Here is a 72089-nt window from a genome sequence, read left to right as displayed (position 1 = left end):
GGAGGATGTTAAAAGGATGACACTGATCAAGATGCACTGCATGCTTTCATATACTGCTTTGTAAAATGGCAACTCCTTTGTACAACTACTTAAACATTATATATGTTATATAGATACATATGTACCTTTAAAATACAAAATTACAGAGCTAAACTAATTCATGATAAATGTTTATGTCAAGTTAAATTAAAATGGAAGTAAATGAAAATTAAATATTGGTTAAACTGATGAAATAATGTAGAAGCACATGGTATTGACCAAGTTTTTAATTCCAAATGCCATCTTCCTCATCTTTCTTACAGAAGTCTTAAAACATTTTTACATTTAAAACATTTGTTACATTTTTAAATTCATGTGGAAAGCAGTTGCATATATTTTAAAGCTTTCTCATACCTAAACATTGAACATATTGACAGTGAAAAAAGGATTACTACGAAGCATCATTAACAATCCTACACTGGGAATGAAGGGATACACATGCAATTGCAGCTACTCGAAAGATTGATTCCAAAATCTATTTGTACTTCTTCAAAATGCAGGTAGACAGCTAAAGAACTTTAATTAATAATTTATCTAGCAAAATAGCCCAAAAGATGCTACATGTAGGGACACTGATTTACCAGTTATTCAGTAGTCATCCCAGAATGAACATTCTTGTCTTCTTTTTTTTTTAATTAATAAGTTGCCTCCTCTTTTGTTTCCCCTAACCATCCCTGCCCTCCAATCCCTCCCCTCCCCCCACACACAGCAAAGCTGTTAAGTTCATTTTTTGGCATAATGTCTTATACACCTCATTGTTGCAATGGGTCCACCTGTATCCCTATTTAAACAATTTGTTTTTTCCCTTCCCCTCCACAAATTATACCAACATCAAATACAGTGAAAGCAGGGGTTATACCATGGGGGAGGGACATATAAAACAACAAAGAAATATCTTATAAATATGTTATAGCAAGAAAGAAAAATCATGAGTCCTTATCTTGGGGTTCATTTCACCTAACATCAACTTGTCTGAACGTTTCTGTTTGTCTCAGACATATACTAGTTATTGCAAATGAGGAAAACCATGGGAACTATGTTTCTTTGGGCCTGGCTTACTTCATCTTGTCTTCTTTTAAAGTGCTTATCTACTAGAGAATCACTGACATGGAACACTAAAGCAAAGTTGTAAAAAATACTCTTGATATCTTACAGGAAATTTCAGAAATCAGTAATGATACTAGTTTGCTTTCAATAGCGCTGAAATTACTTTTTAAAAAGAGTTTGATAGTTGATGGGGGAAAAAAACTGACCATGAAACCATTAGTATCTTTTCTTATACCTGCTGCTTTTAAATAATGATAATCTGTAATTTTTCTAAATATTTAACAAGTAGTAGGTTTAAATAGCCCATTATTTGTTATATAGTTCTCATTTGAAACAGAAATTAATGCTTAATTATTCCATCATCCATTGAGAATAATCATCTGAGTAACTTACAGCCAGAGAGTCCTCATTATCTGTAAAAGCCAAGCATAATCAATTAAGTTAAATGCTCACTAAAGCTGAAAGTACTACCTCTAAATATGTGTCCTCATTACCTGCCACGAGGATAATAGACAGATAGCTAGAATGTTAGAAAGACAGCGTGGAGCAGATGAGACTCTTTAGAATTTGATATTAAGCAGTTAACAATGAGCTTGACATTTAATTAGTATAAGCTAGAATTGACAAGTCATGTGAGCAGTTGGTTAAAATGCTTAAGCATATCAGTAATGAGTGGTAGGAAGTTTGCTCATCTAAATCATGAAGTGCATCCTGTGTAGACCAAATTAAGTCCATGTTAATGCCTTCTAAAACCACTCTCCCTGGTTATGCCACACTTAAATAGAAATGTTTTCCAAATGTTCTAGTGGTCTTTACCTTGCCGAGGTATAAATGGGGTCATACAAAGTATCTCTAAACTTTGACTTCCTTTGGGCCTTAGGTAAGTGTATCTAATGATCTATTGACTGTTGGTAAGGGTCTCATTCAAAATATCCGAAGTAAATTTTATCTTTCTATCCATACATCTCTTATTTTCTGTTTCCTATCTCATTTCATGGGCCCACCAAACTTCCAGTTTCCTACTCAAAAAACTCAGTTGTCAGTCATCTTAGATTTCTTCTGCCTTAATCTAGATGTTCCACAAATTGCTGCCTTCTATATATTCCAAATGCATGCTATGCATGCTGTTATTGAATGTTTACAGAAAATCAGACTTTGATAAAGACATGAATCCCCTGAAATCTTATTAAATAGTTACTATTAATTAGTAGTCCCTGAGGAGGAGTCTGAGGTTCGATTTTTTTTTTCAGGTAAGGAGTAGGTTTATTCATCCTTCTGGCTGGCACCAGGCCACCTTGGCCCTCCACGTGGTGGGGAAAGGCCTGGGAAAGAGAGCTGGGAAAGAGAAAGAGCTGGGAAAGAGTGAGCTAGGAAAGAGAAGAGAACTGGGAAAGAGAAGAGAAGGAAAGAGCTGAGAAAGAGCTAGAAAAGAGCAGAGAAAGAGCAGAGAAAGGGAGTCTGGGCCTGGGCTAGGCCTTATCTAGGGTATGGGCGGAGAAAGGTGTGGCCACATCAAATTCAGATGTGACCTCAGCGGATGCAGATGTGACCTCTTCCAGGTGTCCCAGTTGCCTAGGTAACGCAGGTACTGGGTGGAGACTTTGCTGCGAGGAGGGTAGAGTCTGCTCGCCATCCAAGAGCGGACCTTACATTCCAGCCTTTTAATAATCATGAAATAGGGTGCGGATTCTCTCTGGCTACTTCCTGCTGACGAGGGGCATGGACATTAGGGATAAAAGGCTGGAATTTGGTCCCCTCCCAGAGAAGGCGGCGAGCAGCAGCTGTCCCTTGGTGGTGTGAGTCCTTAGGTGAATCTGGAAAAGTCTCATGAGCATTGAGGGGCTGGAAAAAAAAATACTAGAGAGCAAATAAATGGCAAGAGGAAGGACTTGAGCTGAAAATGTTGGTAGAAAATGTCCCTAGCTACTTCTGACATCTGGCAACTAGGTAGAGAAGTCAAGTGACAAAGGCAAGAATATAAATTCCTGTTCAGTTAATAGGTAAATAGGTATAGACATTGGATGGGCAGGCTTCTTACTTCTACTGACCTCCCGGCTCTGGTTAATTTTGAAAAGGCAGGCACAAAGTAGCTGATGTGATATCATCTCCATGTTCCCTTGTTCCCCAGACTGGCTGTGTCTAGGTGCTTATTGCTGGGATGGCTTGTCCCAATTAGTATTCAAGGAGGTTTGAACTCAAGGCCAGGGCACTGTCCCTAAGCACTTCTGCTCAAGGCTAGCACTGAACCACTTTGAGTTATAGTACCACTTGCAGAGTTTGGCTGGTTAGAGATAAGAGTTTTGAGCCATGCTTCCAGCCTGGCTCTTTGCAAGTTAGCTGTGAGATGGAGTCTTAGGGATTTTTCAGCCTGGGCTGGCTTTGAACTGAAATCTTTGCCACAAAAACCCTTTATTATTTCCAATTAAAGCAACAAGGAGATCAGGTAGAATAAGTAGAGTTTACCTGGTTCTTATTAAGAATTGCCAACAAATATTCTGTAATGACAAAACTTGTTAGATGTGAGAGAATTTTAGCAAGATAGGCCCAGAATTTTAGAACCACGTAGTCAGTAGTAGAATACACAACACAAAACAAAAAACGCAAAACTCAAAACGTAAAATTTTTGACAACAATGTTTAGACATCTTTACTAACAAAGCACATCAGATGGTTGGGCCTCAGTTACCAGGGCCTGTGAAAAGAGCAACTTGTTAGCAAGGCACCTTAGAATAGATGGATAGAGTAGTAAGCTTAGTGGAAGGGTAAGGGCCAGATGGGGCCAAACCCTTAACCCACCATGTGGCCAAGATGGCGAATTTCTGATAGAATGCAAAGAAACCCTGAACAAATAGACCAAGCCTACATTGGCTAGCCTTTGAGAGGGAAACTAGAGGGGGGGTCCCCGGAACCCAGCCTGCGTAGTACTCTTCAGGGCACAAGCCAAAATGTAGAAAAGAGAAAGAGATAGGGAAAGATGGACATGAATGGCAGAGAGAGAGCAAAGAGAGCCTGAAAGTAAACAGACTTCTGACTATTTACCATTGCAGTGGCAAAAACTGTCTACATCTGAGAATGGCATAAAAATGTGGCACTCTGGCTTTCCAGGGAGCGCAGGAGGCATTTCAAAGGGGTTTCACGGCTCGGGCGTGATTCGCAGCACCCCAATAAATGTGTAGGAGAGTCAGTCCGGTGAGTGCAGGAGAGCTAACCAGGCAGAAGCGGCGTCCCAACTTCCCCCAGAGCCCTCTAGAGAGAAATAGCCAAGCCCCCAAACCAAGTGTCCTAGGCTTCAGAGGTGACCGGCCTTTCAGCTAAAGGCCGTAGGAGCTCTCTGGCGTGGCGCCACGTCTGGACAGAGACTGAGTGACAGAGAGCTGTAGTGAGTAGTTTCACTCACCAGAGTAGAGAAGTGGTGTGGACGTGGATGTGAAGGCAGCAATGGTATTGATGTGCTGTGTCTGCAGCAGACAGACAGATTCGCAAAAGGCCGTCAGAACTGTGGATATTCCTCAGAGCAAAAAGGGAAAAACAAACAAAAAAGAAAAAAGAGGAGAAAAAAACAGAGAGGAATCCCACCTATCCTGACTTTAAGCCCTTTATCTGAGTTGTGGCACCATTTATGTTAGGTTTTTAAAAAGAGGTAGCCAAGTAGGAAATGCAGCACACACGTGGTATTCAGGTAAGGGGTAGGTTTATTCACCCTTCTGGCTAGCACCAGGCCATCTTGGCCCTCCACGTGGTGGGGAGAGAGCTAGGAAAGAGAGAGAGCTGGGAAAGAGAGAGAGCTGGGAAAGAGAGAGCTAGGAAAGAGAAGAGAGCTGGGAAAGGGAAGAGAAGGAAAGAGCTGAGAAAGAGCTAGAAAAGAGCAGAGAGAGAGAGAGGTTCGATATGTTTTAAAAGCCTTAAATATTGCTAGTACACAGACCATATTTTGAGTAGCAGGTGCTCAAAATCTTCTAGGCTTTAGAGAGCCTAAAGTACCCAAACTGCCTCTCTTTATGACAGCTTCTGGTCTAAAGAAGAGAGATAGGAAATGATTATCAGGGAAAAGAAATATTTTTTTAAAATTCAAAGGAATATTAATTTCTTTGAGAGTATGTAATGACGTTTTGAACTTGTTTAAACAATTGTTTCCAAGATCTCTATTTTTTATGAAAAAAAATGAGTCCATCCATGTTTGGTGACTCAGAAACACACATCCTACAGCATTTTATTTAAATTTAAAGAAATGAACCCCAAGATAGGGACACACTGTTTTTTTTCTTTCTTGCTATTGTTTCTAATGTATTTATAAGGTACCATGTGATTTTTGTTGCTGTTGTTGCTTGTATGTCCCTCCCCCACGGTATAACCCCTGTTCACTGTATTTGATGTTGGTATAATTGGGGGAGGGGGGAGGGAAAAAAACGAAATTGTTTAAATAAGGATACAGATTGACCCATTACAACAATGAGATGTATAATACACTATGTTGGAAAATGAACTTTACAATTTAGGCGGTTGTGGGGGGGCACAGCTGAGGAGGTGGGAGGGAAGGGATGGTAGGGGGGAAAAACAGAGAAGGAGGCAACAATGCTAGATAGGAAATGTACTCCACATCCCCTCCAGCATCTGTTGATATTAGAGTTCTTGATTTTTGCCATTCTAACTGGGGTGAGGTGGTATCTCAATGTTGTTTTGATTTGTATTTCTTTTATGGCTAGAGAGGTTGAACATTTCTTCATGTGTCTATTGGCCATCTTTCTTTCCTCTTCAGAGAAGTTTCTCTTTAAGTCTTTAGCCCACTTATTTATTGAGCAGTTGTTTCTTTGAAGATTTGTTGTTGGGGGATTTAATTTTTTGAGTTCCAGGTATATTTTAGATAGGAGACCCTTGTCCATTGTATGGCTAGTGAAGAGCTTCTCCCAATATGTAGGTTTTCTATTGATCTTGCTAGCTATGTCCTTTGCCATGCAGAAGCTCTGCAATTTCATGCAATCCCATTTGTCCAACCTTTCTCTGATTTGTTGTGTTTCTGGGTCTCTCTTAAGAAAATTTCTGCCTTTGCCAAGGAGATCTAGGGTTTCTCCTATTCCATCCTGTAATGTTTTCAGAGTGTCTGCTTTGACTTCGAGGTCTTTGATCCATTTGGAATTGATTCTGGTGCAGGGTGATTTATAAGGATCTAGCTTTAGTTTTCTACATGTAGTTAACCAATTTTGCCAGCACCATTTACTGAAGAGGCTGTCTTTCTTCCATTCTATTTTTTTAACTCCCTTATCGAAGATTAGATGGCTATAGGTCACCCTAATAACAACAGATGATAGAGGGGATGTGGACAGAAGGGAACCTTACTACATTGTTGGTGGGAGTGTAAACTTGTTCAACCACTTTGGAAAGCAGTATGGAGGTTCCTCAGAAGACTCCACATAGAGCTCCCCTATGACCCAGCAATCCCACTTTTGGGCATTTATCCAATGATCACAAACAAGACCATACTAAAGCTACCAGCCCAGCTATGTATGGAACCAACCCAGATGCCCCTCAGTAGATGAATGGATCAAGAAAACGTGGTATACATACACAATGGAATTCTATGCCTCCATCAGAAAGAATGACATTGCCCCATTTGTTAGGAAATGGAAAGACTTGGAAAAAATAATATTAAGTGAAGTAAGCCAGGCCCAAAGAAACATAGGTTCCATGGTTTCCCTTATTTGCAATAACTAGTATATGTCTGAGATAAGTAGAAACGGTCAGATAAGTTGATGTTAGGCGAAATGAACCCCAAGATAAGGACTCAAATGTTTTTTTCTTTCATGCAATTGTTTCTAACATATTTATAAGATGATTTCTATGTTGCTTTGTATGTCCCTCCCCCACGGTATAACCTGTGCTTTCACTGTATTTGATGTTGGTATAATTTGTGGAGGGGAAAGGCAAAAACAAATCATTTAACTAGGGATACAGGTGGACCCATTGCAACAATGAGATGTACAAGTCATTATGTCAAAAAACGAACTTTACAACTTTGGTGGGGGGGGTGGGATCGAGTGGGGGGAGGAGGGGGAAGTATGGGAAGGGATGGGAATGGGAAACAAAAAGGAGACAACCATGCTTGATAAGAAATGTACTCCTTATCTTGCCCATGTAATTGTAACTCCTCTGTAAGGTATTCTCACAATAATAATAAAAAAAAAAAACTCATTACCTTGCTTGTGTAACTGTAAGCCCTTTGTCCAGTATTTTCACAATAAAAAACTAAATTAAAAAATAAAATAAAATTAAAGACCTGGTTGGGGGGGGGGGATTCTTTTGTAGATTTCTGATTATCTTTGTGAAACTATAGTTCTTTTATGTTTTTTTTTTTCATTTTTGTCTGTTCCTGGAGCTATAATTCTGCCCTTAAGTTCCTTTTTGCTCAAGGCTAATGCTTTGTCACTTGAGCCACAGCTCCACTTCTGGTTTTTCTGTGACTTATTGAAGACAAGAGTCTTACAGGCTTTCCCACCTAGGCTGACTTGATAATGTGATCCTCAGGTCTCAGTTTCATGAGTGCTAGGATTATAGACTTGAGCCATTGATGCCTGACTTCTTTTTTTTTTTTTTTAAATTTTATTTTATTTTATTTGAGAACATACTGTACAGAGGGGTTACAATTACATGGGCAGGATAATGCATACATTTCTTACCAAGCATTGCAGCCTCCTCCTTTGTTTACCCTTCACCTCCCTTCCCAGCCTCCCCCCTCCCTCCCACCCAATCATACCCCCCCCCCACCATACCGACATTGTAAAGCTGGTTTTGACATGACATTTTGTACTTTTCATTGTTGCAACAGGTCCACCTGAAGCCTGACTTCTTTTATATAGATAGATAATGTATAGAGATATATAATGTATGTATCTGTATCTAGTATTTCTCTGCCTAGAAGTACACAAAACACATTATGTGTTAGGTCATAGCCTAAGCAGCTAAGGTAAAACCTTAATGCAGCACTCTCAGATTTTTACTGAGAATGAGGAAAAGGGAGTTCAAATCCCTGAGATCCAATTAGATATTTCACATGTGGAGACAGTTGTTTTGCATGAGAAGCATGAACAGAAACAAAAACTTTGGAAAACTGAGTTCTTCTAATTTCAATGTTTCTAATGCTAATGTCAAATAAATGCTATGGCCAGTCATGTCATGTGAGAAAAGGTAAATTTTTGTTATCATTCAGTCTAGGAAACACCCAGTAACTTGAACAGGAGACACTACATGTACCGTAGCAAAATAAAAGGGTGAGAAATATCTAAGTTAAGATACTGTGCTCGGAAACTCTAATGCTGCTGTGGGTTAGAGTAATCTCTCTTCTTATCTCTCACCTCAGGAAGTGTGGACTGAAACAAACCAGGAAGAAAATAAATTTCAATTCACAGCTGCAAGTATGTTTTTTTGGGTTTATATCTTGCCCCATGGAATCATTCTTTCTCTTCCCAATTAAACTTTCCAGGAAATCTCTGACATTATAGTTTAATTGAAAAATGTCAATTGTTTTGCAAAACTTAGTCGTTGACCAATGACTCAAAATTGATCTAAACAGTTTTGTCATTGGGTAGAATTTTTTTTATTAATTATACACTTCAATAAATGTCACTTCCAGGAATGTTTGGCACATTCCATGCCATTCCTCCAGGAAACACACAAGTAATACATTCTTCGTGCTTCTTTTATGTGACTCAAAATTTTCTGAAGAAGCAATTATCTGCCTTTAACCATGGCCATATAACTAATAAAAATATAGAGAAAATAAACTTTGACTTTTTTATTTACAAGTGCTATTAAAGAAATGAAATAAAACTAGACTTGTTTTGAAAAAAGACAAGTTTACGTATCTGCTACTTTAGGTGTGTGATACTACCACCTACTGGTGTCTACTACACATGCCAGAAGCATAATTAAAAAGCAAAGTATGCATCTTGAAGTCCTTATTTTTTTCTGAAAAATGATCAGTCTGACCAATGTGAATTCCTGGTTAAAGCTTTATATGGCTTATCCTTTTCAAAACTCTACTTAGAACAAAAATGGGTGATACAAGTACAAACATTTTATCTACCAGACGTTTTCATGCTAAATTATGAAAAATGTTTAAGATATGCTGTACCCTAAATAGCTTTTTTTCTTCTTAATTTAAATTTTATTGTAAAGGTGTTGTATGGAGTGGTTACAGTTACATAAGTCAGGTAGTTAGTACATTTCTTTTTGAACAGTATTATCCCTCCTCATTTTCTCCCACTTTTTTCCTCCATTGCCCCCAAGTTGTAAAGTTCCTTTCCAACATAGTGTCTAGTGAGTATCACTGTTGAGTTGATTCACCCTTTGCCACCATTTCTGTGATTCCTCTTCCTGTTCCCAAATCAGATAAACTTATATATAAGACAAAGGGTACATAAACCAAAAACAGCAACAAAGGTGGAGGAAAACGAAGGAAAAAAACCACAAACAGTACAGTAAATCACCTCTAATTTCGATTTCTTGGAGTTCTTTTTGATAAGCATCGTTTTATATGGTCATATGCACCTAGCAATTGAGTCATTGTGATCCTCTCCTAAGAATATCCTCCTTTGTTCTCACTGTGCAAATGCTTAGAATTCTGTTTAATTAATCATGTCCACGTATAGTTATTTGTTTTTTTTACTATCCATTGAATTAACTTGTAGATTTATAGAAATATTTTAGTTATTAAATGAAAGAAACCATGAACCTATGTTTCTTTTGGTCTGGCTTATTCTTTTAATATAATTTTTCCCAAGTCTTTCCATTTTCTCATGAATGGGGCAATGACTAACATCATTTTTAATGCTTTTCTAGCCCAAATCAGAGTTGACCTGTGGGAATTCAACAGAGACATTTCCAGGACAACACATCAAAGCTGCTGTGTGCATTCACAGCCCAGACTGAAATACACATTTCTAACATTTCTGTAGGACTTGCTGATTTCTGCAGTAAAAATGTTCTACAAAAAATGTAGTATTATATGCTTCTAGAAAGAGTTGTCATACTAGTGTATTCTATATTGATTCAAAGCACTAATTTTTTGAGAAGACAAATGTTGTTCTGTGTTGCTTTATCATTAAGTGATGATTAGGGCTGGCCATCTGTTGAATAAGCAACAGGAAATGGACTATTCTATTTGGTGCTAAGCTGTTGAGGATTTGAGTCGGCCTAACATGGAGGAAGTCAACACCTGTTTCTTAAAACGGGTTGTCTCTTTATGAACTTTCTAAGTTTACTTATTTTATATTCAAAGAACTGTTGTTAGAGGTTATTTTTACCTAAATTTTAAAAATATGGACCAAGAGAATCACAATGAGCGTTCTTAAGTCTATATTTGAAGATAGCTTATTCCATACATGCCACTCCACAATGCAGAATTTCTTAGTGAATAACTGACTCATGCTTTCAGGATTAGTATCTTTAGAAGATGTCAAAATTACCAAATGGTAAGAGAATGAGATTTAACAAAAATGCATACTAATTAAGTGAAAAGTATCTCACATGACATGATATTATTTCCTACAAATAAATAACTACACACATTTTTCTGGTGTGTTATTAATACATATTGTGGTCATAGACTAATTTAAAAAAACTTATACCTCGTTAGATTTAGAAATGTGATCACGTTAGTTGAAAAACCAATAAAATGCATTTTATACATAGATTTATTCTCTGACATCTTCTGCAGCCACAAATTAGACATTTCCTGACTTATATTTGACATATAGCAATGCTTTGCAATAGTTACAACCTGAGAGGAAGTGACAAAAAGAAAAACCATTTCAAGCAAACAAAGACAGCTTGAATTCTAGCTTATGAAAGAAGGATTAAGAACCACTTGACTTGAGAATGCTTCATGAAGGTGCTAGATTCAGTGGATCAGGTTTTAGGATACTATGATTAACATTGCTGGCCTGGTATTTTTACATCAAATCTTTTTTTCACGGTAATCATTCTGCTTAAGCTTAAGCTTTGGTGCTTATGAGTTTATAAATTGTTTTATTCATTGTAGTATTGCAGTTCTTCAGACGTAAAGGCTATAGATTACTGTGATATCAATAGAAGTAATTACATATCTGATTATTTGGAATATATGATAGTCCATGATAATGAATGGATGCTGAAGCCATTTGTGGACAGGCTGTAGACAAGATTTTATCTTCAATACAATACAATTTTTGCTTTATTTAATTACTCAGTAAGCTCTGCTTTGTTTATACATCACTGATTTGCTAGTTATTCTTCAAAATCTGCTTTAAACTCTTAAATTTTAAAATACAAAATAATAGTATACTATGTGGTAAACATTTTCTACTCATTTGTCATCTTTTTGTCTTAGTCAACTTAATTTCATGTTTTAAATGATTTCAACAGCATTCAGTATATTTTACATGTTTATGAAACAACTCTTGAAAACATTTAGTGTTCATTCATTTTTTTAATATTTTTCTCTGAGAACTGATTTTGAAGAAATCACAGTTTATTAAATTAATTGAAAAATGTAATCAGAATACCTTTGGGATACATTTTGTAAAAGTGTGTGGTAAAACTAATTAGACTCATATGAATATTTTCATAAGAATACACTTTACAAATGAGATTCCTGAATTCATAGGACATTTATTAACACTGGTTCATTTAAAACTTTTGTTATTATTATTGTTATTCTTTGAATATGAAATGTCCTCTATAAAAGGTTCAAGTACTAGCGATTGGTCTTCAGCTATTGGTGCTATTTTGGGAACCTTCTGAAAGGTTTAGGAGGTGGGAACTAGCTGGAGGAAATAATTCATACTTCTACTTCCTGTCTGCCATTAGGTTAAGAGATCTCCTCTGCCAAACATTTCTGTTACCTTGATGCTCTTCCCCAAACAATGACTTGTTTGTCCTGACCCTTATTGCAGTGGTTAGTTACAACATCTTTAGAATCCCCATAAACAGTAATCAAGTCATCTTTTAACAAGGCATATTTAATAATTATGCATAATTATTTTTATCCTTCTCTCAATTCTGTGTCTATTTCTTTTTTCTTATGTGGTGCTGAGGAATCGAACCCAGGGCCTCATGCGTGCAAGGCAAGTGCTCTACCACTGAGCCACCTTCCCAGCTCAATTCTGTGTCTATTTAAGCCTAAAACTCATGTCTTGACCTGAAAGTTGGACGGATATGGGCTGTTTACTTTGCCTTTTTGCAGGGCTACTTGTGCCAACTAATAAATCTCTTTCCTCTACCTTTCACCATTATTCACCTCTTTGGCATGTTGGGCTAGTAGTTGGATATTCCATGTGGGATTCTGACCTTCTACAAGGTTCGATAGATCCCATGTGAAGGGAGAGTAGTTTTGGGTACAATTTTCCCATCATGCCTGGTCCTTTCCCAGATAGAGTGGGATTTTCTTATAGTGTGTATTGTCTGCACCAAATGATATTTCTGGGTTGTTGCTCCTCCAAGACTAAATATTAGATATATGGAGAAATAAAGCATTAAAAAAGATAGGCTGGTGTCTTGTTCCCGGTCCTTCTCTTTCTCCCTCATTCTGTCTTTCTCCCTCCCTCTCTCCCTTCCTCCCTCCCTCTCTCCCTCTCCCCCCTCTCTCTCTTCCCCTCTCTCTCTCTCTTTCCCCCTTTCACTCTCCCCCCTTCCTTCAAGTGCCACTCACCCCTGCTTCCTCAGTCAAAAAGAAATTAGTCCTACCCACCTTAAACTGTAATATGAAACCAGAGGCCAAAATAGATAATTCTTCCATTTAAATTGTTTTCTCAGACGATTGTCACAGTGACACACATAGTCCAGTACACATTCACAAAAACGTAACTCCAGTGTCACAGTGTTATTTATTGTTTTTAATTGGTCGTGGGTATTGAACTCTGGCCTGGGCGTTGTCCCTCAGATCTTCAGCTCTTGAACCACAGCACCACTTCCGGTTTTCTGGTGATTAATTGGAGATAAGAGTCTCACGGACTTTCCTGCTTGGGCTGGCCTTGAACTGTGATCCTCAGATCTCAGCGTCCTGAGTAGCTAGGATTACAAGCGTGAGCCACCGGCACTTGGCACAGTGTTATTTATTAAATAAAACTTTTAACCTAAATTTAATAACACATAAAAACAAATAAATTAATAAATAAACCTTTAAACATACTGATACTAAAAGCACATTCTTCAAAACATGCTCATAATGAAATTTCTACTGGCAATTTTGAAAGTAGTAGTAGAATTTGACAATTTTTGTAAATATGATATACTAAACCTTACATTTTTTATTTGAAAAACTAATCTCCACTGTAATGTTTTTAGATTAAAATCTACTTGAACTGTGTGTTACATCTCAGTGTATTATGTGACCTTTAATGGGTGCTGGGTATTGATTTGAATATGTTGATGAAATCACTTGGCTTGCAAGATATTTGATAGAAAAATGAAACCTTAAACTTCTAACTGTTTGAACAGATGATGTTTTTCTGCCTAATCTATCAATATTCATTAAATACAGGTATGTTCTCAAAGTTCAGGTATGAATAAAAATGAAATGAATTTTCCGAGTGCTTACATGCTAATCTCCATTTGGTCATCGTTTCTTGACACTATTATGATTTGTACTCTGTTCTTTGGTATAAAGAAGTAATTAAAATATTACAAAGTCTCCTTGAACTCTAAAGAACTTTTGTTCTCATTGCTAGTCATGTTTCAACTAGAATTCTGCTGCTGGCTTTACAAACTTGCGTAATTGGCTAATTCTAGGAACCTGTTGTACTCCTATTTTCATTTTCTGTATCTCTTTCATTTTTCTCTTATTTTTTTCTCTTTAGATTATGGATGTCAAGTATAAATTGAAGAGATGCTAGGAAAATAAGCTGAGAAATTCTTTATAATGTTTTATTTCATTCTTCCATATATTTTTCTTTTATAAAAGTCACAAAAGAAACTCAAACAACATCCACTCCTGGTTTGTCTGTGCAGCTAGGTTTTACCTACAACAGATACTTTAGACTCAAGTTATGTGCTTAATCCTCTCCTGTCTCTCCAGTTCCTTTTCCCTAATCTCCCTTTCCTTACTTCTTCTGCTTTCCTCTCAACCTCTTCAATCTATTCAATCCTTTGAAAGTATATAGAGTCAAAGTAAGACAAATAAGGTACATGAAATGTCACTGTTTGATGACTGTCAGTTAATACATGTGCTGATTAAAGGAAAACATTTTATAAAGTAATTCTATACATTTTATATTTTATAAATAATATTCCATCAGAATTGAACTATCAACATTTTAATTATCATTTGAAACCTCCGATTCAAATTTTCATAAAAAAAATAAATGTCTTACCAGGTGGCTCATGCCTATAATCCTAGCTGCTTGGGAAGCCAATATCTGGGGACTGCAGTTCAAAGCCAACCCAGGCAGAAAGTAATCTCCAATGAGTTACCAAAAAGTCAGAATTGACTGAGGTTCAATTAATAGAGCATTAGTCTTGAATAAGAAAGCTCAAGAGATAGTACCTACATCCTGAGTTCAAGACCCACTGGCATGCACGCATACATATGCATATGGACCTATATATACACATGCAACATACACACACACACACACACACACACACACACACACACACACACACACACACACTGCAAAACAAAAAGTAAATACATGTCATAATGATATTAGTATAATATACAATGTATTCTAAAATTACTTTATTTCATGAAGTGAAGTAACTAGGTGATTCTGGTTAAATTAGGTTGTACAACTTATTTCTCAACTCCATAAAAATTCACTTCTGGGGGTATGTAGCTAGGATATCCTCATTGATAGAATACCTGCTATAAATCACTAGAAATAATAATAATAGTAATATTCAATCATCTCTACTATATTAAATATATCAGCATCATTAACATTGTTTATTTATGCACTTAATTATATTACTTAAATTTTTTTCAGGTCAGCTAATTTTCTTTCTCACATTAACATCCATTTAAAATTAAGAATTTAGCTAACCTAGTTTTAAAACCTTCTTTCAAGTCAGTGTGTTTATACCCTGCATGTTCTCTGAGAACCGTGGGAAGAAGATATTTAGCTCTAGAGATATTTCTTTAAGTGTTCGACACAGTGGTTTTTATTCATAGAATCAATCTAGTACTAGGCAGGTGTCTCAGTGAGAGAAATTCTAATTTTATTTACCTTTCATTGAATCCTTGAAATTTTCTTAATTAAATGTTCAGGCTCCTGACAAAAATAATGTAATTATAAGTTTTATTCAGAGCTTTAAAATCTAGAAAGTAATTAATCTCATATACATGAACATACATATACACATATAAATGCATACACATATATCCATATATTCTTTTGCTATTGTTTGGGGCATGATAAAGTACTTTCTTATAAATTGTTTTAGTCTACTGGCTCTATTTTCTTTGTATATAAACAAATACATCCAACCTGCTAAGCATGGCACTGAATTAAACTTTAGTTAACATCTATCAACTTGTTTCATTACTACACTGAAATAATTCTAATATGTAGACAGATTATGATTTTAAAATTAATTACAAATTATATGTTTCTGTGAGAGTAATAATGTATACAAGGAACATCTTATTTTATATACCAAATAAATGAAAACCACAAACATCTTTTAATAATCAGTATATGTAAAAATGTTTTTAAAATACAGCGTAGAGATTATCATGGCACTTGGCAGCCATTATAATTAAATTCAAGATTTATTTATTTTTTTGTCTGTCTGTTTGTTTTGTCTGTCGCAGGACTTAACTCAGGGCCGGGGCGCTGTATCTGAGCACTTATGCTTAACGCCAGAATTCTACCACTTGGAAGTGGCCACAGGGCCACTTCCGGTTTTCTGGTAATTAATTGGAGAGAAGTCTCTGGGACTTCACTGCTCAGGCCGATTTTGAGCCACAATGCTCAGATCTCAGCCTCCTGGGTAGCTAGAATTACAAGTGTGACTCACCAGCACCTGGCTATATTTATATTTTAAAAAATATATTTCAAAACACTTCACAGAAATGAATCACAAAGTAGACGTTTAATAAACAGTTCATTAGTTATCTGGTTTTGTAGTACCCAAGTTCCAGAGGAAAACAAATGGAACAGTGACTTATTTGCCTCATGGTTGGGGAGCGGGGGCATTCAGTTAAAGTCATTTGGTCCATGCACTCAAGCAGAACATCATGTTGGGGGGAGTGTGGTACAGGAGTTTCTTCACCTCAACTGGACATTAAAAACAACGGCGGGGGGGGGGGGGGCGGGGGGGGGGCGGGGGGAGAGAGAGAGAGAGAGAGAGAGAGAGAGAGACCAAGGTGAAATGGCTACATCCCTATTCACATACTTTTTTTTTTTTTTTTACCTACTTTCTATTTTTTACCACCTCCTAATAATGCTATCATATTGTAACTCCAGGGAGGGATTAATCCTTTAAGTTGGAACACTCAGGTTTCAGTCACTTCCCAAAGCCCATTGACTAGCTACTGAAGCAATAGGGGATATTTCATATCATACTCAAACCATAACAAATGCAAAATATATCTGATTTTGAGCTCAGAAGAAACATCTTATAACAGAAAAAAATAGGCAGTGAAGAGTCCTGCCTACCTACATTTTGCAGACTGCCTTCAGCAATGTTTTCACAATGTGCCCTTGGGATTTTTCTCAATACATTGAGCTATGCCACCATTGATTTCTACCATTCATCAAAGCAGTCTTTTTTTTCTCCTGTTTGAGTTATGGATTTGATTATTACTTAGCGGTGTCTTTTTTCTCATTGTGGTTCTCAAGAATACTAATTCATAAAGTTCAATCTTTTTCAACTGTTAGGAAACTGACTAGGAAATTACTTATAAATACTTCCTTTTTTCAGGACAATTCCATGTGCCTAGGAAAGAAAGAAACAGAACGTATTATACTTTTAAACATGACAGTAAAAATATAATAAAACATGAACAAACAATGACAAGAAATGCGATACACTATTTTAGGATAGATAGCCCTTACAGAATATGGTATGAAACTGTCTTTGAAAAGTCTAATTATTCTTCGTGATTTACACTTTTGAGAAGCCTTTCATTTTTATAAATGTTTAACCAAACATTGTATTTTACACATTTTTGAATATCTTTCCCACTTCAACATTGCTGACAATTTCCTACCTACCCCAAAACAACCCAAAGGAGCAATTCCAAATAATCTGTGTATCCTTTGATCTCCGTCAGAGGAAATGAAACACCTTTTTTCCTCCCACTTTGCACCCTGTTTACCTTATCTCCTTTCTTCAACCTCTGTGTTAGATTATCCTGTGTCATGAACTAAGCCCTAGGCAGATGATCATAATTAAATCATCTCAGCGCAGTAACTAGGAAAGCATTCTGCTTCTTTCATCTTTAGAGTTACCTAAATGAAAAAAGAGGCACACTCTGCCCAGTACCAATTAATCTGCTGCGTTCTGGGTTCATTTCTTGTTAAACCATACGATATCCTTGTGTCACCCTGTAAGACTACTAAAGAGCTAATCACTTTTCCTTTCTTTTTTTTTTTTTTACGTCACCAGTATAAAGAATGAACACCTTAGTTCTCATCCAACCTAAGTATTAAATATATCTCCTTTGAAAGATTTATACACTGTATTACGCACTTGTATGCATCATCAACTAACAACATATAATGAAACAGAACAAAGAGGTTTTCCAATTAAATTAACTTGGGCACAGCAATATATTGTTTGGACAAGACTTGTTCTATTTAAGTGAGTGAGACAAATGATACATCTACCAATGAGCTATGGCACCACAGGGATATGGCCCATATGGGTTAGCATCATTGCTAAGTCAGTGTCTCACCTTGACGTTTATTTTCCCTAAGTTACAAGCTTACCCTTTAGACAGCATTATGAGAACATCCATCTTCAGCGAGATAGCAAGCCTTTGACATTATCTCTTCCTTGGGCAATAAAAAAAACCCTTCATTTCTGGATCTGAAAGAATTTAAGCAAGAATGAGCCACTGAATGCATGTGCTTGCTGCTGCTTTTACAATGAATAAATACCCAGACATGACAGGCATGACTGAGAACTGGCTTCAATAATGTGTGCTTCTAATGTGATCAAGTCCCTTTTTCAGCCATATGGCTGTATAATCTTTCCTTTAAAAAAGTGCTCTGAGTAAAATACATCATGTTTTCAAAAGTTATGAGTTGTGGGAATACCACATTTTATTGCCTCTTAGGCTAACTGAATAAATTAATTTAAATTCATATTCACTTTCTTATCCAAAGGAGAGTTCTCTGTCTCAATTCCTTCATCTTCATAATTTTTTATATCTAAAATGTCCACGACCTGTGATTAGTTCAAAGGGATTTGAGTTGCAAGTTGGAGAAGAGAAATTCTTAACATTAAGAGATCATATTATTGAACAAGATTGAATTATTCAGAAATAACTGTCCGTTGCCCCATAAGAAATAATACTCATATCATTCAGGCAATAAAACAGGGCCCTAATACAAGATCCCACAAAGAAGCAGAATGAGACATAAGAATGAGACAAGGAAGGAAAGAAGTTAGGAGGGAAGGAAGTTAGGAGGGAAAGAAAGAAGGAAGGAAGGATGGAAGGAAAGAAGGAAGGAAGGAAGGAAGGAAGGAAGGAAGGAAGGAAGGAAGGAAGGAAGGAAAGGAGGGAGGGAGGGAAAGAAGGGAGGAAGGAAAGATAAAAAATACAAATATGGGGGGGGAGTTGGGCGGGGAGGATTGGGTGGGGGATTGGGGAAGGATGGGAAGGTGTGGGAAGGGGAAACAAAGGAGGAGGCGACAATGCTTGATAAGAAATGTACTCATTATCTTGCCCATGTAATTGTAACCCCTCTGTACAGTATTTTCACAATAAAAAAAAGAAAACACAAATATAATAACTTTTAAAGTGTTTAACTTTATTACCAATAAAGCAATAGATCAATTCAGTACTGTACCCAACCTCGCCCCCCCCAAAAAAAAATGAAAATTAACATTGTATTTTTGGAACCATGCAGACCTAAGGATGTAGCTAGGTGGAAGAACAGTGCCAAGTATGTGCTAGGCTGATGTTTCACCCAGCAAAATAAAAACACACTGATGGATAATAAAGCTATCTAAATGGCATTAAATAAAAGGGCAAAATACAGAAGCAGTGAATTAACAAAATGATAAATGTGAATAGCTAGCATAAATATAAATCAACATTGAAAAAGCAAAGAAAACACACTAAAATACTGGAATACACTGATCGTTTCAGATTAATCAAGCATGATAAGTGTGTAGACAAACATTGCAAGTATGTGAAAATCCTCAGCTTTGCACTTATGGTGCTTGCATTGGATGATAAAACAGCACCAGTCATATTTGAAGTGCTTCTTCCTAGAGGATGGATGATTGGTTCCTCCTTATCTAGGAATGCCTCCATACCTGCAGGACACACCCACTCATTCTTAGTGTGGGTGACTGGAAGCCATGAGTTTCGTTCTAAACATACAAATAACCATGCAGACTGAAAATCTACAAGGTAGTCTTTTTTTATTATATACATATATGCATATATTTTGTACAAATACTGTACAGAGGGGTTACGGTTACATAGTAAGGTAATGAGTAGATTTCCTATCCAGCGTTGTTAGCTCCTCCTTTGTTTTTCCCCTATCATCCCTTGCCTCCCCACCTGCCCAACTCCTCTCCGGGGGCCCCCAAGTTGTAAAGTTCGATTTCAACATAGTGTCTTGTACATCTCATTGTTACAGTGGGTCAACCTGTATCCTTATTTCAGCATTTTGTTATTTCCTTTTCCCTCTCCAAATTATAAAAATGTATATACAAGACGCAGGGAACTGGAATCAAATACAGTGAAAACAGAGGTTATACCGTGGGGGAAGAACATACAAAAGAAACAAAAAAATCACAAAATATATTATAATTACATTAAAAACAATATCAAGAAAGAGAAAACCACAGGTGTCCTGCTTGAAAGCATGAAGCCTGATTTAGAGACTAATGAGGTGGCCATTGATGCAGATAAGTAAGTAGACAGCATTGGCAAATGGCTTCCAATTTCCCTCTGTTTTGTCCTATGACCTGATTTCCTTTACCAGTGTGTAGGTTTAATAAACCCCTGTGTGGAGTGAGAGCTGGTGGCTCAAGCCTGTAATACTACTTAGGAGATTGAGGTGTGATGAAAGTCTGGTTTGATGCTAGCCTGAGTACACAAATTCAAGAAACATTTTTCTCTAATTAACCAGTAAAAAGCCTTTAGTGGAGGTATGACTCGAATGGTGGAGTGCTAGCTTTGAGTGAAAAAGCTAGATAGATAGAAAGATAGAAAAAGCTTGATAGATAGAAAAAGCTTGACAGATAACCCAAGCTCACAATTTCAAGCCCCAATAGCGGCACCAAGGAACTTAAACAAACAACAATGTGGGGCTGGAAAGGTGGCTCAGTGATAGAGTGCTTGTTTTGCATGCGTGAGGCCCTGGGTTTGATTCCTCAGCACCACATAAGCAGACAAAGCTGGAAGTGGTGCTGTGGCTCAAGTGGTAGAGCACTAGCTTTGAGCTGAAGAGCTGAGGAACAGCGTCCGGGCCCATGACTGACAAAAAACAAACAGTGATAATAATAAACCCAAACCTTGTATCTCCTGATAATAAGAAATTTACTTAAAATTATTTTTTTGTTCAACTTGTTCATACAACTTGTTTTGAAAATAAAACCAGGACAGAAAAAGTTGGTTTTTCCTTAATGATTATTTTTCAAAGTTAAAATTCTTGACTTAAATTCAGTAATCCCATTCTCAGGATGTAGCTTAAATGAAGTCATTCAAAATTTTTTACAGATTTAGCATTAAATGCATTTAAGGATATTTTGCATAAAATAAATTTTAATGACATTATAATCCTCAATGCTTTGGAAACATTAAAATCATTTACAAAATAACAAAATCAGTAAATAAGGAGGTTATACAATTGAGAAGACTATAACAAAAGTATTTCTTAGTTTTATAGCAATTACCAGTTTGGTTTACACTTCACAGAACAAATATTTTCATTTGTAAGATAACTTTATCAACATGTGTAGAGATGTAATAATAAAATCCACCCTCCTGTATAACTTTTATAAGCAAATAAAAAATCAAAAAGTTTATTTTATCAAAGAAATTCTAAGATGATAGTTTTATAATTTTAACTATCATGGTAAATGACTAGTAAGGAATGTATTATTTGCTTGATAGCATTTATGGTAGTCTTCTAGTACTCAGTTGATATACATTACAAACATTCTTCATTATCACACAACAATAACCATATTATTAAGGGTAGTTTCCAATTTTGCTTCTGTAGATATCATTTAGCTTAATCTTGTAAGTAAAATCTTACAAATAAAATTATTAGATTTCCTTAGCAGAACACTTAACAGAATATTGAAAGTCCACTTTTAAAATTATGTGTGTGAGCAACAAATCAAAGAAAGGTTGGACAAATGGGATTGCATAAAGTTGCAGAGCTTCTGCATGGCAAACGACATAGCTAGCAAGATCAATAGAAAGCCCACAGATTGGGAGAAGATCTTTACTAGCCATACAATGGACAAGGGTCTCATATCTAAAATATACTTGGAACTCAAAAAATTAAATCCCCCAACAACAAATCCTCAAAGAAACAACTGCCCAATAAATAAGTGGGCTAAAGACTTAAAGAAAAACTTCTCTGAAGAAGAAAGAAGGATGGCCACTATTGGCCACATGAAGAAATGCTCAACATCCCTAGCCATAAAAGAAATGCAAATCAAAGCAACATTGAGATACCACCTCACTCCAGTTAGAATGGCAAAAATCAAGAAATCTAACAACAGAGGCTGGAGGGGATGTGGACAGAAGGGAACGAACCTTACTTCATTGTTGGTGGGAATGTAAACTTGTTCAACGGCTTTGGAAAGAAGTATGGAGGTTCCTCAAAAGACTTCACATAGAGCTCCCCTATGACCCAGCAATCCCACTTTTGGGCATTTACCCAAATGTTTACAAACAAGACCACACTAAAGCTACCAGCACAACCATGTTTATTGCAGCATTATTTACCATAGCTAAGATATGGACCCAACCCAGATGCCCTTCAGTAGATGAATGGACCAAGAAAATGTGGTATATATACACAATGGAATTCTATGCCTCCATCAGAAAGAATGACATTGCCCCATTTGTTAGGAAATGGAAAAATTTGGAAAAAATTATATTAAGTGAAGTAAGCCAGGCACAAAGAAACACAGGTCCCATGGTTTCCCTTATTTGCAATATCTAGTATATGTATGAGTCAAGCGGAAAAAGTCAGATAATGTGATGTTAGGAAAATGAATCCTAACATAGGTATTTTAATGTTTTTTTTTTCCTTTCATGCATGTGTTTCTAATGCATTTATAAGATTATCTCTTTGTTGCTTTGTATGTCCCTCCCCCACAGTATAACCCCCGCTTTCAATATATTTGATGTCAGTATAACTTATGGAGTAGATGGGGAAAAACAAGTCATTTAAGGATTCAGGTGGACCTGTTGCAACAATGAGAAGTACAAATTGTCATGTCAAAAAGGAGCTTTACAATGTGGGGGGGGGGAGTGGGGAGGGGGGAGGGGGGAGGCTGGGAAGGGAGGTGAAGGGTAAACAAAGGAGGAGGCTGCAATGCTTGGTAAGAAATGTATGCATTATCTTGCCCATGTAATTGTAACCCCTCTGTACAGTATGTTCACAAATAAAATAATATTAAAAAAAAATATGTGTGTGTGGGCTGGGAAGGTGGCTCAGTGGTATAGTGCTTGCCTTGCATGCATGAGGCCCTGGGTTCGATTCTTCAGCACCACATAAGCAAAAACAAAAAAGCCGGAAGTGGCATTGTGGCTCAAGTGGTAGAGCGCTAGCCTTGAGCTGAAGAGCTGAGGGACAGCGCCCAGGCCCAGAGTTCAGGCCCCACAACCGGACCCAAAAAAAAAAAAAAAAGTGTGTGTGTGTGTGTGTGTGTGTGTGTGTGTGTGTGTGTGTGTGTGAAGACTTGAAGTTAGTAGAACTGTATAAAACTGAAGTAAATACTTTTGATTAAATAAAACTTTCATTAAATGGGACTTCAAATTCATAACAAAGTAAGTGATTTTTAGAGTATGTATCTAATGATTTACACAATTATTATACAAAATTTAGCCAATTGCTTACACATCTGGTTACGTAGGGTTACTTAGGCTGTTCAAGTTTCTTTGGGATGCACTCATGTCAATATTAATAAATACAACACAAAGCAATCAGGTCAAAGTTATCTTGACACATTTCCTAATTTAAAATTTTTTTCAGAACATAATAAAGCATTACCCTCTCAAACTTTGGTAATGTCTGATGTATATCAGTTTGCTTCTATGTGTTTATTCTCTATGAGTAATACTGCATTCACTCGTTGTTACTGTTTGAATGTAAGAAGTCCTCCACAGGCTCACTTTGTGTGGCTTTAATATTCAGGTGGAGGTACTATATATACAGCTTAGTCGGAGGAAACTCACTGCATGCATCTGCAAGATACTTTGTTTTTGACCCTCCTGGTCTGTAGACCTGGCTGCCTGGAAATAAACAGCCTCCTCCATCCATTCTACCTGCCATAATGCTCTGCCTCACTTTAGGCCCAAAGCAATGGGTCCAGATGACCATGGATTAAAAACTGAAACTGAGTTAGTGTGAATGATTCCTTCTTAATGCTGATGTCTATGTTTGAATTAACAGTAGTGTACGTACATTTTGTTCCCATGTAATGTCAATAAATTCAATTTGACAAGGTTGTATCCATTACTACCATAATTATCCCAGGCTTTCTTGAATTAGTCGAGTCTAGTCTCTGGCACAGTCTCGATTAATGACAGTGGTATGGTACAATACTTACAGAGGTTTTTCAAGATATACATGACATAAGTGTAGAGAGTTCTATTACCAGAATCTATTAAGCACTTCCTAATGGTTAGTTTTTGATGAGTAAATTGAAATCAAAGGAAAGATGCTATCACTTATGTTCATCTTTTTATGTTATCTCGTATTAAATATTCCTCCATTTCCATTTATAATATGTTAAAATTAGATTTGTTGTCACATAAAATTGTTCTGCTGAGCTCAAAGTAGTAATTAACAACATTCATTTACATATCTAATTTCACTCTTTTTCAATGCTAAATAAAATATTTTCCTAAAAGTATGTTGTTCCCATTGTGTAGTTTCTCTGATTTTTTGTTATCTTGAAGATTTACTAAGAAGAAAAGACAAGCATCTCATATTTATAACTTTATTATTAGTTTAGCAACCAAAATAAAAATAAGTTTTTAAATCAATTATTTCTTTGAGACACTTGTTAAAGTTCTTGATGCCTTTCTAAAAGTTTTGTTTACCAGAGATGAATAAAGTTTCAAGTTTCTCCTTTCCCCTCAAATCTATCTATATTCCAGAACCAGCTTCCTTTTGGGGTATGGGTATGTTCAGGTAAGTAAGGAAGGCAGTTCAGATTGATAAAGCAATACTCCTGGGAAAACACTATTAACATGTATAAAGGGATTTTCTGGCAGTATAAATACTAGCAGGTGCCCTCCTGGAGCCTCAGAGCCTTCTGATGTATATATGCAGGTAGGAGAATTGAATCAGCCCTTTGAGACAGTAATATAATAAAACTGTTTGGGGGACTGACGTTCTCCTAATTTTTCTACTTTCTTGTGGGAATGAGTTGCCAATCTTTTACTTCAGCTGACAGTTTTATACCTCTGAATTCTGACACTTCTGCAACCTTGCCTCTGATAATGCATCACAGTGCTGCCGAATGTCTACCAGTCTCCAACCATGCCACCAACGTGATGTCCACAGGTACTGATTCTCATGGGAGCTTCACTATTGCTGGCCTAGAGATTTCAGGATGGATGTTTTGAATCTTGTTAGAGAATAAGTGCTTTGCATGTTTTATATTTTTCCCCTTCAGCTTAATTTATTTTAGTTACATATTAAGGATATTTAAAAAGCTGAGTTACCTAAGACATCTTTAAAGAAATATTACCTTGGGGAGTCATTTATATTATTATTAGCTTTATTATAATAAAGAAGAGCTATTTTATACATAGTAAATAGTAAGGCTGGATAATTTTAATTTGTAAACTAATAAAAATACTTATGGAAAAGGGGCACAATAAAATAAATATTCTAAAATAATGTTTTAAAAGTGCTACTTCTCAATATTAAAGATTTGTTTGGTTTATAGATTAGATTTATCTAAAAACAGCCATATGTATTATAATAAATACAACTAAATAATTCTCAATTTCATAATAAAAAATAATAAAGTTATATTTTAGCATAATATTAAACTTAGAAAAGCTATAAGAAATAAAACAAACTGAGATAAGTTTTCTGGAAGTCTGAGTTCAGTAGCAACTAAGCTCTAAATACATTTTATGTTTGTTTCAAACCTAACATTATTAAATAAAAATTAAATTTGTTAATTAAAATATATGGTCCCAAAACAACTAAATCTTTTTTCTACTGCATTTGCTTTTTGTGCAAAAGCAAAGTGTTTCACAATTGACTTTCAAAAAACAAAGTCTTGAATTTACTAAGTCCCTTCCATTGGGTAACAATATATTATTTATTTTCCATTAAAGAATTTAATATACCTCAAAGTTAGAAATTAAAAAAGGCAATACATTCAGAAATCAAAATTTGAGTTGACACATTTATATTATAGTTTATAAATTTAAGCTTTATTTTTCCTTATAATGAAGAAGTTTCCAAACATATATACAAGTTTGAAAGGCTGGGAGGTGTGGCTCAAGTGCTAGAACACATGTCAAACATATACACGAGGTCGATAAAAATTTTCCATTAAATTTTAAAGAATCTAGAGATTAGATATTTAGGATTTAGTAAGGTAATTCAATAAAGAAATTTGTTATTATGTAGTAATAATAAGCAATTTAGAAAGATAATTTTGGGTGATATTAGAACATCTTTTAAAAATATAAAGTATTTCAGCTCAAATAAATAAAAGTTGAATATAAAATTATAACCTAAGCATACGTTTAAGTGATAGATTATTTTCTATGTTACAGATGAGGAAAATTACATGTTATTTCTTTAATCTATACATATGAAAACATGTACCCAGCAAAAAAACCCTCAAAATATAAATTAAGGTTATGATCTAGCAAAGTGATATGATTCTGATCTCAAAATTCAGATTATTTATTTAAAAAATAACAATGCATTGATTAAATTAGCCTATCATTTATTAACCTCCTAAAATTGAAGAAACAAAAATAATTTAAACCTTGGAAGTTAGAAAATTTATATCAAGTAAAAGTTCTCATAACACCTAAAAATTGATTTATAATTTTCTATTCACTTATAATTACATACACCTAACCTTTAAGTAAGGAACTAGAAATACTGGTTTTAACAAAAACATTTAAGCACACTAAAATGTGCTGCAGGTTCACTTTTTTAAGGTTAAGTTTTTTAGTGCATTGTAAGATTTTTATGGATAATCATTATATTGAAAAATGACTAGATCTTTCTCAACTATTGGTTATAAAGTAGGAATTTATGCAGATATTTTAAAATTAGAGAGTGCTTTATATACCGACAATGTTTTGCTTTGCTTCCTGTCTTTATTTATGAGATTAAATTTCAATATTTTCAAGAATCCCAATTTAATACTATATGTCAAATCTATCCAAGAAGGTATGATGTTCATGAAAATCCACCAAAACATTCAGCTTTAGAGAAAGTTTAAAAAATAATATATGTGAGAAAATAATGACAGGAAGTTTATTGTCAGTAGTCTTTGTGACTAGTGTGGCAATTTGCATGTGAACCCATAAAAATTCCATGAAGCATCTAACTATGAGTTTATATCTATACAACACATTTCTATGCATATGGTCTTTCAATAAATGATGAACTTTAAAAAATGATCCAATTGGGCTGGGAAGGTGGCTCAGTGGTAGAGCGCTCGCCTTGCATGTTTGAGGCCCTGGGTTCGCTTCCTCAGCACCACATAAGCAGAAAAAAAAAAGCAGGAAGTTGCGCTGTGGCTCAAGTAGTTGAGTGCTAGCCTTGAGCTGAAGAGCTGAGGGGCAGCGCCCAGGCCTAGAGTTCAGGCCCCACGACCGGACAGCCCCCCCACAAAAAAAAATGATCCAACTCCTTTAAACAATTAACTGAGAGTTTAAAAAAAATGAATACCTAGAAACTGATATATTCGTATTGTTTATTTATATTTGATATATATCAAATATATAATTTGGTTTGATGGTGGTAGGGATTAAAGCAGACAAATGGAGAGAGGAAGGTGGATGAATAGTTACAATACTCAATGTACATATGTAAAAATGGGACCATGTAAACTAAGAGGAGGGATGGGTTTGGGATAAATCAGGAGGAGAATGATGGAAGGGATGACACTGATCAAGTTGCACTATACTCATAAACTGACATGTTGAATTAAAACCTCCTTGTACAACTACTTAAAGATAATTAAAAAACACAGAAACGGACGGGAACGGGTAAATAAATGCAGCAAGGGTACTCAATGGACACTATGTTGAAAGTGAACTGTATAACTTGTGGTTGGAATGGGAGGAAAATACTCAGAGATTGAGGAACTGGGTGACACGATCCGAAAGGAAATGTACTCTTTGTCTGACTTATGTCAGACCCCTCTGGTTTTGTTTTTTTTGTAACATTTTCAAATAAAAAAAGAAATCCCTTTATTATTAGAATTTTTGAATCAATCCTGTGCATGCAAAGAATCCTGCAAACCTCATGGTTTCAAAGTCAACATAAACCTATTGGTCAGAGACCCAAGGTTGTTTTTTTTTTTTTTCCAATGCTCTGAATACAGTGGGATTGTTATGAGTGCAAATAACAAGAGAATAGGGGCTCTCTCATTTTCTTTTCAGTGAAGAGAATTTGTGGGGGAAATAAGCAAAAGTACTCTATTCACAAGTCCATTTTGGTATACAATTTTCCAGAGGAAACTTTATATAAAATGATGTTGCACAATGAGAGTTTTACTGTATAGTCAATTTCTTGCAATATCTCTAGCAGATGGAATCTATAAGAATTTTGCTTCTCTCAAAGAGCCAAGATTAAAACTAACTATTCACCTTTTTCAGGAAGGGTACACCCTACCACAAGCCACAATATAGTTAATAAAGGTGACAGTCTATTTTTTGGACTTGTGATTTTGTTGAGACAAACTTTGGTCCCTCCCAAGATTTATCTATACATTAGAAATCTTCTCCAAATGAGAAAAAAAAGAATTGGAATCTAATGTTAACAAATGCATGAATGTGTACTTTTAAAATGAGTTGAATGTGTCTTGAATCCTCATACATTTTCTTACCAGTCCCATCTATTTTGTCTTTGATCCAAACTCCTAAATATCTGTACTCGTATTTCTCGGTGACAATGATGGGAAATGCAGCGACGGGACTTCATTATTCTGTTCCTTCCTGTCATTATGGAAACCAACCATCAACTTACGGTGTGATGGCAGGTAAGAAACATCATCTATACACACAATATGGATTTTTCCTAGGTTTGCTAGAGTGATGACCAGGATAACATGAAATTCTGATCTTTCATTCTTGGAAACTATAGCCTAGGTAACAGGTACCACTTAATGTGATATTCTCTGATGTGTGATGCCCTCAGATACCAGAGAGCTTGTACCTTATTGCCCTAGTTTACACATTCTTGAAATGTGTGTTTCTTTACAATGGCGCTTATCTAATATTACTTTTATATGAATTTCTTACTTTAAGCTACTGGAGGTCACTAGATGGTATAGTGGACTTGAATAATGATGGACTAGCTACTAGAATTATATAGATATTTAAAGTTAAGTAGCTAAAATGAAATAAGTTTTTGCTATATACTAACTGCTCAACATTCCCATGTGTCCAGTGGCTACCATATTAGATGTCAGAGATGTAAAAGGCATTCCTTTCTCACAGTGCCTCTTTAGGATTCTTGGTCCATGAAGACAAATTTAAGACACTGACTAAAAGCTCAGTGGTTTTCAGGGACTTTTAGATAGCTAAGAATTGGCAGACCCTTTTAATTACTTCTGAGTCTAGACTAAGATTTAAATAAATGAAATTATATACTTTTATGGATTGTAAAGCATGATTATTTCAAGTATAACTACCAATTTTCTGATAGTGATTTGAATGTATTGATGGTAGAATATTTAAGGAATGGAAATTCTGACCTGCAATACCACAGTGAGAAAAATGCATTACTTCATTTGAGGGCTTGGCCACATAAAAGATTTTAATGGTTTAATAAAGTATACAATTAGTTTTACAGGAACCTCTTACTTCTTAATTTGTTTTTAAAGAAATACTTTGATCTTATCAATTACTATAGCAGAAAGAGATTTGTCATTAGAAATATTAAACTAAGACTGTATGCAAATGTGTGTACATGTGGATAATGAAAACTTGCTGATAAAGGAATTATATTAGCAAAATCTTTTCTAATTCATATTACAGTGGTATGTAGATAAGAAATGAAACCAAGAACAGCAATCTGCCTATAATTTTAAGATAACATGGAATAAATCATTTAATTCACTAGCCTTGCTTTTTAAAAAAATTGCTTAGTTTGGGTCATTAAAACATTACCATAGAAAGCTTTAGGAAAATAATCACTTCTATATTTTTCCAAGCAACATTTTGAATAAACTAGCATCCTCACTTTTATAGGAAAATGGAGACTGATATTCCTATTGGCTATGTGTATGTTAATCACTATTTTTACTTTTAACTATTAAGAAATAAAGAAAAACAAAGATATTTTTATCTTGATCCTCACTTATTATCTATCTACTTGATAACAGTCCACCTCAGTGAAGAATTACATTCATTATAAGATAGTAAAATATATTGATTTAGCTACTGGAGATGATTTCCTTAACTTTTACAGCATGTTGACTTTGTAGTTAAGAAATGACAAGTACATGGCCAGTTGGTTCTCTTTCATGGAAATAAAAAACAAAACAAAAAACAATCTTCACTCATGGTAACTCCAAGAAACCCAAGAATACCTTTAGCTTCTCTCTAACCCACCATGGAAGACGTCCTTACTACTGACTGAGGCAATGTAAAGATAAAACCAGTCACAGATAGGCAACAAATAATCTCTTGCCCTGTTATATTCAGGTGGTGTTTGCTACTACTTCCTTTCTTACTCAATCAGAGGCCTACTGCCTTAATGAGCAAGCATCTAGCCTCAAGATTCAACCATCCATCTTGCCCCAGGACTAGAACCAACAAGCCATGCTTACACTGAGAGTCAACAGGCAGCTCAGGCTTTCCTGGTATAAGGTTTTGAAAGCAGACATTCAATAAACCCTTTCTCATTAAAAAATAAAATAAAATAAAAAAGGCTAGACACCTATAATCCTAGCTCCTCAGGAAGTTGATATATGAGGATGAGGGTTTGAAGTTAGCCCTGGCAGACAAATCCTCCAGGTTCTTATTTCCAATTAACCAGAAAAAATCTAGAGGTAGAGAAATGGTTCAAGAGGCAGAGTTCCAGTCATGAGTGGAAAAGCTGAGCAAGAACATAAGATCCTAAGTTTAAAAGTTTTGGAGTACGGGGGATGAGGGGAAACAGGCTTGTGATAAAGTCTTTGGACAGACTTCAAAGGCTAGTTTAGTGGTATCATGATCAAGATATTTAATCAAAATTTGCAGGTATTCTTGTAGTCATAAAATTAAATATGTTTTGTCACTGGAAGAAAAACTGTGCAAGCATAGAGGTTTTATTTGAATATTTCTAAGAGAGATATCATTAAAATGTGATATGGTTTATCATTTGTCAGAATGTCTATATTTTAGATATATCCAGCATTAGCATTTACTTTACAGCAGATTAAATCTTAGAGAATCTGAATTTTCTTCCCTTCATCCCCAGAGAGACTATACAAATTGAGTTATAAAATAGAGGAATTTGGAACTGAGAGTGAAAAGGAATAAATGCACAATGGGAACCTGGTTATGCCATTTGAATTTTTCAGAGAAGTCTCAAGACTTTAATCAAATCAGCCACTTCCATACAATCCACAGAAGCATTTTATCAGCAGTGAAGACAGGTTTAGTGTCACGTACTTTATACAAAAGCAAAGCTACAGAACAATATTTCAAAGCCTGTGAAATTACTATTTTAATATAGGTATTTTATTACCCACATTCTCATGCTTTCATTTGAACCTTTCATTAAATTAACTCACAGGAAAAGAAGTGTGGGAGATCCTATTTTGTCATGTTGGTTGGGGGAATTTTAATCATCAAATGAATTTACTATGCCTTATGAACTAGGTACCAGCAGAATAAGAGAATGACTGATTGGGAGTAATGAATTAGTCCTGCTATGAACTAATCACTAACCTTGTTCAAGTTGCTTAGCACCTCTGTGTTTCAGTCTCCCATCTTAAGTTTTGGTGGCTGCTACAATTCTACCAGATTTAAGTTACAGGCAATCTGCGCCAAGTCAACCTGATTTCTCTTTAGACCTTCACTTTGGAGAGACTTGTGACTAGATTCCTTCTTCTGTCCCTCCACTCTTGAGAATTTACATAATGTAGAACTACAGGACAAACAGCAGGAAACGGAATTATGAGTGTTCTTCAAATTCTGTTACATGTGTGCAAGACAAAAGAAACTATCAACAAAAATCCTCACCATTCTGAGTTGGGGCTAAGTGAGATTTCCCATGTCAAAAGCAAGATGACATTTTGGTGACAGGCTGAGTGGGTTTGCACTGTTTCTTCACTTTGCAGGGGCTTATAAGCATGTTGGCCTCACAGGAAGCATGTTGGCCTCCATGTCAAATTTGGCATGGATTCAGAATGGCCAAATGCAGAAGTAGAGTCAGAGTCTTTAGTATTACAATGGCATTGTAAGATGAAAGATGGAATTAATGGGAATTAACCAAGAGGATGGAAGTTAATTCTTTTGGATGAGAAGCAGACAGGAGGAAGAATTATTTGGAAGTCCATTTCTTCATGCTTTAACTTTTTGCTCTTCATTTCTTTTGTCCTGACTTTCTTACTTACCTTCATTTGGAAGAAAAGGACTTTGAGTAAGTAGTGGCAGGAAGTACTTTTCTGCAATGCCAGCCTTTGCCTCTAAAGAGGCAAGCAGTAAATATTATAAACTTTTCAAGTTTCTGTGGCAAATTTTTTCACTTTGTCTTTGTCACAGAGCACACCCCCAAGGATGTATGTTAAGACATGGGCCAGGAAAAAAAAAACAAAGTGAAAAGACGAAACTTGAAATTTACTTTAAATGATCATCTGTGGGGAATAAAGTAGGACTAATTGAAATATGCAAATACACATGCCTATGTAAATCTGTAATAAATACTAGTGTCCCACAATTTCTTGTACAGTATCAAGTTCTTATCCTGAAATATTCTCAACCAGCTCCATACAATGATATATTGTGTCAGCCTCTTGCTAGGAAAGCTCTAATTCTGACCCTGATGCCTGCTTTAAAAGACTATTTTGCCAGATGCTGGTGGCTCACCTAGCCACTCAGTAGGCTGAGAGCTGAGGATCATGGTTCAAAGCCAGCTCAGGAAGAAAAGTACCTGTGTGACTCTTACTTTCAATTAGCCTCTCTGGAAGTGGTGCTGCTGTGGCTCAAAGTGGTAAAGCACTAGCCTTGATCAAAAGAGCTCAGGGACAGTGCCTAGGTCCTGAGTTCAAGCCCCATGACTGACAAAAATAAAAATAAAAAAGATTATCCTGTAGAGGGGTGGGACATGTCTACATGTCTGTAATCCCAGCTATTAAGGAGCAGAAATAGGATTGTGGCCCAAGGTGTCAGGACAAAACTCAAGACCCTATCTGAAGGCAAACTAAAAACAACGCGACTTGGTCATGGTTTAAGTGGTAGAGGTACTTGTCTAGCAAGCATGAGACTTTGAATTCAATCCCTAATATGTCAAAGTAATCCATCTATCTATCTATCTATCTGTCTGTCTGTCTGTCTGTCTGTCTGTCTGTCTGTCTGTCTGTCTGTCTACCTATCTATAAGTATATATGAGTATACACACATATGATTTACTTTGTCTTCTCACATTTGCCATATTGAAATACATATGGAGCCATTCTTTAAGTCTATGGCAGATTAATCTGCAATGTAAAAATATATTTAGGACTCTAGAGGGTGTTGGCACACTTTCAAGCAACGCAAATATGTATTCCTCAAGTCCTTAAAGAAAACACTGCTTTGCCATATTTTGGGAAACGCTAGTGAGAGCTTAGTTGCTTGTAACTCACAACTTCATACATCTTCCATGGGTATTAATCCAGGTTTAAAAATGAGATTTGCAAAGGTATTTTGCCATATTTGTCATAGAAATCACTCTCCATACTCCCCGGGTTACAAATGCAGATGCTAGAAACAGCATTTTGTCTGGTGTAAGGGACTTCTATAAGCTTAGTTCTAGGAAAATTGTGATCCTGCCGAGATTGGTGGATGTTTGGCATAATAGCAAATGAACTCACATCAAACATCACTTTCTCGTTCTTGTTCAAGAGGTCACAACTTGGAGCACTATGTTTCTTATATACTTTTCAAATACTCTGTTCAAACTTGTTTTCTAGATGCATACTTTCCCCAGTGGGCTGACAATTACCTTTACAAATATTTTTTTTTCTGGAAAAAGGCATGATACGCTTCTTGTATTTTTGTCTGAAAACATTTGCTTAATATAGCCAAATGTGTTTAAATGCAGGGACAAAGGAAGACCATTCTAAGTATAGATTTTCTGGAGAATAGTCTAGGAAATTGTTTTGATGTAGTTTATTCCAAAGGTTAAAATCCATTCTAGTTATTACTTCATGGTGAGAAGCTATTTAATCTCCTACACTGTAAATTGTGAAGAAAACAAAGTATATACACATATTATGTATGTACGTCTATGTATGTATATGCATATATTCCTTAATTCATTTGTTTATATTGGAAAAGGAACATGATAAATGTATTGAGTAAAGGAGTTGTTTAAATAGTACATGAGGATGAGTGAGAAATTGAAAGTAATGATCACATGGTCAACAGATTTACATCTTATCAAATGCTTATCTTATTAAAATATATGTGACAACTAATTGGATAGTTTGATTTGGAAAAGTAGCATGCACTTTTTTTTTCCCAAGGAAAAAAGTAGTTTTTTCAAGTCTTTTTCCATCTATGAAGCAGTCACATTTCTGTTATTTTGTTTTATCTCCCATTTGATGCTTAATTTTCTTTAGAAAAATAATACATTCACTTAGACAAGGTGTACTTCATGATTATATCTTTTCATAGGAATAATATAAAATAATCACTTGCTGATTTATAACTTTTTAGTCATTACATATTGATATAGTAATGATTTATATGTGACATATTACTACTTGTATTAGTTTCTGATTATATGTTCTTATTTATATATTTATAGGTAGCGTGAACTTGGTGTATTGTTTTTAATAAAAATTATAGTTTCTATATAAGTATTGATTTTCACTCTTTTTTTTGTTGTTGGTTGCGGGGCCTGAACTCTGGACTTGGGCACTGTCCCTGCACTCTTCAGCTCAAGGCGAGCAATCTACCGCTTGAGCCACAGCACCACTTCTGGTTTTCTAGTAGTTTATTGGTGATAACAGACTTTCCTGCTTGGGCTGGCTTTGAACCATGATCCTCAGATCTCAGCCTCCTGAGTAGGTAGGATTACAGACGTGAGCCACCGGTGCCCAGAGACTTCATTATTTCTATATCAAAATATTTTGTTTACATGTATTGCTTAATATAAATTGAAATATGAAATAAAATATTTTGAATTGTCTTATAGACTATCTTCTCACCGATGATTCTGAGCTGAGATGGATTCTTTTAATTAATGCAGAATAAAATCCAGATGCATTTCCCTAAACATTTCAGAATATTTTTACTTTTCTGTGGCATAATTTTTACTGGTCAATGTCTCATCATTTATGGCTGATTTGTTTTCATGGCATTAACTTTCCTTTACCTTAAATAATTATAGAATATACTATTATATTGTATACTCTTCAAAAAAGTCTATCTGTTGATATTTGAATAAAACTTTTAAAGTTACTTTTTCTTAGTCTAATGACATTTAACTATGTTCACATATTAGTCTTTTTATTTGCTTTGTCAAATTTAAATGTATGCTTATTCTTCAATTAAAAGTAAACTACTGATAGAACAATTGGTCTTCTTAATATTGTAATATCAGTTTCCCAACTGCAAGAAAATTTTCAGTCATGGTATAGTTAAAACAGTGTCTTTATTTTAGCAAGCATTATAGATCATCTGTTCAGTAAACTACAAAAAGAAAGATCAATATATATTCTGGTAGAATTGATCTAGATTCTCTCTATGTATATATAGACATGTAGATCTATATCTACATATCTATATATAGAGAGAGAGATATCTATCTATATCTATATCTAATACTGATTATCTACCTTTTCCACTTACTTCTTGACAGCTTGCTTTTTACCACTTGAATCACATTTCTACTTCTGTTTTTTGCTGGTTAATTGGAAATAAGAATCTATGTCCATGTAGTTTGGCTTCAGCTTGATCCTCAGATCTCAGCCTCCTATGTTAAAAATTATAGATGTGATTACTGGCATGTGTGGTTTTTAAGAGAAATGATGAGTATATTGCATTCCTGATTGGTAAAATATTTCTATTTTAATTATTTGTAATCTCTCAATTCCCCCCCCCCCCCCGCATTGATCATCTGGGGATGGTGGAAAATAAATTATCCCATTCCTACTAATCTACTTTGTCTCTTCCAGAACTGAATCTGGCTAAAGAGAATGAATGACCTCTCTCTAACAAGCAAAGCGTCCCTATCACAGAAATCAAGGATATTAACAACTAGCCCTTTTCCTCTTTCTGTTTACTTACAGGCAGTTTAGCTCCCTGTCTTTACAAGTTTCCTGACCATACCCTGAGTCATGGCTTTCCACCCCTGCACCAGCCTCTCCTGTCAGAGGACCCCACAAGCACGGAATTCAAGCAGGAACTCAGGCGGAAAAGTAAACTGGTTGAAGAGCCAATAGACATGGATTCTCCAGAAATTCGAGAACTTGAAAAGTTTGCCAATGAATTTAAAGTGAGAAGAATTAAGTTAGGTATGCATTTGTTTAGAGCAATGGGTCAACTCCTTAGCTTTCCCGTCCTTATTCTATCAACTGTGAAATCCTTTATATTGTTCTGAAGTCCAAGTCTCTGCTCATTCTGCCTTTCTACTGTGGCTTTAAATCGGTCAAATGAAAAAAACCTGCACAATCCTGTTTTCTTTGTAAATTCTTAATAGGCTAAAACCTAGACTTTTTAAATCACTGATACTTGAAAAATACATCTACCTTAAGATTACTTCAGGAGTGTCCTTTTGTATTTATCTGAACTTTTGAGTAGATAGTCCATTCATAGTATTCAAAAATATGGAAGGATATAAATGGTATCTCATCTGCTTATCTTTCGTGATTAAGAATACTGTTCAGTTCCTTGCATTTTTCCAGATATTTTATGCAAATATAAGCAAATGCAGAATTCGTTTCTACAGATACATATGTGGAGACTTTTCAGATTACCTAGAGCTCCTTTTCTTTTTATTTTGTGCTGGTTGAGGGGCTTCAATTCAGGGCCTGGGCATTGTCCTGGAACTTTTGTGTTCAAGGCTAGACCTCTACCATAGCTCCACTTCCTATTTTTTTCTTTTTTTCTTAGTGTTTAATTGGAGGAAAAAGTCTCACAGGTTTTCCTGCCTGTACTGGATTCAAACCATAATCCTCATATCTTAATCTCCTTAGTAGCTCTGATTGCAGACAGAAGACAGTGGTGCTTGGTTTAGAGCTTTTTTTTTTCTTTTTCGTTTTTTTCTTTCTTTATTTCCTTTCTTTTTTTCCTTCCTTCCTTCCTTCCTTCCTTCCTTCCTTCCTTCCTTCCTTCCTTCCTTCCTTCCTTCCTTCCTTCCTTTCTTCCTTCTTCCCTTCCTTCCTTCCTTTTTCTTTTTTCTGTTTGTGTGGTACTGAGGAATCAAACCCAGGGCTTTATGCATGCTCGGCAAGCACTCTACCACTAGGCCACATTCCCTTTTCCTTAAATGGATCTTTTAACTTCCACTTTATGAATATAACTTATTTAACCTGTTTTCTGGTGTGGTTTCTACTCTTTTAGTGATAAAAATTCCATAATGATTAACCTTAGAATTATTATTCTGTACTTAAATGAACATGTACAAGAAAAATGTTAGAAGAAAAATTGTTAATCTAAGATTGCATTGCTGTTAAATTAGTCTCTGCCAAAACCATCCCAGCTTTTACTCCACTACATTGTCTCTATTGCTCCTCTCAAAATATGGTTTATATTTTGTTTTGTTTTTATAGTGTTGGGGCTTGAACTCTGGGGCCTGGGCGCTGTCCCTGAGCTCTTCAGTTCAAGGCTAGTGCCACTTCTGGTTTTCGGGTGGTTTATTGGAGATAAGAGTCTCATGGACTTTCCTGCCCAGGCTGGCTTTGAACTGTGATTCTCAGATCCCAGCCTCCTGAGTAGCTAGGATTACAGGCGTGAGCCACCAGAGTCCAGCTACAATATGGCTTTATGTTATTGATTTCTTCTTGACTCCTAATGATCTGTCTCTAGCATTTTGAGAAGTGACTGTTATTTATCTTTTGGATCTTTTAAGTCAGAGAAATCAAGAGACAGCCATATAGTTTTATTTAAAATTGTATTACATTTTTGTTTTAAATTATTTTAAGTGAGGAGGCCCCTTTTATATGATCAGAGACTATTTGTATCTCCTTTTCTGCCAGCTGTTATTCCACATTCATTTCTCATTTTCTATTGAAAATATTCTTAATATAAATAGAACAATTAACTGTTTTTAAAATTCACGAAATAATATATTTGAAAGAATGGATTGGTTGAAATAATAATTCAAACTTGTGAATTTGTGGAATGAACTATAGGTAATTTTATTGTATTTATTGATGGGTATCGTATATAGTCAATTTATTCATACAGGTATATAGCCCTAGGCCTTATAATGATTTGTAGTTTCTATTTGTCAGAAGCACAGAAAACAGTCATCATAATAACATTCATATTGAGTTTTCTATTTATATTGGTGTAAATGTTTCAAATGATATGTTGATAGTTTATTTCTGTTTCTTCTCTAGAAAGGTTTGAGGTAATCAATAACATTTTGCCTAAAGATCAAAGCATTACCTAATAATATAGTAAATTTGTTTGGAGGTATGCATAAAATGTGTGCTCGTAGGCTCACATATAAAACATGATTTTAGGGAATGTAGGTGTGATTACTAGTTTTACTTGATATCTTTCAAATATAGGGTTGAAATATTCACTCTTACAGTTGAAGTATAAATATCTCTGATATCTCACAATGTATTTTGTGCATTGTGCTTGAAGTAGTAAATATTCGGAGCATATATTGTCAGATATTTAATAATTATGATAAAAGCCTTAAATTTCTCATATAACACATCTATCCAACTTGAGAGTATATGATTATTTTCCCATCTGAATTCTTTTGACTTCTAGAAAAAAGTAATTTATTAATAAGAAGAAATGTTTTCAATGTACTTCACAATATTATTCTGAATATCACCAACTGCAAACTACTAACAGTAAAGCTTTCTAAAAAGTAATCACTGACAGGGAATGATATATAGATTGTTGTGATAATGGATCAAAACCTGTTGCTTTGTAAAAAGCCAGAGCCAAGGACCCTTCTCGGCCCTTCACAGGATACACCCAAACCAACGTTGGCGAAGCATTGGCAGCAGTGCATGGCTCTGAGTTCAGTCAAACCACCATCTGCCGATTTGAAAACCTGCAGCTCAGCTTTAAAAATGCCTGCAAACTAAAAGCAATATTATCCAAGTGGCTGGAGGAAGCAGAACAAGTAGGAGGTAACAAAGCAAGTCACTGCCATGATCTAGCCTACAAATAATTAACTTGATTGATAGAATTCAAGCTAAAGCGAGAGGTTTGAGGTTTTACCCTATTTTCACCTCTGAGATAAAAAAAGAAATATATTGTCTGAGCATTCTAAACTAAGAAAAGACAACCAATGAAAAGCTGGTGTACAAATAAGTTTACTGAGGACAGACTAACCTCTGTAGGAAAAGTTTTCTAGATAATACAGCTTCAGCATATGCTTGAACTCTGGAGCTTTGCTCTTCCTTGGCTTTATCTCAAGTCTGCCACTCTGCCAATTAAACTATACTTCCATGCCAACCATCTTGCTGGTTAATTGAAGATAAGAGTCTCTTGGATTTGTTTACTTGGGCTGGCTTTGTACCTCAATTCTTAGATAGTAACGTCTTTAATAGATATAAATACAGGCATGAGCTACCTAATGCCTGGCTGTATAATTAAAGTGTTTTGTGGTGTGTGTGTGTTTGTATGTGTGTGTGTTTGTGTATGAGTGTGTGTGTGTGTTTGCGCGCGCGCATGTGTAGGTTGGGTATTAAACCCAGGACCACAGGCACATAAGTTAAGCATTCTACCACTGAACCCACATTTATTTTTCCTCTGTTATTCTTTATTAATTGTACCTAAATCACTTTTCCAACCTAATATCAGAATACAAACTGTATTTGTACACCAGACTTCTAAATAAATACATAAATAACAGAAGGAATTGCTATGAGAAATTTAATAGACTAAAAGTATCCATCCACAAGGATGTCTAGGTTGGATAAGTAAAGAGCATAGTCTGACAGCATTTACCACAAGTATTCTAACCAAAGTGTAATCAGGAGGTTTAGTGGAAAATTATCTTTGAAAGTTAATGTTTAGTTTTATGGTTAGTATTATTAAATGTTCTAGACTGAAAAAACTAAGAAATATGTAATAATTTATTTTGCCTTTTTCAATACAGGAAATTTGAAATAAAAGATGATAGTCTAAAATATATATTCTCTTCCATATTTACAGCTTTGTACAATGAAAAAGTAGGAGCAAATGAAAGAAAAAGAAAACGGAGAACAACAATAAGGTATTTAGTGCTGTGTCCTTCAACTTGCTAGAGAAAGAAATATTTTACAAACAGAATCAGCATTTGCATATAAATATAACATACCATGCATGTAAGGTGAGAGAGTGGACTGAAGAATCTTAATTTAAGCAAGATGTGGTGGTTGCAGACCTGTAACCTCAGCACTTGGAAGTTGAAAGTGTGAGGATAATGACTTTGACAGTCCAGCAAGAACCTGTTTTCAAACAAACAAACAAACAAAAGCATAATTCTAAAACTCAATAGTGAGAAACAAGGAACTAGTCATTGAAACTTATGTCTTGTTTGATTCAAAAGCATTCTGGTTCCAGAAGTTTTAGATAAAAGCATACACTACCTCTCAACTTATCCCTCAGCCCTTCTGCGTTGGTCATTTTACAGATAGGGTCTCATGTTTCTTGGCATCCTTGCACCAACATTCTCCTAACCTGTGCCTTCTGAATAGCTGAAATTTTACAGGCTTACATCACCACATCCACCTTGTTCTTTGAGACAGGGTCTTACTCACTTTCTGGTGATAGGTGATGTGGGCCAGCTGGCCTCAAACCATGATCTTCCTCTGCCTCCAAAGAACCTGGGATTACAAACATGGGTCACTCTGCTAAAAGTTACCATCCCTGATGTTGTTTTGATGTTAAGATCTTCCTCAGGAAATATAACACTTAACTAAAAATGACAAAATGATTCAACTATTCAGTCTCTTAAAGTCCAGCCAAACTCTGACATTTCAACACATTGCTGATCTTTGTGTATTTTTAGTATGTGCTCATGAGAAATGCTACAAGGTAAGTTTTGTTTTGGTTAGCTGTTCCTTAAACATTCTCTCTAAGGATTTGGGGGACTGGAAGGTCCCAGCCAATTGGTGGGTGTAGGCTCTGTTTAGAAAGGCCTAGAAATGCATTCATTTCCTTTATTAAGAACTTGGTGCCCTCTTGTGGCACAAGGGGAAATACACATAGAAAACCTTGGTCCCTGGGATAAGGTAAACAAAGATCTGTGTAACAAATTGTGTATTTGTCTTTTGCAAGTGTTCTTCATAATTCTTAAGTTTGGTTTTCATGCCAATATTTAATAAATAAAACCATTTTGTTTTTCAAACAACATCAAAATTTCACCCCATCTTCACCCATCCCCCACAGTATTGCAGCTAAAGATGCCCTGGAGAGACATTTTGGAGAACAGAATAAACCTTCTTCTCAAGAGATCATGCGGATGGCTGAAGAACTGAATCTGGAGAAAGAAGTAGTAAGAGTTTGGTTTTGCAATCGAAGGCAGAGAGAGAAACGAGTGAAAACAAGTTTGAACCAAGGTCTCTTTTCCATATCAAAGGAACATCTTGACTGCAGATAAGATTTTTTTTCTAGTTGTCTTTTTCTTTCTTTCCTCTTTTGCAACAAAAAGCAGAAATGTTACTGGTTTCTTTTAAAATTATTTTAAAACAATATTCTCTACAGTTTGGTTTGTTTTTCCTTTTAAAAAATCCAATAACAAAGTGGCACTGTAGCTCAAGTGGTAGAGCACTAGCCTTGAGCTGAAGAGCTAAGGGACAGCGCTCAGGCCCAGAGTTCAAGTCCCATGACCGACAAAAAAAAAAAAAAAAAATCCAGTAACAGTGCTGGGAGGGTGGCTCAGTGGTAGAGTGCTTTCCTTGCATGCATGAGGCCCTGGGTTTGATTCCTCATCACCACATAAGCAAAAAAAGCCAAAAGTGGCTCAGTGGCTCAAGTGATAGAGTGCTAGCTTTGAGCTGAAGAGCTGAGGGACAGCACCCATGCCCAGTGTTCAGGCCCTCGGACCGGGGAAAAAAAAATCCAGTAATATAGATTAATTTTATCTATCTATCTATCTATCTATCTATCATCTGTCTGTCTGTCTGTCTGTCTGGCTGGCTGGCTGGCTGGCTGGCTTGCGAATCCTTCAGTCCTTTAGTGTGTATACAACAACAAGGAAATGATCTGATTAGTTTTCTGTTATTTCTTTAGAGCCTAGAAATGTATTTGGTCATAGTAGGTATGGAAATCCTTGTAAATTGAATGAAAAAGAATATTGCTAACAATAAAGGGTGCTGTCTTATTTAAAAACAGCATCTATTTTGGAAATTTTATTTAGAAGACTGTAAAAACCTTATTAGTGTAAAAAAACTTTTTAGTGTAATTGGTCAGAATTTGATTTATTAATAATAAAGTAAGATATACTGAGCTTTCAATCCTGGGAATTATATCCAAAAGAAGAAAATTAATTTAGAAGAGTGAGCTCTAAAACTTTCAAGTAGAAGCAAACTGAGATAAAACAAATACTTATTTTTTTTCATTTTTGAATGTAAGTCTGATGGCAGTTAAATTTATTTTAAACCTCAAGTGAAATTTTATTAAGAATGCCGATTAAATATACTCCCCATAATTTTATTTTAATATTATTTAGCACTTAAGCATATGGCATATCATAATCTATTTAGATAGCTATGTATGTGCACACATAATCACCATCAACTTTGACCTTTTACTAATATAGATGTCATCAAAAAGATAGCCTGAAGAAAAACTGAAGCACATTTTGCATCTAAGAAGAGTATTTTTCTTTGTTAAAAAGCCCTAGTCCTGGGGCTCTAACTCAGGGCCTGGGCACTGTCCCAGAGCTTCTTTTGCATAAAGGCTAGTGCTCTACCACTTGAGCCACAGCTTCATGTCTGGCATTTTGGGTAGTTTAGTGGAGATAAAAATGTTACAGACTTTCTGCCTAGGCTGGCTTCAAACCATGATCCTCAGATCTCAGCCTCCTGAGTAGTTAGGATTGCCGGCGTGAGACACCAGTACCCGGGCTTAGAAGTACTTTTATTTAGAAGTAAAGTCCAAACTATTCTGCTATACATGTTTAAGTATACTTTTTATGTAACTCAGTATTTCTTTATCCGATTAAAACATACTAAGGGATTCTTTAGTTTCCAAAAGCAGGATCAATATACACATAAATATATATATATATATATATATATATATTTATGTGCTTGCACATATGTGTTGTATACACATAAATATACAAAATTGCATGAATGTAGGTCAAAAACCTCTACATAAGAGCATAATTCAATACTATTAAAATTTAGATCAATGGCAGGCTCCAGTGACTAATGCCTGTAATTCTAGCTTCTCAGGAGGCTGAGAGATCTGTGGATCACAGTTCAAAGGCAGGAAAGTTGTAAGACTCTTATCTCAAATTAACTACCAAAAAGCCAGAAGAAGTATGGCTTGGTGATAGTGTGCCAGACTTGAGCAAAACAACTCAGAACAACCAGGCTCTAAATTCAAGCTGCAGTAACACACACACACACACACACACACACACACACACAGAGCTCTTCTGCTATCATGACTCATGCAAAAAAATCCATATACTTAGATAACTATATAAATATTTAGATCAAAATCATAATTTCATCTACAGGTTACTTTTATTACCAGCCTTTGGAACCATTTTTTCTCTTTAAAAGGACTTACCTTCAATGAGTACTTAATACTGAAAGAGCATTTAATTGTTCCTAAGTTAGTGACAGATGCATTAGCTTTTGCTATTAGCTCATTTGTATTAGTAAGTTTTAAGAAAAGTTTCAAACTATATTAAAAAAGTATTTTATTAGCTCTTCACCTTTTAAAACAATAGAGAAGGGTTTATGTTATTTAGAATCCTAAGCTAAGGAGTCTTGTAGCTAAGGAAATGACAAATGTAAATTATTGTTGTAACATCTGTGTATTGTACATGTGGAATAAACATCAAAGGTTGCTTTTATCTGATTTGTACATTTTATGTCCTATGAGCTCTTCAAGGGGTCTTTCAAAATTTGTAGTGTCCTCCATTAGAATGGAAAGATTATTGATCACTGAGAAGTTACCGACAAACTCATTTCTATAATTTCCCTTTCCACTTTTAATGAACAGGTGTGTTTAGTCAAAGAAATATTTTCAATATTAGGGGATGGGTGTGTGTTCAAGTTCAGGGTATGTGTTGGGTAATTCAAATCAAGACTTCACAATTGTAGTCTTTTGTTCCTTTTAAAGAAAACAACTTATTTTAAAATTAAGGTTAGAAAAATCATTTTTATGTCTCCTTATAGAATCAATTTCTACAAGACAAATTGAGAAATTATCTTTCTTCAGCTGAGAAAAGTTTTGTGCAAAGTAATCCAAGAGCATCAATGGAGAAAGCCATTAGAGGTCTTTGAGATTGGGAATACTTTTTTCAGCTTGGATTTGTACAGTTATTTTGGAGACACAGTCTCACAAACTTTTCTTCCCAGGCTGGCTTTGCAATACTCAGGATTTTAGCCTCCTGAATAGCAAGGATTATAGGATACTATAATCCAACATTGATCCAGGCATAAATCTTGTTTTAATATAAGAGTATGTTAACATAACAGTAACATATTTAAAGTAGACCCTTTGGGGTCAGGCAAGAGAAATGTGTTACTGGTAGAGAACATACATTTGCCCATAGCAAGGCATAAATTCCTAGAATGCTCAATGCAAGTAAGAAGATATTATTGTGCAAGTCAAATTACATGATGCCCATATAGTGCCAGCTTCCTCCCTCTGATCTATCAGGTCTTATTTATAGTCCCAAAGGAACTCTTACTTTTAGTGATGGACCGGGTAGCATTATAAACTTACAATGATCATAAATCTGCCAGACAAAGCATTTTTTGAATGTAGCCAAATCAAAGGACTCTACTCTCTTTGGGATCCAAAAGTATCCACACATCACTGAAATAACCATTAAAACTAAAACCTGAAAATGTTTAATCTTTGGAAACTCAGGAAAGGAATTATCAGATCACAATTCAATGTGACTAGTTACTAGACTAAATTAATTCACAATCATGGCTCCTCTATTGATTTTTAACTCACAACAATACTTTTTCTTGTTAAAATAAAAGCAGTTCTCTGTTTTCCCCTCTAGAATAATAACAAAAGAATTCTTTTAAAAATTACAAAAATGAGGTATGGTTAGCCACTAGGGAGTCTCATGGCTAAAGGTCACCATAGTGAAAGCATGGCGACTCATACCTGTCATTCCAGCTACAGAGGTGTAAGAGAACCATGGTTTAGACTGGCCTGGGAATAAATGCTATTTAGTTATCCCAAAAATAACTAAAAGCAGAAAGGGCTAATGTGGTACACTGCCTGCCTAGCAAAGTACCAGGCTCTGAATTCAAAGCCCTTACCAAAAAACGAAGTAAAAAGTCAGGTATAAATCTTGCAATTTTTAGAAGGCAAAATCAGAATAAAAGAGATTAAAAAAAAAAGAAAGGGGACAGCCATAATAAAATTTTATTGAATTTTTTAACAAAATATTTCTTTGGGAGTATTTGTTTTTTAACAAAGCCCCTTTATGTATAAAGGTAAGACTGTAAGAATGTAAGAAATGTAAATAAATAAGGTAAGATGGCATTTTTCTAGGCATCCAAGATCAAACCATGTCCTGGAACAACATCCTGTATTAAAGTGTTTTCACTTATCCCTGTAAAGGGAATGTATACTTAAGACTATCAATAACGGTAACTAGTTTTTGAACACAAATTCTAAACTAGATGCCTTGGCTCACTCCAACCTTCCGTGTCACACATATTTCAGTCCTAAAATGTATGATTTTTCCAACGTAAGTACAAAAATGCCAATGTTCAAATTAACCAGAACACTTGTGATCCTCCAGAATTCTCTTGGTGAGATGAGTCAGGATTCATATGTTGCAACATAGTTTTCTAAACTAACATAATTCTGAAGTTTATTTCTAACTTTTCTGGTATCTTTTATTTTATTCTCCCTATTCATAACATAACATAGCAACTTTACCTTCAACAATGTTGCTAATACAGTAATATACATTTAAGCAGTAATTTCTGACAAAGTTGTAGTTTATTTAGCAAAAAAAAGGTGTTTATTTAAAAATTTCCATCAAGTATTGTCATTAGTAGTAGTAATTAAGAATAATGGTGCAATTTAAAGAGAATAAGATGTACATTAATACAACTCAAAATTACATTGTTATTATCTCTCATATGAAAAAAAAATCTCAGTTCTTGGAAGAAAGACCAAAAATACAGTTTCAGTTCAGTAAATTATTACCAATGCAGGGATTCTGTCTTTGTTTTTTTGGTCTGTTTTTACTAATCGTGTTCAACACATTTTATAAGCTTTACAAGAAAGCCTAGATAATTTAAGAAGCTTCAATTTTAGCTTATAAGGTATTTCTTTTCTGCCCGTTAAAATAATTTAAAGATGTGCACAATATGTTTGTATTATTTAAGGCAGGTGCCAAGCACATTTTGAAAGGTAATAAACTTACCAACTAGAATGTTCTCCCAAAGGAAAAAGAAACAAAAGAAAAGAAAATCTCTGACAGTTTTTAAGACAGATGTTTATATAGCTCTCTTCTTTTAGATCATTTAAAAATAATTTGGCAGCTGAACCACCTATTGTCATAACACATAATCATTTACAAAGGACAAGCAACAGATACAGAATTAATGATATACTTCGAATATTTTTACGAGTCTCTTTAAATTGGCGCCTATGAATTTTGTATTCAATGTAAAAAAAGATTTAGAACATAAACTGACACTAAGTAATGAATATGATTACTCTATGCCATGCAGGGAAGAGTCAACTTTTTACATATCATCACTCCTAAATAGTTCTAATTAAATCCAAACTGTTCCCATTTTTGCATCATTGTCATTCTTTGGCAAAAGACTCAAAATAGCCATGGGTGAGGAACCAACTGTTCACTCCTGGTCTCCATTTTTACAAAATAATGCGAATCAGCACTCTGTTTTTCCTTTACACTAAATAAGTAAGTGAAAATATTATGGCTTTTTGACTAATCTACACCTAAAGCTTTAAGTTGCCTTTCGATTTCTTCATCAGAGATTGTAGATTTTGAAGTGGAGGCAGATGGTAAGCTTCGGGCAGCTGATGGAGCTTTGGCCATCTATTGTGAAGCAAAAAGTGAGAGAATGTGCATTAGCAACCAGTTAGACTAGGATACAAAGAGTGGACTATAAAGTAATTTACTTGTGAAACAAGCATAAAGCCATGAAAAGAACATGAAAGGACAAATTAAAAGCAATTGTGACAAAAATGGTACAAACTATTTTCATCTAAGCAAAGTGGTTACTCATACCTTTCCAGAAATTTCAATTCCAATTTCATCAAGAACTTGATTCACAATATCCTGGCTTTCTTCTTCATCATCAGAGCCATCAAAGATATCATCAAGCGTGTCATTTACTTGGAGGAAAGAAAGAAATAAAGCAACGCATTACTTTTAAATAGATTTCAGGTTAGACTTACAGTTCAAAAGGCAGTCAAATTATGCACATATTTTTAACCATTATAGAAGACAAATTTACATGAGTGAGTAAACTATAAAAGTAACTTCCTACATCAGTGAAGCATACTGGAAAGTATATTTCTTAGTCACTAAATTTGGAATGATTTCATCACAACACGAGCTATAACACAACAGAATAAATCTACTCTGATTTCCTTTTAAAAAATGCTACTTGTAATGCTGAAGGGAAAGAACGGTAAGTGAAAAGTCAGAATTTCATCTCAGAACCAAAATAAAATAAAATAATTTTTAAAAATCACATCACATAACACGTATGTGATATTCAAGACTATAGGCTTAAAGTTTTAAAATATCAGTTCAATAACTATCCATTCAGCTAGTAGTTAAGAAAACTAATAGGAAAAAATATGCAAAAATCAAATATTCCTTTAATATTTGGGAGAAAATTTACACTTTGTATGTCCACAATCCTATCTTCTTGCTTCTTAAATTTATACTCAACAGATAGGAAACATAATGCTTGTTCAATATCCTATTAAATATTTTTTAAAAAATTGTCCCCAAAATGAAAGAATAGCTGGAGAAAAATGAAGTCATTGGGTGGTTTATTCTTGAGAAGAAAATGGGAAAATAACACATTTTGGGAAGTAAGAAAATATATTTGTTTGCAGGCCAGGTGCTGGTGGCTCACGCCTATAATCCTCCTAGCTACTAGGAGGCTGAGATCTGAGGATCATGGTTCAAAGACAGCCTGGGCAGGAAAGCCCATGAGACTCTTACCTCCAATTAACCACCAGAAAACCAGAAGTGGTGCTGTGGCTCAAGTGGTAGAGCACTTGCCTTGAGCTGAAGAGCGCAGGGACAGCGCCCAAGCCCAGAGTTCAAGCCCCACAACTGACAAAAAATAAAAAATTAAAAAATATATGTATGTTTGCAGTGTTTCAGAGGTAAGCTGTTTTATCCAGCTGGAAGGACCACATGAGAGTACTACAAGATCTAACTTCATCAGGTATATATAGAGAGAGAGACTGGCAAGGCAAAAAGGACACACACAGGAAGAGTATGTCATTCCACTTGATTTTTATACAAGGTGTGTAAATGGGAAATAGCTAGAAAGGAAAAGAAAAGCAGATGGCTTACAATAGTAGTTCCTCTGAATGAATTTCATAGGAAATGACAGAAGATGCAGGGCATGTAGCCAGTCTGATCTCGTGTCCATGATGGTATTTGGGCTCCTAGTAAAAGGCCAAAACATTCTCTTTCTATGGGATGTTCCTGGTTTGGTACTGCAATAGTTAACTAACAATCTGTGGGCTTATGAGTCATGACTCTCTGGAAAATGCACATAAGGTAGGTGACCATCTGGGGAATGAATGCTCTACAAACAGTTCATAACCCAATTCATGTTCCAGTCATCTCTCTGCTTTGTCTATGCACCTTTGACATTAGTTACAAAGTTTGATATTGGTTATAGTATAGTATAGTTATGAGCATGATTTAAAAATTGATTTTGTTACTTTAGTAGAATAAACTAGGTACGAAAACGGCTAAAAAGCTTTTGGATAAGAAATAGGGCATATAATTACTTCATTTAGTGTCCATGCAACTTTGGGGGAAAAAGGCATTTGTCATATTACCACTCTGGTATTTGTATTGTCAATGGTAAAATAAAAAGGCTTGACCAAAAAACTTTTTGATGTATGGTTATGGTCTGTGACTCTATGATCAGCAGGAAACCACTGAGGGCATCTGATGAGCATACTCCAGAGGTAAGCTTCGAAAGTGAATTCAAGAGTATGTGATCTGGATGCAATAAAGTCATGAGAGAGGTCAGAGCTTGTAAAGATGAATGAGGATGAAAGATGGAAACAGATGAGAACAACTACACAGATGCAATCAGGAATTAGAAGAGGAGAATGCTTTCAGGACAAGTTTAACCGATCTAACCAGACATAATAAATATTTTCCAAAGATCCTAATTCCAAAACAGGAATGTGAGCAATTTTTTGAACAATATTGCTGGAAAAAATATGGTCATTTATGTTTAAAATTTATCTTTAGGTTCAAGTTTTGAAAAAGTAAATAAAAATAATTATTCTTTCAGACTGGGTTACAAATTGCTAAAATGCAAATTGGAACAACTGTGAAAAATATGAAAGCCATATGATTAAGGGCTGACTGATACTTTTCATTACAGCTTAATGGAAAATCAATTCTGTCAATATGTGTTCACATTTGTGCCATTCAGTGGAAACCACATGAACATGGTAGATACTCTAATCATATATAAACAACAAAACAAATCAATCTTTAAAATTTTTCAGAGTTTCAAGAGTCTTGAAAAAAACATATTTTTTCAAAATAAAGACATATAGAAACTATACAGATTCTGGAATTCCCAAAGATAGTGTATATATTATCACTACATTTTTAGAAGAAAAAAAGATACTCTGAAATAAAATGCTAGAAATTATTCTAGTATTTTCATTAGTCACAATAACGACTATGGCAACCCTAACATTTTAAATATTTATTATTCTTATATCCCAAGTGCTAGAAATGATAGCTGATAAGCAGAAGTAAACTGGCATATTCCTACATTTTTACAAAGCAATGAGAGAGATACCTTTTCAAAACAATAATATAAATGATATTAATTAGGATCCCATGAAGGGTTCATTCATTCATTATTTACAAAGTATGTATTTGTGTGATCTTTATGGGGAGAGTTTGGTAGTAATAAGCCAAAAGTCTTATAAAGCTGTTAATATTCTAAGGAGATTTATGAAGCCAGACAATGTAATAAATAAATAAATATATTTTAAATCATTATAGAATAAGGGCAGGTGTGGCCACACATGCTGCAATTCCATCTATGTGAGAGATGGAGGTAGGAGGATAATGGGTCTGAAGTGCACTCCAGAAAAAAAAGGCAGAAGAGCTTAACTGAAAAACAACTAACACAAAAAGTGCTAGGGACATGACTCAAGTGGTACTGTCTATCTAGTAAGTTCAAGGGCCTGAGTTCAAACACAGTATTGCAAAAACTTTTTTTTCTTTCTAGGTAGTATATGTAGTAATATATGTGCCTTCATAGTGTTTAGTTTGATAGTTCATTCCTTGAGTTTTGAAAATGTTTTTTTTCCCTTAAGGCTCTTTATAATGACTAAAAAAGTTATCATTTACATAATGTTGAAATAAGAATGGCTCAGAACATTTATTGTTAATATGCAATGTCATGAGCTTATGTTAGTTATGTTGTATGTTTTTGAAAAGTTAACATAAGATTATGATTGTACATGTAACATGGAGTCACTTTTATAAATAAGAAAAAATGTAGTAAATGTAGTAAAGAAATGTATAACATTAAGAGTTGCAAGATCTAGGTGGTGTACAGATAAATTCTATGTGCTATTTCATTTTATTCACTATTTTTCAACCACAACATGTAGGTAGTATAAATGCAGAAAGAAGAAAACTAACTATAAATGTTATTGTGAGAGAAAAAACCAAAAGAAAGAGCTCTATTCACCCTACTTCCAATACCAATAGATTTTCTATAGTTTGTAAGAGTCAACAAGACTCTGAAACTGCTTACAATTATACAAGCAAGAGCTATTTTATGCACAAGTTATTTTGCATGTATAATCAATAACTGTTCCATTATTTCTCATTTCATCTCTGTGCCTTCAGGATAAGAATAAAAAAATCACTAGTAAATGAAGTTGGTTAATTCAAAGATGAGTAAACTACATTTTATTACAACTTCTTAAACTTACTCATTTCTTCAGTCATTTCCATTTTCATGTTTTCCTTCTGGAAATTCTGCATTGTCTGCAGTGTCTTCTGTGGATCCATCTTCTTGTTCACTGCCTGCATTGTCTTTAAATATATGAAAAAATATTCAGGTAGTTACATAATTATGAAAATTTTGCTATGAAATAAGTCTAGAGGGAATACATTAAATACAGATAGGCTTTAAAAAGATATGCATCTTGTCATAAGAAAACACAGAGTGTTAAATACTCTAGAAAAACATGAAATATTCATTTAAAAACCATCTGCTCAACATCTACAAAATCAAGTCCAGTGTGGGAAAATTCTTCAGACAGTAGACAAAAAACCTGTGCAGTAAAAACCATTTATGAACATAAAACTCATTGCTATTCAAATGGGAAAAATAAATTTACTTTTTAATATTGCAAGTAGATAATGTCTAAGCTAAGAAGAATTTTAAATTTAACTATTGGCATCTAATGTTTAGATGAAAAAGGATTAGAGGACATACCAACACACATCTATAGGACTATTAGTATACTTAAAACTATAGTGAATAGCAATAAAAAATTGTTTTGCAGAAATATATATAGAGTCTTTAAACGTTTACACTACTTTTGTCTACTATGGCCAGTGTGAGATATTACACACACATACACACATAGGTATTATATAGTTAATTTGGTATATAAAAAGCATAATGGTTTCAAATAAACTCCCCAGTGTCTCTCTAGAGTTAATAGCCAAATTCTATAATTTGCCTGACAGCCACTGGAACCTTCCAAATTAGACAATCTAATTTGTTACCACTGCCCTTTAGGCTCACTGATCTTTTTCTTTTTTAATTTTGTTAAATGTGTTGTTCTAGTTCCTGCTTCAGGGCCTTTACATAAACTAGTCCCTAATCTAGAGTGCTTTCACTAGTAACACTTCAGCTTTCAGTTTATATACCAGTTTCTTAGGGGAGTAGTCCCTAGCACATCTGATTAGAACAAATTAGAACATATAGCTTGTAAATTTAGTTATTGATTTAAATTTGATTACTTAAATTGCAACTTATTTTATTGTTGTAAATAATACCAGTAACAATATTGATGAGGGTAACAGAGTAGCTATGGCTATACATTTATATTGTAAGCAAGGCCCTGCTCTAAGCCTTTTACATATGGAAAATGGAGGCAGAGAAAAGCTCAATACTTGGTTCAAGGTCCTACAGATGCTGAGTGAAATAAGATCTGAACCAAAGCCAAGTTCCTAATGTAACACCACACACTGCTTCTTATATGGGCTTCCCATAAATGGATGGTAAGCTACAGGAAGGCTGAAACCTGGTCTGGTTTTCCTCTTTATTGTATTACTGTTAGTCATTGTAGTTTCTCTAAGAGGATCTAAAGAAATATTTAGGCCGATTTACCACATTTATAACAATTTAACTAGGAATTCCAATTCAGATACTGTATCTTCTAAATAGCAGGAGTGTATCAGATATCTTTGCTTAACCTATTAGTAAATATATGAGTAATATGAGTAATCTCTCCTTCAAGTCTAGTTACCCAACCATCAGAAGGTGTTTTAATACCAGATTAACTATCAGTACTAATTTCTCTTCATATAATTCATTTAAATTCACCTAAATCTTTTGCCTTTTTAAAATACTAATACTTATATCACTTTAATAAACTAAAAAATGTGTGAATATACAGGATTCAATGTACCTTTGCTGTGGTAGACATTGCTCCAGCCATCTTCATCTGGGAGTTCATTACTTTTGTTTGTGTGGACATAGAAGTCACTTTGGAACTTACAGCAAAAGTTCTAGTTTTCTGTTTCCGTAGATGTACAAGCTGCTTGGCTAGAACCCTGCAAGCTTCTTTATTACCAATCTTGGCCATCTTCTTAATTTCTAATTCCTAAGAGGGGAAACAAAAACAAGTGAGTAACATGAGGAGGAAGTCCTCATAGACTGGAGGCATGCTGCCAGTGGTAGAGTTGGCATTCCATAAGGAAGAAAGTCAAGTATGAGCACAAGGCCCTGAGTTCAAGGCTCAAAACTAGCATGCTCACATATGCATGCATGCGTGCACACACACATACACACACACAAACACACAAAAATAAAACTGAGGTAGTCTTCAATGATCATTTCAGAAGAACAGATCCAACAGGCACAAAATTCCCTGTTTCTTTAAGAGGAAAGATGCTTTCATAAAGCCAGGGAATGAATAACTGAAAGCGATGATTAACGCATTTTTGGAAAGACAAGAACTGGTACACTCACCCACCCATGAATACAAAGCAAGTCTACAAAGGAGTATATACACAGAACCCAGAAGAAAATACTAAAAGGACAATCCAGACATAAACAGGGAAAGCAAAGAAAATAGAGAGGTAGCATATTTAAAGCTAATAATACAGGTAATTACATTACTCTAATGGTGTATGATAGACCTCAATTAACAAAACAAAGTGCCTGTGTAGACAAAATGGCAAACTCAACTAGACACTATTTCAAAAACCAATTTTCAAAGAAGGATATTCTTAGGAGAGGATCACAATGGCTCAATAGCTGTGTGCATATGATCATATAAAATAATGTTTATTGAAATGAACTCCAAGAAATGGAAAGAGGTTTTTTTTGCTATTGTTTTTGTTCCTTTGTCAAAGGTTTTGTTTTCTATACCTGTCATTTCCTATGTAAGTTCATCTGTTTGGGGGAGCGTAAGGGGAGAGGATAGAAACAATGGGGCAAAGGGTGAACAAATATAGCAATGATATTCACTAGACATTATGTTGAAAGTCAACTATACAACTTGACGGGGGATGGTCAGGAGGGAAAATCTGGGAGAAAGTGAGGAAAAGGCTGACACTGTTCAAAAAGAAATGGATGTAACTGCAATCCTTCTGTACATCACCTTTGCAATAACAACAACAAAAATACTAAGATAACAAAAAGATAAGAATGTCTGTTCATACTATTTCTAGCCAATATTGTATGGTTCTAGCTTATATTAGAAAAAAGAAGATAAAATTGGTTTAAAAATTGAAAAAAAAATTCATAAAGCTTTATTCATTCACAATGCAGATTATCTATGTAGAAACTAAGAGTCTGAAGCAAAGTAAATACACGGCAAATTTGCTATGTGTTGTATGACCAATTTAAATTCATTGCATAAAGAATATATAAAGATTAATTAAGTCAGCCTATTAAAGTAATATTGTCATAGCCACTATCTTTAAAATATAGTGTTAATGTAATTTTTTATAACCCTCTCTTGCTTTCCATAAGAATTTTATTTTTGTGGCCATCCAAAAAGAAAATAGTTCTGTTTTGAAAATTATTTCTTCCTAGACAGTCATAGCTTTGTGAATTTCAGGAATAACTTGGTTCTATATCAACAGAATATTCAGAATTCTTGGAAAAGGCAGCAGGATAACACAACAAGGTAAAAAAAAAAAAGGCAGGAAAGAATTAAATGCCATTTCTAGTCAAGTAAGTCACTTACCACCTGCCATGTGCCTTTTTCCTAGTTAGCTAATTATTCCAACACTCAAATTTACTTGAAAAGTTAAAATGAAATTTAATGTTCTACTTACCAGCTGTTTTTCTTGTTTCTCTAAAGCTGCTCGATCTCTGACTATAGCCCTCTGTGTACCTCGTAACTCTCGATTTTGTTCCTTTATTACATCTAAGAGAACAAAAGAAATGTAAATTTATGGCTGAAAAATTTTCTTCAATACCATAAAATATACTAGATTATGAAACTACAACAAAAATGAAACATTGATTTATATTCTAATAGTCTAATTTATATTCTAATAGTCAAATACTAAAACATGGATTATAAGTGCAAATATTATAGTTAAATCTTAACCACCAGTTTATGTTGTATCACAATATTCTCTTAGAGAATTATTATACAGTATATATATATATATATATATATATATATATATATAGTATGTATAATCTTACTCCAGTAGCATATGAATTTCAGAAGCACATGTCTATTTGAAAAAAATCTTTTTTTTTTTTTTTTGCCTGCTGTAGTAAGTCATAGCAGAGTAAAACAACAGATCTTCCAAATGAAGCAGATGTGGATTTTATTACACTCTGCCACTTGATTACTATATAATTTTATCTTGGAAAAGTTAGGTAATACTCTAAGCCTAATGTTTCCTATTCAGAAAATAGTTTGTTTTAAGGAGTAATAACATTCAAAATGCTTTGATATATTCTAATTGTCAACTCATTCTTAATGTGTCTTGATTTTGTGTAATTCATTTGGAATCTTTATAATCCTTATTGAAAACTTGATTGCTCAAGGCTTGATAGACTATAACAGACATTAGTAATTACTACATTATTTAGTAAATAAATATGCAAATTTTAACTTTTGTTATTAGTCTCTTATTGGAAAGATTTTAAGTGCTCTACATATAATATACATGTGATACAATGGAATTGAATATTTTTTTATTTTATATATAACAAAATTGAGCATTGAGAAAGTTAACACCAAAGGAAATGAAACCAGTATATCCAAGAGACATCTTACTACCATATTCAATGTAACCTGTTCACAACAACTAAGAAATAGAAACCATCTCTATCAATTGATAGGTAAAGAGAATGCAGTCTATATACACAATGGAATGCTCTTCAGTTATATAAAAGAATAAAATCCTATCATTTATGACCACATGAATGGAACCAGAGGTCAATAAGTGAAATAAACCAGACACAGAAAGACAAGTATTCATGATATGACTTGCATATAGAATCTAAAAAAGTTGTTTTCATAACAATTGAAAGTAATATATTTACCAGAGCTGAGGAAATATAGGAGAAAAGTAGAAAGGTCTGATCATGTATACTAAATTAGTTAAATAGTAGCAAAAAGTTCAGTATTTCTTTCCCACAGTAAGATGACTTCACATATATTTCAAAAAGTTTTTTTTTAAAGAGGATTCTGAAAGTCTACACCATGAAGAAATGAAATATATTTGAGAAGTCAGGCAAATTTAAACTCATTTTAACATTACACAGTGCATACATATATCAAAATGTGATATAGTACTCTATTATTCCACGTAGTTTTTAATTAAAAGGTTGTACAAAAAGGCTATAGTTCCATCAGATTAAAAATAAAATGCACCTAATCAATGCCACCCTTTCCATAGTTCTCCCCTATTTTCCCCCTCACATCTGTACCCTTAAATTATGTACTTCAATTATTAATTACATGTAAATTTTATGTTTATGTATCAGTTAAAAATAAATTTATAGCCAGATGCTAGTGGCTTATACCTATATCCTAATGACTCAGGAGGCTGAAATCTGAGAATCAAGGTTCAGATTCTACCTAAAAAGCCTGTCTGTGAGAGATTTTTATCCCTAAATAACTAGCAAAAAGCTAGGAGGCATTCCTCAAGTGTGAGTGTGCCACTAGTGAACAGAAAAAGCTAAGAGCACAAAGCTCTGTGTTCAAGTCCAAGTACCCACAACAAAAAACAAGTAAACATAGAAAATAAAGAAAAAGAATTGTAACGTGCACTCTAATATTTCTACTACTCGTGCTTAAGGATGGAGCTGGACAACAAAATGTCCAAATATTTAATCCTCAGCCTATTCCATTCTCAGAAATTAGATGTGGGAGATTCTAGACATTGGGTTAGAAAAGCTCCTCACGAAAGAAATTCAGAGCTTCCCAACTGGTCACTACATTCTTGTGCTGGGAACAGTGTGCCACCTCCTCCACCTAAGTATCTCTTCCATTCACTGTCCTTGTGTGATATTCTTCACAATAGACCAGCAATTAAAGGAGGACAGGGAAGCACTATCCTGAGTTCTGAGAGCTTTCCCAGTAAGCTGTCTGTAAGGTCTTCTTACCTCTTGGCTAAGTTTCCACCCAGTATCTGTGTTAACCAAGGTAACTGGCACACCTGGAAGCAATCATCTCCCCCTCCAGCTAGATCACATCCTGGGCCACCTCTGGTAGTGCCTCCCATCTGACCATAGGAGAGTCCAAGGCCATGAGATCACTTCCAGATCCAGTGGGGCCACACCTTTCCCTCACCTGACTACACCTCTTCCTGTCCCCGGCCTAGGTAAGTCCTGGTGAGGGGGATGGGGGGGTGTCTCCTTGGCCATGCTTCTCCACCATGTATGGTGTGGGCAGTTCTGTAAATAAACTTCTTTTCCTGCTTGAATACTGTGTGGTGTCCTCTTCATCGGCTATGTAATGAAACCTACCTATTTAATATATCTTACAGTGCCCACCTTCAAAAATGAGCTTAGGAACACCTGGTTAGAAAGACGCATGTGTGTCAAGCTAGGACATATGACTGGCATCTGAAGCGAGATAATCCATGAGGCTGAGCGAAATGTCTACTCATGCGCTGTATAATTAGCTTCATAATTAAGATATATTTTGGGATACCCAGTTGGTATCTAAGAATCAGGCTAGACTAAAAAAACCCATGTTTATTAAAAATATAGATGATGGCCAAATCAAACATAAAATTTAATCAAAAACATTTTTATTTCATTTTCTTAATTGTATGTTATTATGTATACGTTAACTGTCCTGTATAACAAAGGAGGAAAAATAAAGAAAATTAATTACTGCATATTCCACAGCCTCATAGTTGTTAATGGACCTATTAATATTTAAACAGCTCTAAGCTATAAACTCTGAGCATGTAATGTTACATACTAAAACATAATCATAACACTTTAAACCATATTATGGTAAGTAGGAAATGACAGTAAAACAGCTTTTCACATAAACAATAGAAATAGCAATAAAACTCACAAATTACAGTTTAATTTTTCTTAAGCAATCCCTGTGATGAACCCACATTTAATTATTTGGTTCAGATAATTCAAAAAAAAAAAACACAAAACGGTTGAACACTTTCAAGGAAAAGTTTATTTTCCATTTCATTTACTTTTTAGTAGATCTGTTTTCCTTCCAAGACTACAAGGTGTTCTAAAGCGAGGAATACATATAATAAAAAATACCTGATTGAGCACCAGTAGCTCATACTATAATCCTTGCTACTCAGAAGGCTGAGATCCAGGGGATTTGGATTTGAAATCAGCCAGGAAAGAAACTTCTAGAGACTGCATTTTCAAAATAACTAGTAGAAAGCTATGTTGGGGATGTGTCTGAAGTCAGAGAACACGTGAGATAGCACCCTACTGACAGCATGAAAAGCAGAGCTGTGAGACCCCAAAGGATTGGGAGTCTGCAGGGCTGTGTTTGGAATAAAGACTCACAGACTGCTGAGAATTTCCTGGAAAGGTAAATCAGTTCTGGCTTCAGGAATTCAGATTTCTAACCTAGTATGAGTTAATTTGACTTTAAACTTCCTGGGAGCCTGGGGGTAGACTAAGGATTTTATGCAAATTGCAATCTGTTTACTGTTTAGCTCTAGTTCCCAAGATGAGGATGTCATCTACCACCTGTATACAAAAATATCCTCACATGTTGATGCTTATACCTTACTCTCTACACATACTGTTCTATATGAAACCAATAAAAAAAACCCTGATGAATGGAACCTTGGGATCTAAAGCTGACAAAAGGTCCCCTGGTACCCCAAACCTCAATTCCATGGTCCAGTCTCCATTACTGCCTTGTCCCCATTAGCAGCGAGTTGCAGCACACCATGAAATAAAACAACAACAACAACAAAAGAAAGCTTTCAAAATTGTAAAACTCTCAAATGTGGATGGATGTGAGTATTTGGTGAGTTAAAAAAGACGGTCTTTGGCTGGGAAGATGGCTCAGTGGTAGAGCGCTTGCCTTGCATGCTTGAGGCCCTGGGTTTGCTTCCTCAGCACCACATAAGCAGAAAAAAAAAAAAAGCTGGAAGTGGTGCTGTGGCTCAAGTGGTAGAGCACTAGCCTTGAGCTGAAGAGCTGAGGGACAGCGCCCAGGCCCAGAGTTCAGGCCCCACGACTGGACCCCCCCCCAAAAAAAAAAAAAGGGTCTGGTGGTCTTGCCAACCCATCACCAACACTTGCAGAAGGCCCCGAGGCCAGCTTACTGTGAGGCATTAAAATGCCTCTTTAAATTGTTCGGGCTCTTTTCATGAACGAAATGCAGGCCAACTTAGGCTTTGGTCCTCAAAAGATATAGCCTTCTTTAACTTATTGAGGGTATAGGGTATGTCAAAACAAACAAACAAAAACAACTAAACAAAAAAGGTCTCTCAGGTGGTCTAGCCCAGCTCCCTAGAAAGCTCTACTGGAATTAGTGGGCCAAGTCCCAACTTGAATTGTGGTTTGCTTCCCTAAATCCTCTAAATTTGCATATAATTTGCAAATTTAAGGATGAAAGTAAAAAGGAATTATCAACTGCAAATATGAATATCTGATGATTTCTGAGGAATACAACTTGAAGCACCTTTTTCGGGGAAGGAGGTGGTCTGCTTAAAATGACAGATCAGGAACGCTCAGGAGACACTTCACACCACAGCTTCCTCTCTTCATGTACTGCATTCTGCATCTGGCTATCAGGTCATGAGGGATTTCTTCATCTAACAAAACATCTTTTCTAGTTTTAAGTGCATTTCTGTGGAAAAAATAATTTTATACAATTTCATTGCTCCCAGTTATCGTACTCTATCACATGTAAGCAGAAACAAAATGTTCCTCCACCCTGCAAACTGCAGTAGCTGCTATCAGTAGGAATACTGAATACATTGGCACTGGTATGAGCATTAAACCAACCTTTTTTTTGGGGGGGGGAGGCTTTATTTTTCCTGGTCCTGGGGTTTGAACTCAGGGCCTGGGCACTGTCTCTGAGTCTCTTTTGCTCAAGACTAGTGTTCTACCACTTGGAACACACCACTTCCAGCTTTTTCTGAGTAGTTTATTGGAGCTAAGAGTCTCAGGGACTTTCTTGTTTGGGTTGGCTTCAAACCGCCATTCTCAGATCTCAGCCTCCTGAATAGGTAGGATTACAGGTATGAGTCAACCACCAGAACCCAGTAACCAACTTTAATTATAACTATGGACAGAAAGCCATGAGAGTTTGACTTCAGCTAATTAGAGATGATGGAACTCACCAAGGGACAATAAAGTAGAAAGCTATCCTGGTTATGTGGGAACCTACTCACTTCCTGGGTAGACTGCAGTTAGAACTGAACAAAAATGCTGTAAACTTATGTTTTAAAACTCAGAGCCTAAGAGACATTAAAGGGTAGTAATGAAAACAAGCAGGCTGTACAAATCTAATTTACTCAAAAAGTGAGTGTAAGAGAGTGAGACAGAATGGAAATTTGGTATATAAACCAATTTATTGGATTGTAGAAATGGAATAAAGAAAACTCAGAGGACAGTATTTAAATAATACTTGGTAAATAAAAAAAAAAACAACAAAAACATTTAGGGGAAACAGGACAGTAAAAGATCATGCCAATAGGAACTCAAAAACTTATAAAGGAGCTTGGGAGGAGATAAGCTAGGATAGTGAAGGACAATGAACATGACCAATATACATATTATGTCTGTATGAAAATGTTACAACAAAACCTAGTACTTTACTAACGAAAAAAGCAGAAAAACTGAGCTTGAACAAGGGCAGGCCTTGCCTATAAAACAGAAATGGGATGTTAAAGAGAAAATGGGAGAGTCAAGACTATGGTAGCAGAAAAGGAAAAAAAAAATTTTTCCTTCTCTCATAGATCTCAAAAGTTATTTAAGCCCTGAGGAATTCTAATCAACTGGTATTAAAATAATGTTTTTGGAAGAGCTGAAGAAAGGTTATGAGATGGGAATATGTCACAAATCTTTGGTCTCAGCTAGTGTTGGGTATCATGAGGAGGATGGAGAAATATACAGGAAATAAACATTCCCATAGACATATCTCTTCTAAAAGTATGGAAAATTTTGCCACACACACACAAAAAAATGCTCTCAGGAGTACACTATGCTCCAGAATCCACATTACATTACTTTTCTTTGGTGTGTCAAGAATGTAGAAGCAAACAGGTAGTAAAACAGGAATTTAAAATATTTAGATAATAAGCACTAAAGACACACAATATTCTGGGGAAGATCTGTATACTGTAAATCTGCCTCCAAGAACATGTTCTATTTTATTCTGGCAAAAGGAGAAATGTTTGTGAAGAGGATTGTTTATATAAATGATACTTTTATTTCCTCTTAACATATCAGAAATATGGCATCACTGATAAGTCTTGACCAGAAATATAATCCAATTTAGTTATACTGCTTAGCACTCTGAATCCTGACAACTAGCATATATAGATATCATCCTAATGAGGCAAAAACCAAAGAAGCCTTATTTCTTTCCTGTTCAAGGTCTTCAAATTATCTCTAAACTTTTATGAAGGCTCTCAGTGGGTGTCAATCAGTTGAACAGTATAGATTTTAGTAAGTCCTAGATACTGAAAAACAACTATTTTAGGATAGTAAATGCTATTACTTTATGGCTATGGTTTCTAAATTGGTAACTACCAAATTTTCATATGGATTCTGAACTCAATACAGAATGTAGAAGTGAGTAGAATTAGCATAAGCCAACTTCCTAATTACTTATGAATTTCCTGTGATTCCAGTTAATGCAAGTTAGAAAGCAGATGCTAAATAACAGCAATACTTAACGCAATTTAGTTGGCATCAAATACTTCCTTGAGAAGGAAAAAGTACTATAAAGTTCAGGTTACTTAGAGGAAGTTAAAAAAAAAGTGAATTCTAGTCAGAAGGCATTATAAGCAAATATGTCAGGATGAGAAAAGGTATGACACACAGTATATTGATGAATAGTGGAACATCACTGCAGAACAGTAAAATGTCCAGACATGGCTAGACAAAGAGGCAACAATCAAAGGAGAACCATGCACGACAAGAGACTCAATAAAGAGGTTTACATTGAGGAGCAAGCAGTAAAATTAGATTTCATTTCAGATTATACTGACTGCTTTATGTCTAGAAGAAGGATTTGCCATTGTGAAGCTACAGGAAAAGAAAAGAAGTCAATAGAGCAGTCAATGTGAAGTAAGATCTGAATTAGAGCAAAGAGTTAAAAGTACATACAATATCATATGTGACAAATATTTAAGAGACAAAGAAAGGAAGGATTTGGTAATAATTGCCTTAATAACTAATTGAAGGTAGTGGGGAAAATTCAAGTACCATCAACACTTGAAGAATAAAACACTGAAAAATAAATAATTTTTAAAAAGATAATGCATTTTGTTTTGGATCTCAAATTTGAGATACTGGATATATAGAACATATAACACTACCAAAAATACCAGTAGAGATACAAATCTGACATATATTAGCACTTCAATTATAACTGAAGAGAGATACTAGATCATTTAGGGAAATAACATAACAGTTAAAACAGTGATATCCCAAGATGAACCACCCCCCCAACAAAACACGAACTTCGTCTATAAAAACAAGAGAGGAAAAAAAAAAGTTGAAAAGGAGTGGCCAGGAGAGAATTTTTTGTTGTTGTTGTTGTAGGGCTTGAACTCTGGGCCTAGGCGCTGTCCCTGAGCTCTTCAGCTCAACGTGAGTGCTCAACCACTTGAGCCACAGTGCCACTTCTGGTTTTCTGGTGGTTAAACTGGAAATAAGAGTTTCATGGACTTTCCTGCACGTACTGGTTTTGAACTGGGATCCTCAGATCTCAGCCTCCTGAATAGCTAGGATGGCACCTTGCTAGAAAGGAGATCTATTTTTTTTAATTTTTTTTTGGGGGGGTCCGGTCGTGGGGCCTGAACTCTGGGCCTGGGCGCTGTCCCTCAGTTCTTCAGCTCAAGGCTAGTGCTCTACCACTTGAGCCACAGCACCACTTCCAGCCCTTTTTTTTTTTTTTTGCTTATGTGGTGCTGAGGAATCGAACCCAGGGCCTCATGCATGCAAGGCAAGCGCTCTACCACTGAGCCACCTTCCCAGCCCCTTTTTAATTTTTTTTTTTTTTTTTTACCATAAGGATCAAATTCAAAACATAGGCCAGAGAGGCAATCATTAAAAATGGCCATTTGATATGATGATTTAGAATTCAGTACAACATCTCATCATATGACATGAAAGCAAACTGCTTAAGCATTGGGGGAAAAGGATAACAAGGTAGTAAGAAGGAGAATATATATTTCTAGTTCTTCAAGAGGTTTAGATGAAGATCAGAAAGGAATTAGACCATGGAAAAAACCAGGGTCCAGGAAGGTCAGAAAAATGAGGTAATTTCCACTATGGAAATTAAAGTTCTACTACTAATTCCAAGAGAAACATGTCTGATCTATAGACACAAGTCAAACAATGCATTGAGAGTTTCATGAATTTATAAAGATTATCACACTAAACTGGGTTAGAAAAGAATGATAACACTTAAAAACATGAGGTCCTCGCTCTGCGCCTTGTGATCTTGGGAAACTTGCTTACTACCTTTCCTTTGTTTCCTCATCTCTAAGATGGGGACAATAATACTGCTTAGCTCATAGACTTATTTGGAAATGATACAGCAGTAAAAATTCTTTGCACAGTACCAGAAGATTTGTCTTTATTGAGGACACAAATAAAAAATTATACAGTGTTTGAAGTCTTCACTTTTACCCAGGCATGGGTAACACATCTGCAATCCCAAATGCCTCCAGTAGACATGCTAGGCAGTTCATATCCAACCCCTGAACTTCACTGTTTGAAAGTCTGGATAGCTGCCCATTTATGACAAGTCTTAATGATATGCTGATTTACAAGTTCATAATTAACCTCTATAAATAGGTCACTATTTGCATACCAGGAGAAAAAGAATACTGTAGATAAACAGGATATACCACACACACATCAGTAAAAAGAAAAGGGCATACTCAATTTTAATTTCAAATTGCAAAAAATTCTTCTCTTCAATGGCATTGAGATACACCTCTCATTAATTTCTATAACAAAGTATACACTGAGGAGACTTGGATCATATTTGTGTCTAAAATGAATTAAACATAACTCTGAGTAGTAATAAGTACTATAATGTCATCTTTCTTTTTAATTTACATATGTAGTAGTCTTTAGTGATACAGTATATAATTCTTCCAGCCAATCCAGAGACAAAAAGAGTCAATTGTTCCCCAGATCCATAAGCAGCTACATGTTTTCTATACGTATCAGAATTTCATTATTTGTTTCTTTAAAAAAGAAGTCAACACATAGTAAAAGATCTTATGATCAATAATCAATGTGCCCAAAGATAGAAGAGAAACATATAAAACTTCATTAAATTTCATGATATATAGCCTCATTACTGCTAGGAATAGTATTGTCATTTTTTAAAACAAAACAAGAAAAAAACCTTCCTTTTCATAAAACAAAGCATAAAGACTTCAGTAAGGCTCTATTAATATGATGAAAATATAGATCTACAATTAAGAAATGAGTAAATTATTTGAACTGACATGGTAATTTAAGGAAACATCAAATATATAGCTTGGTAGTTGTCAAGGAGTATACTGGCCCAATTTACATTCAGAAATTTCAAAGTGAAATCTTTAATTAGTGGCAAAATCCCTAGCAAAAATCCTTTGGACCTTCCTCCCCCCCCCAAAAAAAAAAGTCTACTAAAAACATTATGTCTTATTAGGCCTAAACTCACCCTCATTACCCAGCATCATTGCCTATTTTCCTCTCCTCAGCACTACAATACAATAGTCACTAGAGTGCCAAAAGCACCAGGAAGCGCAGGACTGAGACACAGGTTTGAAAACAGGTGACAGTTACTAAACAATTAAAATCAGGAATGTTTGGGTTTTACTGTTAAAAGTTAACTTGTAACATCAAACTAAGAGAGATGGAATGGCTTTTCTACTGTCTAGTAAAGTCACTAAAACTAATCAAGAAAGATTTTTTTGTGCCTGTGGAAAGACCTTAGAAAATCATTCCTCTATCTAGAATTTTGTATCCTTTGAAATTTATCTTTTCATCCCTATTATGCCTGTTCCCCAGTCGCTCAATCCCCAGCCAGTTTAGATTTTATTTTTTTAGATGCCACATACAAGTGAATTTGTTGTTGCTGTACTTGGTTTAAATTTCACTACACAAAACTCGAGCAATAAGTAAATAAATCTTTTCTTCCCTCTGGTGCAATAACTAGAAATCACTATACTGGTACAGAAAGCATTGAAAAAAAACCTGACTAAACGTCATTCTCATGATTAACATATATGAAATCCAAGTCACATAATCATATCACATATTAAGTAGCTATGCTAAGCATTGTAAATGGTATGTCTCATTTAATAAAAAGTCAAAAGAAACTGAAAACAATTATTTTCAATTAATGTAAAGAAGCAAAAAATATGCTTTGTTTGTAAGTCAGGGGTAATATAGCACTGTGTGTTGAGATGAAGGACAGAGAGGCTGGGTAGATGATGTCTTTGTTATCTTCCCCCAAATAATTTTGCTGGCCTTGGAACAATCCACACAAAGGATGGAAGGAGTTATCCCCAAGTCAGGACTCAGTAGTGTTTGTACCAATCACTGTCTAGCTCTAGTACTCTTTATGCAGCAGGGTTGGACACTTACAAAGAAGTGATTCTTTGATTGATCCAGCAACAACCTAGACTCAACATGTAATGTGACAGCTTTTTTAAAAATAATAACTTGAATGAATTTATTACCTGACAGCACTCATGTCTAAATATGTCCATGCACTGCATATGAGTACCTCCAAACTCATGCATGCCAGTACATTTACTGTCTCTCTCTCACACACACAAAATGACATTGAGCTCAAAGTCTGAAACAGTGCAAAGGTCTTTAAAATGTAAACCTCCAATGTCACTAGTACATACATCCCTTACATTGCCAAAGACCATCCTAAGGGAGAAAATAACCATAATGAAAGCTAAGCCTAGGCACCTCTTTGGGAATTCTTATAATTTCATACTGGAGTCCATCAAGAAACGTGCTTCACAGGTGTACTGATGGAGCGTTTTTAAAGGGACAGGAGCCTATACTCAAGTTCTCCTCGTAAGGTCTCTGGCGATGGCTGGGAGTGGAGCCTCTCTCCACACACAGGGAAGCCAGTAAAGCCAGTCATCAATCTCCAAGTCTTAAAGACACTCAAGGGCCTCCTCCAGACGCCTCGGATCCCGGTCGTAAAGAGGGGGTGGGAACGAGGGTGAGGGCGGCGTTGTCAGAGGGGAGCAGCCAGACCTGTGCAGGTGAGGCTGGGGTGGGGCGGGGCGGGGAGGCCGGGGACGCGGAGTGACGCAGCCCGGCGGTCACCTGTGGGGCCTCTCACCCGGCCCCGCCCCCCCCCCCGGGGCCGCAGTCAGAACCGCAGCCGGAGCCCCCGGCACACTCCTCGGAGAGTGGGGGAAGTCGGCCTGGAACTCACCGTCCACCGTTTTCTTCTTGAAGAGGGACGCCATGGTCAGGGACCGCGCCTGGAGGGCCCGGCTCGGCCCGAGACTGGGACGGGACCGGAGGGAAAGGACAGGCCCGCTGGGAGGCTGGGGCGGGAGGCGTGGACGCGCAGGAGGAAGGGGACGCCGTCGCCGCCGAGCAGGAAACCCACGGAGGGCGCTGATTATCCGCAGCCGCGTCGCCGCCCTCCCCCGAGCTCAGGTGACTGCGAACTAAGACACTTTTTGGAGAAGTCACTTCTGGGCCGCGCCTGCGCAGTGCGGCGCGCGCGCCTGCGCAATGCGCTTCCTGAAGCCACCGGCGCTGCCCTCATGTCAACGGCTGCCCGACCTTCCTCTCTCCGGGGAGGGGTCACTGTGGTTGGGAGGGAGACCCGGGCTAGACCGCGCCGGGGACGAAGCAGACACCCGGGCTTCTCTGCTTGGGCTGATGCTGACATAGAGGTGGCCTTGTTAAGAGCGCTAGCATTGTGACAAGTTAGAAATAGGGCTCCCCAGGGTCTCCGGGGAAAAAAGTGTGTGTCCTCCAGGAACCACCTGAGCCCTCTGTCAGGGGATCGAGGCCGGCTGCTGGCCGCACTGGTGCCTTCCCACGCCAACACATGCAAGATCGGGGGGTGCCAGACCTGAGGGGTCGCGCCCTTCACCGCGCGGACGTGTGGCTGAGCCATTTCTCCGCACAGCCTTGGGTGACACCGCTCCCCGTCCCCCCACGCCGCGCCTCGGGGTCGGGGCGGGGGGTGGGGGGGGTGAGGGGTGGGGGTCGGGATCCTGCGGAGCTGGGGTCCAGATCTGCTGGCTGAGCACAGCAAAGACAGGAAAGTTTCTCATTGCAGCACATTTTTCTTTAATGATCTTGGCTGGCATCCTGAATAAAACCCCACACTTATTTGTCTACCTGCTCGTTTAAATGTCTCCGGCTCTAGTTCTGGATTTCTTGTGACCGTTCAAGGAAGATTCATGGCTCTGCCACGGACCGATTAGAATGCTACACAACTGTATGTTGGTGTCTGATAAGGAAAAAAAAAATAGATGTTAAAGGGAAAGTACAATGAATTATTTAAGAAATCCTTGGATGTGTAAAATGACTGGAAAAATGCAACCTTGTATGCCCATGTTTGTACATACACAATTCATATATCATTTCACCACTTAGAATCTTAATTTTCCTTTGCAAATACATTTCTCCTAGTCTATTGTTTGGCTAAATTGCCTTCCACGGAACTATAATAAAAGATTTTTGGGGGGAGGGGATGGGTGGGAGGTGTAGCTTATTTAGTGGTAGGGAGCACTTATGTGGCAGACCCAGCACTAAATCATAGTAATAATCGTATGTTTCACAAGATATAACTTCTGATGTGGTAGACACTGCAATAACGTTAACATTAGCATTCACTTTTGGATTTATGGATCATGTCTCAAAATCATGACTCAGTCTTGCATTCCATGTTTTGTTCCTCCTTATGAGATCTCAAAGCCTGAAATCCACCAGGGTTCTTGCTGCTGCTGCTGCTGCAGTTGCTCCTGCTGCTGTTGATGGTGGTGGTACAATTTAGCAAAGAGCTTGTTGAACTAAACTTTCTCAAATGTCAATAACACACAGGTAAACAATGTCCCTTCTGGAGTTTTTTTGGACATGATGATGAGGTGAAGTCAGGAGATATTAGGGGGAAATGTAACAGAAGAGACTGTTTTCATCCAAGCCTTGCCCTTTCTTGGAATAAACTCTATGTCAAAAAAAAAAAAAAAAAAAAAAAGGCATCTTGCCCTGGCAGCCTGTTGTAATGAATGGCATAGAGCTGTGCTCGAGTGCATGAGAGGCAATAAGCTGTTATGTGTGCAGGAATTGCACTCCTCCCTGCTGCATTCACCCTTATTTTTATTGCTTCTACTGCATCCCCCCCACTGACCCAATTGTAACAGTTGGGAAAATGCCAAAATACTTAACAGCAACCATATGGAAGACCCTCCAAAAGTGCACAGCAGGAGCTAAAGAGAGGGACTGTTCATGACAATAAAGATAAAATAGAAATATGTACCATTGAAACTCAGCACTCTAAGAGTGCAATGCACCCATACTTTGAAGCAGGCTGATATTCAGTTGATATGCACTAGTTTGACTGATATTCAAATTACTTGCTGGTTAAACTTAGCCCATACATATTGGAGGTTATCATTCCTTAGATGAAGAGCATGATAGGTAGTTAAGATTTGGGTCCGCCAAGGAACCTAAACTGATGTGTAGGATGAATGCTGTGTAAAATAGGAAATGCCTCATCATGGGAAGAATTGAAGAAGTCTGTTACAAACAGGATTCCTTTAAAGAAAGTCGATTACACTATTTGTAAAGTTTCTTTAAAATTTGAAATTGTGTTGTGAATAAATCATAGCTCAGGTTAAATCTCTTTTGTGTGGTGTTTTAAATTGTCTTGATAGTATCACCAAATATTGTATTTACTTTAAAATGTAGTGAAGCCGCAATTTGGTATTTCACTGCTTTTCTTAATTGGCAATTTATTTTGCCTGTAAAATTAGTTAATATTTGTTCATCTTGCACTCTACCACTTTAGCCACACCGCCCTTCCAGCAGTCTTCTGGTTATTTTGGAGGTAGAGTCTCATAGAATTTTCTGTCTGAGTTTGTGTCAAACCTTTATCCTCTGGATGATCCTTCTGAATGGCTAGGGATATCCCCCATTTTACAGTATCCTCATTCAGGTAGCTATTGTTTCTGTTCTGCTTCTTTATGTCTTTTGTTTCTTTGCTTCCATACTTCTCCACTTTTTGTTTCATCTTAACAGAGTAATCATCATAATATATTAATTAGTTCGTAATATTGTTGTTTTTCAAAAGAAATCTATTCTCATTCTGTCAGTCTGCAACACACACCCCAATATCTGTTCTAATAAACTTCAGAGATCATTAAATGTCAAAATGTTTACCATCTAGCTTGTCCTGGTTTACTATTTGTCACTGAGATGGAACACAAGCTTTTTAATCTGATTTTCAAGACCATGAAATCTATTAGCTCCTCTGTTTTCTACATTGTCTTTTTATAGCACTCTCTGGGATTGAAAATATTATTCTTTAAGTCACTTAAAATTTAGTTAAGTAAACTCTTTACCACTTTCATAAGCATAAATTCCTACTCATTCTTTCCCATTCTATACATTATTGATGTATAATTTTAATTCAGATACAGAACTTTGCATGCATTACTAGAGACATCCATTTGTTTTTAACTGATTAACTTATAATTACTTTTGAGGCAACCTATCTATATATGAATCTACTCAAATCATTATTTTCACTTAAGACTAAAAATTTCTGTAATTTTTAATACTACATAAAGAGCTACTGCTATCAAGAATCAACATAATTATGGTACATTCATGCTATTTCAGTTAAAGCAACCATAAAGAAAAAAACTCATAATTCATTTGTGAGGAAACAATACTGGACATGGTCAACATTTTCTTTTCCAAGTATTTTTTTAATTTTTATTTTTTTATTGTGAAAATACTGTACAGAGGGGTTACAATTGCATGGGCAAGATAATGAGTACATTTCTTATCAAGCATTGTAGCCTCCTCCTTTGTTTCCCCTTCCCATCCCTTCCCATCCTCCCCCCACCCCCCCCCCACTTAGTCCTCCCCCCCCCCACCAAAGTTGTAAAGTTCGTTTTCGACATGACGACTTGTACTTCTCATTGTTGCAATGGGTCCACCTGTATCCCTATTTAAACGACTTGTTTTTAATGAAATAATTCAGCATTGTTTAACACAGTTTCCTTCTCTTTAGAAACTCGAACATTTGCCATATTTTGGTATCTTGAATTACAATTTGAATTAATACCCTCTTTTGTTCTGGCTTCCAAAGACAGGCAGGCGAAGTTCTCTGGAGAGTGCTGATTGTGACATGTACTACTGGATAGAGCCAACTCTGAAACCCACTAGCAGGGCAATTCCCTGTTGTCTCCACGTGTGTTTTAACACATTTGTGATAGGAAACATGTTGGTATTACTTTCATAAGGCTGTTGCAAGGACAAAGTGAACTAATATATGTAAAATACTCAAAGTTGTGTCGAGTGTATATCTTACTTTCTGTTGCTTTAACAACAGACCACAGGCTATGTATGTAGTGGTAGAAAATGTAGCATCCAAGATGAAGGCATTTGACATATTCCACTTTTCCCAAGGGCTTCTCATGTCTTCCAAGTGGTTCCTAGCTGCTGCAGCATCTGGAAGAAAGAAGGGCTTTGTCCTCATATATAGGAAGGGAAAAGAGGGAAGAGAAAAGACCATTTCCTCAAATTTCTTTTACAAAGGCACTCATCCTAACAGGAAGGACTCTGAAGGCTCTCCTTTTAAGATTAGCACATTGATGATCAGGTTTCAGTGTTTGGAATTTGGGTGAAAATTTAAGACTATAACATGAGTAATTAGCTCTCTGTGTTATTGTTGCCAATGCCTTTACTTTTTATGCTTTTTAAGTCATCTTTTTACTCTGAAATTTACTCACAATAAAGGAAACTGAAGATTTCTGCTTTCTGCTTTTGATCCTGATTATCTTCACTCTACCAATTGTTTCCTACCCAAATTAGCTCATTTATTTCCCTTTAATATGTATCTTATTGTAATTGAATCTATTACTGTTATTGAATTTAACTAGTTTTAGAACAAGTATGTAACTTTGATATTTATTTTAGCCTAGGATTCATTGCTCATTTATGTAGGTCTTTTCAGCTCTGTATCTTAAACTCTGTGGTTCAGTGAGAATGTCTTGTCAATACCTTTAAAAAGTTCTCTATTGGAATATAGACATATTTAGCTTTTGAATATCTTCTGTTGCAATATTTAATGTCAAAGTGGTGTGTAACTTAGCCTATCTGTACTGATTTGGCATGTTCATTTTCAAGGCTCCATATATTGGTAAGTCAACCAACATTATATATTAACATTATATACTGTGTATATATAAACAGTCTATATTTAGAAATCTTGATTCAAAAATCATCAATTCTATCTTAGTTCTAGGTAAGGATATAGTGTGGGCATTCCTTATTTTTAGTTTCACTGAGGTTCAAATTTAGACATAGTAAAAATCTTGTTATTTAACAGTGCTATAGTACAAGATACAATTGTTCATAAATTACATTGATAATCCCACATCAACTTATTTAATGTTTAAAAGTACTTTTAGAAATGTGGAAGCTTAGAGCAGTCATTTTGAAAGAAAAAAGTCTTACTTTCCTTTCATGTGTCATGCAGGATGTATAATAAGTATCTTAGAC

The 72089-nt window shown here is 35.7% G+C and overlaps 2 protein-coding genes across 3 annotated transcripts; one reads left to right on the top strand and one right to left on the bottom strand.

The window, feature by feature from the left end:
* The first annotated feature begins 24855 nt into the window (after window positions 1-24855).
* Pou1f1 (POU class 1 homeobox 1) lies at window positions 24856-41620 on the top strand. Of its 2 annotated transcripts, none has more exons than XM_042676975.1 (6): window positions 24856-24997; window positions 28611-28682; window positions 36132-36356; window positions 38997-39161; window positions 40192-40252; window positions 41410-41620. In XM_042676975.1, exons 1-6 carry the CDS (start codon window positions 24856-24858, stop codon window positions 41618-41620), a joined length of 876 nt encoding a protein of 291 aa, XP_042532909.1. The 2 variants fall into 2 exon arrangements, with proteins under 2 accessions (XP_042532909.1, XP_042532908.1); XM_042676974.1 differs by having other exon boundaries at window positions 28533-28682.
* Window positions 41621-46416: 4796 nt separating this feature from the next.
* On the bottom strand, window positions 46417-67022 carry Chmp2b (charged multivesicular body protein 2B). Its single transcript, XM_042676965.1, has 6 exons — window positions 66769-67022; window positions 54986-55077; window positions 53107-53301; window positions 51394-51496; window positions 47444-47550; window positions 46417-47251 (listed from the first exon to the last, which is right to left on the bottom strand). The coding sequence occupies exons 1-6, from the start codon at window positions 66800-66802 to the stop codon at window positions 47141-47143; spliced, it is 642 nt and encodes a 213-aa protein (XP_042532899.1). The 5' UTR covers window positions 66803-67022; the 3' UTR covers window positions 46417-47140.
* Between the last annotated feature and the right edge of the window lie 5067 nt (window positions 67023-72089).

Source organism: Dipodomys spectabilis, unplaced genomic scaffold (assembly GCF_019054845.1).
Source record: "Dipodomys spectabilis isolate Male_0828 unplaced genomic scaffold, ASM1905484v1 ptg000032l, whole genome shotgun sequence".
In the NCBI taxonomy this organism is placed as follows: Eukaryota; Metazoa; Chordata; class Mammalia; order Rodentia; family Heteromyidae; genus Dipodomys; species Dipodomys spectabilis.
This window is presented reverse-complemented; position numbering and strand designations above follow the sequence as displayed.

Coding starts and splice junctions, on each gene's coding strand:
- Chmp2b (XM_042676965.1), bottom strand. CDS start 66,802: ATGGCGTCCCTCTTCAAGAAGAAAACGGTGGACG. Junction 55,078..66,768: donor CAAGAAGAAAACGGTGGACG/GTGAGTTCCAGG, acceptor TTGTTCTCTTAG/ATGTAATAAAGGAACAAAAT. Junction 47,252..47,443: donor GAATTGAAATTTCTGGAAAG/GTATGAGTAACC, acceptor GCTTCACAATAG/ATGGCCAAAGCTCCATCAGC.
- Pou1f1 (XM_042676974.1), top strand. CDS start 24,856: ATGAGTTGCCAATCTTTTACTTCAGCTGACAGTTTTATACCTCTGAAT. Junction 28,683..36,131: donor AACTTACGGTGTGATGGCAG/GTAAGAAACATC, acceptor GTTTACTTACAG/GCAGTTTAGCTCCCTGTCTT. Junction 39,162..40,191: donor GGAAGCAGAACAAGTAGGAG/GTAACAAAGCAA, acceptor CCATATTTACAG/CTTTGTACAATGAAAAAGTA.